Source organism: Desmodus rotundus, chromosome 4 (assembly GCF_022682495.2).
Source record: "Desmodus rotundus isolate HL8 chromosome 4, HLdesRot8A.1, whole genome shotgun sequence".
NCBI classification, from domain to species: domain Eukaryota; kingdom Metazoa; phylum Chordata; class Mammalia; order Chiroptera; family Phyllostomidae; genus Desmodus; species Desmodus rotundus.
The window spans coordinates 21,700,562-21,770,922 of NC_071390.1; the positions used below are offsets into that span (position 1 = coordinate 21,700,562).

The following is a 70,361-nucleotide window of genomic DNA, read 5'->3' on the forward strand; positions in this document are numbered from 1 at the left end:
CGAACTCACCATCTCACCAAAGGTCACCTGGTTGCCATCACCGCCAGCAGCAGCGATCAGCCCCCGAGCCCTCTATGCTGTTCTGTAACCTCAGAAGGACCACAGAGGTATATAGAGACATGTCTGGATGTGCCGCCTCTGAGCAGCAAGGCTCTGTCAATGCTATCATCCTTGGACTCACTCTACGACTTGTACTGGTCTGATTTTCCACACGACATTGTTTCTTAACAAGAATCCACTTTGCAGCTTTAACATCAGGCTAATGTCCATGAGATTCACTTATCTTGTGACATTGTGACGTTATGTATCCCATTATTCCAAAGCAGCTGACTTTATAGATCCATGGAATCACGTGGCTGGTCCACTCAAACCTGCTCTCCCTTTCTCCCAAGCACATGGTTGTCCGCCTAAGGGCAGCATTTCCTGGCTACCCTAGTGGCTAGTTCTCCTCAATGGAATGCAAGTGGAATTGATAGTTACAGTTTTCAACTCACCTTCTTAAAGAGCTTGCTGTACCATTTTCTTCCTGCTAGCAAACCCCGACAACTTTGTTGAGGAAGGCAGAGCTTTCCCGTTAGCTTGGGTTCCCAGATATGTTCATCTTCCCTGGATATAAAAGTAAAGTAAACTTTTCTTTTGGCAATTGTGTTTTTGGACTCTGTTAGAACAATTTAGTATGTTATGGTGGTGTGCTATAGTACTTCAAGGGTGAGGTATATGCTGGGAGTTAGCGATTGGTACAGGATGTCATTTCTCCCATAGCCAAACTATATTTGTCCAGAAAGAGGGGGTGGCACTTCCTACAAGTCCCCAGTGATCACCCTGTGACTCCTGTTTCTGCTGCATTTGGGGAAGAAAGTCTTCGAGGGGAGAAAGTCCCCACCAGAACAAACCACAGTTGCTCATGCCAATGGATGAACAGGTGAAAAGAGGGTTATGGGATTGGCCAGGGTGATTAATTCTGAACATCAAGGTCAAATAGGATGTTTTTCTTACACCATAGTCAAAAAGAAGTATTTACGGCACCAAGGGGATCCCCTGGGTTTCCTCCCCGTGCTGCTATGTCCAGTGGTCTGCTATGGACTGCTATGTCCATGTTCATGGAAGACCACTACAACCCTTCAAGACAGGACCATCCAGGGCTCAGATCCCTCCGGGAATAAGGGCTTGCTTCTCTGCTGGGTAAAGGATGCACACCAGCCAGTTCAGGTGCTGGCTGAAGGCAAAAAAATAATAATAAAATAAAATAAAATAAACCATACAATGAAAAAAGGGAGGGAGGATGTCATCCACAGAAAACAGAATCTCACACTGCAGAAAGACAGTGGCTTTTACCTCCTGACTTTCGTCATGTTAGGCATTTATATATTTTAAAAATATTTTTATTGAATTTATTGGGGTTACATTGGTTAATAAAATTATATAGGTTTCAGCTGTACAATTCTAGAGTACATCATCTGTATATTGCATTGTGTTTACCACCCAGTCAGGTCTTCTTCTTCCATCACCATTTATCTCCCCTTCCCCTCTTCTACCTGCCCCACCCCGCTTTCCCTCTGGTAATTACCGTACTGGTTCTGTGTCTATGAGGGTTTTTTTTAATTTTAAAGATTTTATTTGTTTATTTTTAAAGAGAGGGGAAGGGAGAAAGAGAGGGAGAGAAACACCAATGTGTGATTGCCTCTCGTGCGCCCCCCAATGGGGACCTGGCCCGCAACCCAGGCACGTACCCTGACTGGGAATCGAACCAGTGACCCTTTGGTTCGTAGGCTGGCACTCAATCCACTGAGCCACGCCAGCCAGGGCTGGTCATTCTTTCTTTCTTTTTTTTTTTTTTTTGCTTAATCCCTACACCTATTTTATTCAGCCCTCCAAACCCCCTCCCCTCCGACAGCTGTCAGTCTGTTCTCTGTATCTATGAGTCAGTTTCTGTTTGTTTGTTTTATTTATCAGATTCCCACATATAAATGAAATCATATGGTTTTAGACATTTATATATTTTAACTTACTTGCATTTTCTTCCAGTTGCTATTCCCTTGCTATTGTATTGTGTGATGATGATTATACAATTTAGTCTAGTCCACAGGTTGCAGAATACTGAGACAGGACTCCAATAGAACTAGAAAAAGAATAGACTTCCAGCCAAGATGGAGGCAGAGGTAGACACACTGTGCCTCCTCGCACAACCAAAAGAAAGACAACAACAAATTTAAAAACAAAGAACAACCAGAACTGCCAGAAAATTGAACTGTATGGAAATCTGAAACCAAGGAATTATAGAAGAAACATTCATCCAGACCAGTGGGAGGGGCAGACATGGGCAGCTGGGAGGAGAGAATGCACAGCAAGGTGGCAGCTGGTGGAGCAGGCAGTCCCACATTTGCGTACGGAAGAACCAGGAGGAACAACTGGGGAGCGAGACAGACCACACAACCTAGGGCTCCAGTGTGGGGAAATAAAGCCTCAAAACCTCTAACTGTAAAAACCTGTGGGGGTTGCAGCAGCTGGAGAAATGCCCAGCCTCAAAGGAGAGTTCATTAGAGAGACTCACAGGGTCCTAGAATGTATGCAAACTCACCCACCCAGGAATCAGCACCAGAAAGGCCCAATTTGCTTGTGGATAGCAGGGGAAGTGACTGAAAGCCAGCAGAGAGCTGAACAAGTGGCACTGTTCCCTCTCAGACCCCTCCCCCACATACAGTGCCACAGTGCAGTGATGTGAGTTGCCCTGCCCTGGCAAATACCTACGGCTCTGCCCCTTACTATGTAACAGGCACTGAGAAAAAAAAAAGGCCCAAATAAAAGAACAGATCAAAGTTCCAGAAAAAAGAGATAGCCAACCTATCAGATGCACAATTCAAAACACTGGTAATCAGGATGCTCACAGAAATGGTTGAGTACAGTTGAAAAATAGAGGAAAAAGTGAAGCCTATGCAAAGTGAAATAAAGGAAAATGTACAGGGAACCAACAGTGAAGGGAAGGAAACCGGGACTCAAATCAATGGTGTGGACCAGAAGGAAGAAATAAACATTCAACCAGAACACAGTGAAGAAACAAGAATTCAAAAAAATGAGGAGAAGCTTAGGAAACTCCAGGACTACTTTAAACGTTCCAACATCTGAATCATAGGGTGCCAGAAGGAGAAGAGGAAGAGCAAGAAATTGAAAACTTACTTGAACAAATAATGACGGAGAACTTCCCTAATCTGGCAAAGGAAAGAGACTTCTAGAAAGTTCAGAGAGTCCCAAACAAGTTGGACCCAAGGAAGCACACACCAAGGAGCATCTAATTCCATTCCCCAAGATTAAAGATGAGGAGAGAATCTTAAAAGCATCAAGAGAAAGGGGGACAGTTACCTACAAAGGAGTTCCCATAAGACTATGAGCTGATTTCTCAAAAGAAACCATACAGGCAAGAAGGGGCTGGAAAGAAGTATTCAAAGTCGTGAAAGGCAAGGACCTACATCCAAGATTACTATATCCAGCAAAGCTATCATTTAGAATGGAAGGGCAGATAAAGTGCTTCCCAGATAAGGTAAAGCTAAAGGAGTTCATCATCACCCATCCCTTATATTAAATGTTAAAGGGACTCACCTAAGAAAAAGAAGATCAAAACTATGAACAGTAAAATGACAACAAACTCACAACTATCAACAACTGAACCTAAAAACAAAAATGAACTAAGCAAACAACTAGAACGGGAACAGAACCACAGAAATGGAGATCACATGGAGGGTTATCAGCAGGGAAGGGGAGGGGGGAATGGGGGAAAGGTACAGGGAATAAGTAGCATAAATGGTAGGTAGAAAATAGATAGGGGGAGGTTAAGAATAGTATAGGAAATGCAGAAGCCAAAGAACTTATATGTATGACCCATGGACATGAACTAAGGTGGAGGAATGCGGTGGGAGGGGTTGTGCAGGGTGGAGGGGAATAAAGGGGAGAAAATGGGACAACTGTAATAGCATAATCAATAAAATATATTTTAACAGAAGAACTAAAAGAAGAATAGAATGAAGATGCTGAACTTAGGAGCTATGGGGATTTGGATTGTCTCTCTTGGGGTCAAGTTAAATACATTCTGTATGAGAAATGTTCAATGCAAACATTGATGTGCAAGAGAAACAACAACCAGTTGCCTCTGTCCCCAAACGGGGGCCTGGCCTGCAGCCCAGGCATGTGCCCTGACTGGGAATCAAACCGGCAACCTTTTGGTTCTCAGGCCGGTGCTCAACCCGCTGAGCCAGATCAGTCAGAGCTCCTTTTTAAACAACAACAACAACAAAACAAAAACCTACCATCTGAACACCCCTCCTGTTTGGGAAGACTTTCCCCAGACAAAGTAAATATTTGTGGAGGAGTTTTAGCTTTTCCTTTGGAAGCCTAAGGGACTCTGTTCCCTCCTCATGTCTGACAGCTGGAGCTGAATGAACATATGTCTTAGGTTTAGACAATCAAACGATCCCACATGAGCTTGGAATCATGGGAGAAGCCAAGTAAGTAAGGGTGGAAGGACACTTGAAAAACTACACACAGGGATGTTCATGCCAAGAGTCTAGTGACAGGGGTGCCAGCAGAGCGCCCTAACCAGCTTTTCCTGTGGTGTGACCTCACGGTGTTTTCCGAAGCCAGCTTTCCTTAACTCTACACCTTTCGGGTTGACCCTACAGGATTGGAGGAAGGAGAGACCTCTCTGCAGCCTAGGGTTGAGAAGTACTTTCTGAACCCTCTGTAGGTGAGAAACCTCCTGTCCTGTGCTGGTTGGAGAGGGGGGTTGTTTCCTACTGGTCACTAAGAGGACTCATTTCTCAAAACAACTGGGGTGGCTATTGACAATTGCCAGGCCTGTGGCCCCGATATTCAAAAGACTCAGCACCCCTCCCCCTTTCCCAGAGGTCAAAGGGCCAAAATGGCAGAGATGTGGGGAAGGTTCAGCTCTCCTGGGAGGAGCAGTCAGAACTGGGTTAGTTGTTCTTTTTCCCAGGATTCTTGGCCCTTCTAAGGGGAGAAGAAGGAGGCAGCAGCGCCCACTGTGATGAACATAGCACAGCCACAAGGGAGCTTTCTCCCCAACAAAAAGTAACAGCACCTGAACTCTTCTCTCAGCCTTGCCCTTGCTATGGTCCTCCGTGGATGCCGTCGTGTGCCGGGAGAACTTATTGTGGGGGAGAGGGGTGGGAGTAAAGCTGGCTGATTCCACAGATAACCCCTTGGGGACGTCGTCTCTACATTGGAGCCAAGCCCTCCCTGGCTCCTCCTGGAGCCTCACAGGGCCAGGACGCAGGCAGGACTGGAGAGGAGGCTTAGAGTGATGGTGCTCACGGACAACCAGGGCCCTGGGGAAGTGTGTGTTTCTCCTTCCAGGTTCTCGCCTTGGAATTCTGCGACTTTCTTCTCCTGGCTACGAGATGGGTCGACTCAAAGGACCCTGCCCTTCCCATGGGTTTCCAAGCGTTTACCTTTCTGCTGCTGGGTCCGGGTCCCAAGTGAGGTGCGGTGCCAGGTCAGGGCTGGCTGAGCTCTGCTCTCGCGAGTCGTTGCCTCGGAAACCCCCAGGAGCGAATCCGACGCCGGGGCGTTCCCTAAAGTAGGGCAGGACCCCGTGCCTGCGATCTGCATAGTAACCCATTTCCCACAATTTCTGGAGGCGGAAAGAGTCTCGGAGCCTGAAGCGGGGGTGGGGGGGCGGGAAAGCAAGCGGGGCCCCTGCTCATTTTCCTGCCTGGCCTGGTTCCCAGAAAAGGATGAAGCTCACAGAACTCGATGGTAAATCTTGCTGAGCCCAGGCTGCCTCGGACGTGCGTCCCTGGAGCGCAGGGATAAAAGGAAAGCCCTTCTCTGCCAAGGCCAAGGGCGCGGCCTCTCAGGCTGCCCTCCGCAGCCCAGGACAGAGCAAGGTGGCTAGATTTCCCTTGCAGCTCAGCGCACTCAGGCCCACTCAGCGGAGTGGAACGGCTCACCTCCAAGAACCGGCCTCGTTTGCTGAATTCTCCAGCCTTCATAAGTGCAGTCAGGACCGCACCGCACCACCCAGGGCCGGTGGAGTCAGGGTCCGAGCTGGGAGGAGGCTCCAATTTACGGACTGGTCAGATCCAAGGGGTGGACACAGGCTGCATTTTCTTCCAGGCCAACCCGCCCCTCGACACACCCAAAGGACCAGGTTTGGGGGGCGACGGTGCAAAATGCCCCTTCTCTCCAGGAACCTGTTTATATTGCAAATTCTGGATGCTGGCGGGGCGGGCTTCAAAATGAGAGCCTGTTTCTCAACCTTTTCGCATTTCTGGCGAATTCCGACCAGGTATACCCTGCCTCAGAGTGTGCCCTGCCGCCGGCTTGACACTCCCTGCGGCTGGTGGGGTGGGTGAATGGAAGGGTGAATATGGGGCGCTTCCGAGTCGTTCACTAACCGTCTCTGCAGAGCTTTTAGCGGAACTCTCGACCTGGACACAGGCTTGAGGATGCCCTGGGCTGTCTCCAGCGCACCACGGGGCAGCTCCACGAGTGTGCCCCTTTGTACGCGCGGGGGAGGGGGGCGGGGGGAGGTTAATGGAGTTCTGCGAACTCCTGTTAATTGGTGATGACACCCCATGACAAGGGAGGAAGCTGGACTGCAGTGTGGAGTGGATGGTGGAACCCACCCCAGAAGGCTCGGGGATTGCTAGGTGCCCTTCTTTAAACGGATGGTTCTGCTCAGTTGGTGCAACCAAAGGCCCCAGGCCTTCCAGTAATCTGCTGCTTCAGCCAACGCCCCCCCCCGCCCTTCCCCCACTCCCCCCCGCCCTTCCCCCACTCCCCCCCCCCCCCCCCCCCGTCCAGGAACATCCCTCACGCGTCATCGCCCCAAAACTTTCTCTGTGCCAGAGCCTCTCCCACCGGTCAGGGCTGGCTGGTATGGCACTGGCGCTGTAGATCTGCTGCGAGGTGCCTTTGGGTCCCAGCGACGCTGTGCACAGAGGAGGGAGGGCAGCTCACTCTCCAGTAGATGAGGTCCAATCTCACTTGAGGCTGCTGTGGGGTTAATAACTGTCCCCTCCCTTTCCTTCTGCCCAATCCCCTGCAGAATCTGCCCAGAGCCTTATCCAGCCACCTTGGCACGGACCAGAAAGCACCCAGTTTCTGGCCTGAGATGTTCCGGAAGGGGAGAGAAGCCTGTGGCTACGAAATGGGTTTAAGGGTACCACCGTGTGTCTGCGAGCTCAAAGCCGGGCTCCTAAACCAGCGCGCCAATGTGCAGAATGTGGTCCTCCCTGCAAAGCAAGTGAACTGGTTAGAGGATGCTAGCGAAGCCCCTGAGAGTTTTTGCATAAACTTGCAGGATTGGCCTCCCAGTCTGTGTGAGGTCTCACACCTTGGAATGAGTGAGTGAGTGCAAGTGATCCTACATTTCCCTGGACTGGAGGCAAACATGGGGGTGAGATCTGGGGACGGCAGCTGATGTGCAAGCTATAGATGTCCAGGGAATGTGGGGTAAATGAATAGAAATGCAGCAGGACTGACCCCTGTGCGGACGCAGATGCGTGGGCCAGCCTGAGAACCAGCTTGGGAGGCTGAGAGGGACAGAGCAACAGCGTGCTCCTGTGAGCATGCCAGGAGGTATGGGGTGTGTGTGCATTGGGGGGGGACAAGGGGGCCGGGAGCCTCACCACTCTGCATCAGCCCCACCCTACCCCGTGCCTGCAGCCCTCTAGGGCTGGGCGGATCCTCATGGAGGTTTCCTCCCTCAAGTCTCCACCCATCCCCACTGGGTCTCTACCAGCTCTCTGCCAGCCTGCCCCACAGACAGTGGGGCACCTGTGAAAGCAGGGACTTGCTAATCTGCCGGTTGCTCCAAGGAGGGGCGGGAAGTGCACCACCTAAATACACAATGAACCTCCCTTTGCAGTGCTGTGGAGGAAAAACTCCCAGGGAGGACAGCAGCCATTTGACTTCCCCTGGAAAATCAAGGATCTAGGAATGAGGTGGAAAGAGCAGGGCCCCTGCAGATTATAGGATGCGCCCAATACAGCTCCCCCACCCGCCCCGGGGTGGAAAAGCCAGGGCAAGCCAGGGCTTCCCGAGCTTTTCCCGGAGCACCTGAAGAGAGCCAGAAATTTTACCAGCGTTATCTCTTTAATCCCTTCAGTAATCTGAGCAAAGATTGGCCCTATAATTTGGGCAGTGCAAGTGCAGGCTCCTAAAATTTAATTAACTTTCCGGAGATAGGAAGCGCAGAAGCTGAGCTCGGAACTTAGGCTGATGTTCAAAGTCACCTCAGCAGCCACCTGGGAGTGAAAGAGGACTTTCGAAAAAGGGACAGGTGCCGAAGGAGAGGAAATGGGAGATTGGAGGGGCCACACAGGTAACAGGGAAGGAGTAGGACATAAGAGACCAGGGAGGGGTGAGTGGTGTGCTGGAGAGTGAATTGTCATAACTGTATCAGAAGAGGTATTGATTGTGTCTGTATTTTTCATTTCTGTAAATAAAATGGAAAATACTCTAGGGCAAATAAAATGCAAGCCATATTTGACACGTAAGTTTAGGAATCCAGGATTCAATAGCAGACACAGGGTGGTAATTTAAGACCTGGATCCTTGAACTAGCATCAGAACCATGGAAGGCTTCTTCTAAATCTGGAATCTCAGACCCCACCCCAGACGTAATGAATGAGAATCTGCATTTTAACAAGTGTTCCTTCCGCACGTTAAAGTTTAAGGCAATGTCAAGAGACATGTATACAATATATGAATGAGTACATCTTATATTGTACATAAAGGAGCCTTTCCTGGCCCACCTCGCTACCTCCTCCTCCTCCTCTACCACTCTGGAGGAGGCAGGAAAGACAGGAAGGCTGTGCTCTCTTTTCATATTCTGACTGATCCTTACTGCCTAAAAGACCAACATAATAAACATAATTCCCCTGCAGACTGCACGCTTGTACCCATCCCAACATAGTCACGGTTCTCCAGCCCAGAGCAGCCTCCCCAGCGACAGGCTTTGCACAGAGCAGATGGAAAAGGGAAGAAAGGATTTTCCTTCCTGGTTCGCCATCCCTTTGTCTAATAAAGTGTGATTCATTGCTACTATTTTTAACTTTCTGCTTGTTTGAGCCCTCTCAGCCTGCTAACCCAGAAGAGGGAGAAGCAGGGTGGAAGTGCACAGAGCCCCCATCCAGCCCAGGAGCAGGCAAGCCAAGGCTGGGAAGGCCCAGAGAGTGGGTGCTGGACTGATGTGGAGGAAGAGGAAGGGGAGGTGTCATAGGCCTGGCGGTGCTTCAAGGATAGCCTTGGAAAGCAGGGTGAGGGGCCAGGCAGTCAGAGCCAAAAGGGGCCCAGTAGCTTGGAAGCATTTTTTTCCCCAGAGTCCTAGGGGGCAAACTCTCAGGGAACTGCCCCCCCCCCCCCCGAACTAAGAGCTCCCTCCACAAACTGAGACATCCTTTAAGGAGGCTGGTAGGGTCTCAACTTGACGCCTCCCCAAATCCACCACATCTCTCCCAAGGGCCCTAGTTCTAGGGTTAGACCCTGAGTGGGAATGCTGATCCCCACCTCTCATCAGCTGTATGCTCTTAGGCAAGTTGCTCTGGACTTCTGTTTTCCTTGTCTGTGAAGTGGGATGGAAATACCACCTACCTCACAGGGCGGTTGTTAGGTGCATATAATACCTTTAAAACCTAGCGCAGTGCCTGGAACAAGGAAAACCCTCAATAATGTTGCTTATTAATATTACTATCGTTATTACTTTCCACTAAGGCTGGTACAGCCACCCTGCTGTCCCTAGGGTCCCTCAGATCCTAAACTCCCATGGCTTCGGCTCCAGTCTCATCTCACCTCATGGCCCCTAGAGGGCGCCCGGATCTCGCTTGTGCTGCCTTTCTGCATTGAGGCCCAAAGTCAGGCTCCCACTTGGGGAGATTGAGTCGCTGCCGCTGCCTCCAGCAATTGGGTTTTGAGATTCCTCCCGCAGGAACTGAAGATACATGGGCTCTAGGACCACAGCGCAGAAAACGTAAGGGGGCAGGAGCAGCCTCCCCCTTGGGGTGACACTTGGCATTGGGGGCCTTGAATCCCCAGGCCCTCCACCACCTTCTGGAACACGCAAGGAGACCAGGATTTCAGTAGGCTTGAGGAAGCAGAGGTGACCGCTGGATTTCTGGGCCTTGTTAGGGTCTTGGCCAGAATACAGGGCGGTCCGTGGCCCCCAAGCTCAGTCTCAAGCTCATTGGTGGAGGGGGGAGGGGCAGGGTGGCTTCCAGAGTTGCAGAGCTGGGAGTTAAAGCACGGCCTAGAAAATCCCCACCCCCAGGCTGACTGGCAGTCCAGTTAGTCCCTCCTCCCTCCCGGCTAGGAGAGGAAGGGAGAAAAGGGAGAGAAGGGGTGCCCCCTGGAGGGGTGGATGCAGGATTGGTGGGGCCCTGAGAGGGTAAGCTTGTGAGAGTGGCTGCGAATGCCAGCAGTGGAGATTGTGTATGCACATGTGTACCTAGCACCGCACACCTGTAGCTCTCCCTTGAGTATCACGGCACAACCCATGCATAGGAGAAGGGGCTATGTGAGGCTGTACACAATGTAGGCTGTGAACGAGGGGATGTGAGTTTGTACCCACCCAACACAACATGGATACCCATGGCTCCCTCCACTCCTATCCCTTTCCCATCCATGGAATGCACCATCTTCCGAGTCTGCTCTGAGCTCCTTGGAAATCTAAACTGGCACCGGCCCTCCCTGCTGCACTGTCAGGTCCCATGTCCCACTCTCTGCTGTGAGGGATCGAGGAGTGGGTGCAGATGAGTGGTGCCAGAGGCCTTTCCAGCCGCTATTGGGCAGTGAACTCCTGCCATTGGGGAAAAGCCCAGGCAGCCCCTGTTAGTTGCCCAGGCAGCAGCCTGGCTGCCAGGCTCCAAACTCTGAGCTGATTAGGGAGGGCCTAGGATGGGAATTTGCTGCTTCGGAGCAGGACCCTGGGGGCTGTGTGGGAGTGAGTGGTGTGTGAAGGTGGGTGTGAGGGGAGCCAGAGGAGCAGAGCATGAGGGAGGAGGTCTCCTCCCACCTCTGGCCCGAGGGGCCCTCAGGGCAGCCCTGGGGCCACAAGTACCCCTTCCTCAGCATGGCCATTGATTCCCAGCTGCTCTAGCTCTGCACCTGGAACCTACTTTGCCTGCTTGCAAGTCACACACCACAAACAGGATGGATGCCCATCCGAGTCCTAGGCCGGGGGCAAACTGCACACTCCGCAATGCGGGGGGAGCATTACCAGGCGGTGCTCAGGCCATGCATGCCCACACAGCCCCCAAGCACAGATCCCGCTGCACAAAGCCATTATTATAGTTAACAGGTTGAGCCAGATTCTCTGTGTCGCTCTGTGCCACCGGAGGCACAGCACGGACTTCTAGGACCCCCGCCCCGCAAGAGTTTCTGGGCCCCCACTGAACCACCCGGCTGGGTGCTCAGGGCTCACTCAAGGCAAGGAAGGAAGCGGGCCTTTTTGTCCAGGCAGGTTCGTTATTTTCTCTTCTTTTCCCGCACCTCTACATACAATTATTCGGATAATTCCTTTTCTATTTTTGAACAGAGAGACCGACCATTTCCGGCAGGCGCCTGGCACGCGGGGAGCTGTGAGATTTCTGCTGCGGATAGTTGGCCCTGCCTGTGGCCTTCGCAGCCCCCTCCCGTCTAGCCTCTGCCCCGCTAGGAACGAGGTTGCAGGCCCCGCCAGCCTGGCCTTTCCCGGCAGCTGCGGACCTCGGCTGACGCGGGATTCGCCAGGATTTGGTCCCAACGAATTCCTGGCCAAGAGTGGATAGTCTTGTGCGGTTCATCAGCACCAACAGCCTCAGTGCCCCCGGGGTCTGGTACCTCTGGGACGCATCGCTCCAGGGCATGTGCATGTGGGAGGGGTCCCAGGAGAGCGTGCGACCCGGGCCACCAGCGAGCTCTGGGAGCAGGCGCGGGAGGTCCGAGTAGCTGGTTAGGGCAGCCAGGTGGCCACCCACACCCGCATTAGGCGTGAGGTGGGGGGCAGCAGCGCTCGCAACTCTGGTATGCGGGGTGCCCACTTCCCCGCGAATCCCCGATGAGCTGGACAGGAGCCGAGAGCAGCCGGGCTGAGCGGGCGTTCGCCGGCTGGACTGAGTGTGAGCCTTAGCTGTTTGTAAAGCTGGGAGGTAGGAGGTATTTTGGAGAGGAGGTGCCTTATGCCTAATTTTGGTTGCGTTTGTCTTGTAAGAGGGGGAGACGGAGTAGGAGTGAAGAACCCGGTTTGTGGGTTTATGTTTGGGCTGTGCAGCTGCTCCCGATTCCTACCTCAGCTCCTCCGCTGGGCAGTGTGAGGCCAGAAAATATCCAGGAGCCTCCAGACGCAGCAGCTTCTGGGAGGCGGCTGTTCCAGGGACCGGGAGGCCCCAGTCTCCCTGCGGTCCCGCCACTCTGGACTCCTGCAGCCTGGAGGCACTGAAGGTATGAGTCTTAGAGACCGAAAATGGAAGACACCTCACCAAAGGAAGAGCGGGGGCTGGGAAACTCCAGGACCGGTGAGAGGGGAGGAGACAGCCAGACCTGCCCAGGCAGAAGGAGACGAATTCTACGGTTCCAGGAGGCAGTTTCCGGATTTCGCTCAGCCAGGTACTGGGCGCTGCAGCCACTGCAGGCGTGAGACCCACTGCAGACTCTGCGTTGTGGCCAGGAGCTGCTCCCCACGGCCAGCGACAGAGTCTGTCAGGGCCTGGCCTTGGTCACCCCGTGGGTCTGGGGGGTGGGGACAGGCGGCTGACCTATGATTTTTAGGCCCAGAATTCTCTCTTGAAGAGAGCCAGCGCCAAGGGGGCCACAGATGAGAGATGAATGAGCACTGCCCATTCCCCACACAGCCAAATTTCCCCTTGGGCCTCCTTGGGTGGGAGGTTGCTGTGTTTTGTCCCGATTTCTAGGGCAAGTCCAGGATGGCAGCTTGATCAGGGATGAAGGACAGTGGCCCTCCCCCCGCAGCCCCAATCCCACTGCACACAGCTCTGTACACAAAACCAGCCCCCCACACCACACACTTCTCATTTCTAGACACAAAGTTTTCCCACTCTCCCATCCCAAAGAGCCTCCTATCTCCCCTCTCTATACCCCCAGGATGGCATGTTCCCCAGGTCCTCACTACCTAGCTCCTTCCGCAAAAGCAGGCCCCAGTCATTTTTGTGGACCTGAGACTGGTGTAGTGTGTGTATGTGGAGGGGGTGGGGACCAGATATTATGGGAAGTGTTGTGCCCTGTGGCTGCTGTCCTGGCTGGAGTGGTCTGAAGCTTCTCTGAATGTTCTTGAGAAGTCCCCTATTCAGATCCCCCCTAGGGCAGGCTGGTGCTGGGAGCTATGAAGGCCCGCTCAGAGCACCACAGAGGATCCTGGCCCCCTTGCTCACTCAGTGTCCCAGGGTCTGCAGCTTGCTGGGTAAGGGCCTAGAACTCCAGAGTTGCTAGCAGACGTTAGTACCCCCACAATGTATCTGCACACCCTACCTGAGACCCCCACTATCTTGTACACCACCAGTGGACAATTATACACACACACACTCACTGGCAGGAACAGTCATCCACAGTGATCCCCACTCCCCACTAATTCATTTCCCCAAATATATATATACTGTCACACATGAGTATATACAGTAAAATACACATCTCACAAATGATTACATCTCACACTCAATCACATTCCCATAATTACAGATGACACCCAATCACACATTCACACATTAACATGAAGCAGATGCACAAGGAGAAACGAATATGTACTCTCACAAACACTAACATGATTCACACACAATCGCAGATATGGGTGGGTGATCATACACTTACCCCTCAAACCCAGCCCCACTTACACATGGTCACACACACACACAAGTTCGAGTGGATACTGATAGTTTCGATTTGCAACTTACGCAGAAACAAGCACACCGATAATTGCAAACACAATTACAAATATTCACTGTCAGTAACATTCTCATCGCCCACACCATTGCCAACACACGATGCACACACACAATTCTCACACTCAGAGACACTGTATCCGCTCCAACACTAGCTGTCCCAGGAGAGCCTTGCTGTCCCTCCTTTCCTCAGCTCTGCCTTCTCTGTTCCCCTTCTTCCTCTCCCCAGGGTCCGCTGGTCCTGGCCCCCAGATGTCCCTCAAGCTCAGGCATCAGTAGCTGCCCTGGCAGCACCAGCTCACACCAAACCCAAGTAGCTGCAAGGTGCTGGGCTCAGCAAGGAGCAGGCTGCCCTAACTCCGGATCCGGAGGGTTTTATTTTTTTCACATAAATTACACAAGCACTTTATAAAATGGTTACACAGAAAACACCTTATAAGTGCATAACTTAAACCCCCCCATGAACAGGATCTGGAGAAATAGGCTGACTTTGGGTGAAAACTCGACTGTGCGTACCTGGGTGCGGCTAGGGGGGTGCTGGAGGTCTGGCAGGCCAAGCAATGCTGTGATGGCTGTGGTGTGTGGGATGGCATGTCACAGTGTAGCCGTGGCCTTGTGTCTATGAGAAGTGCTCATCAGAATGCTGTTCAGAATGTGTCTAGGTCTCTCCTGGCTGAGGCCAGACGGTGAGGACCAGGGGTAAGAAGGCTATGGCCCTGTGTGTGCATGACAGTCTGCCATAGGTCCCCTCTGTGTGACTCTGGGGTGACACCACGAGCGAGGGACAGTGAAATCATTTCTGCGTGGGCCTATGGGTGTCGGTGTGTGATGAGGAGTGGGATAGAGAGAAGTTCAAATGACAGCCCATGCTGTCCTCAGGGGACCCCAGAAACTCCTCTTCCCTCCGGTTCCCGTGCCTCTCTTGATCGGTCCCACATTAAAAATCAGAATAAAATAAAACAGACGCAACTGAGACCGACTCTGAACAGTTCTAGCGGGCGCAGGACCGCATGGGAGTTTGGGAGGAGGTTGCTGGTCCTTGTCCTCTGTGATTTTTTCTCCTTTTCCACTGAAGAGAGAAGTTTCCGCGCGCGCGCAGACCCCTGCGGGGGGCGCAGCGTTCCCCTCCCGAGTGCGGTCTGAGGCGGGTGGAGTCCAGGACAGTCCCGGCTCTCAGGCCTTGGCGGCGACCCCTTGGCTGGGCCGGGGTCTCCGGAGTGGAATGGGCAGAATCACTCGCAGGCTGACGCCACCGACGTGACGCTGGTGATTTTGGTCGAGTCGTCGGACCACGGCTGCAGGTTCTGCAGAGCGAAGAGCGACGAGTTGTGCACGCAGAGCGGGTCCGCAGGCAGCGGCTGCGCCAGGCTCTTCTGGAAGGCCTCTTGCTGCAGCTGCAGGAGGATGCGGTTCGCCTGCTGCCTCTCGGCCTCGCGCTCCTCCGCAGTCTGCCGCCTGCACCGGGGACAAGCCGTTACCCACGCTTCGGCACGGTCCCGAGAGAGAGCCTGAGCGGCACTGCTCCCCTCGGCAGCGCCCAGCTCCAGCTTGGGCCCCTCTAAAGCATTCCCTTATCTTGAAGATCCCGACTCCGACAAAGACTGTAACCCCAAGAGTAGAGGGAATGGCGCTATATCGGGGAAGCTGTGGGAAAATCCGGTAGGCAAACAGCTGGGGCTCCTCATCTGCGCGCGGCGCCTACACACCACCCTCGAAGGGCGGCGCGGCCGAGGATAGGATGGCATCTCGCCTCTCCCAACCCTGGGCAACCCTTCCCCGCCAGGCCAGCGCAGAGGCAAAGGCCGGCGGACACGAGCTGCCCCTCCAGACCTCTCTTCTTCCCCTTTTCTCTGCAAACACTTCCCAGGGCTTCGACCTTCTGCGCTAAGAGCCCTGTGCCCTGCCGAGACTACTGCCACACCAGTCTGCTTTCTCCACCAAGGCGGTCGGTCCAGGGAGGCGACGGCTCACTTATTCCATTTAATGCCTTCCCTCCACCCCGTCAACTGAGATCAAACGTCTGTCTCTAAGGTGGACAGACCTAATGGGAGTCCCCGGGGCCTCCAGAAGCAATTTGTAGGCGATCGATGAAGCCGCGCAAAGCCAGGGAGGGCCTCTCCCAGCGACTGCCGCCGGCCTCCTTCCCGCCGCCCCTTCTTGCTTTTTGCCCTGTGTCTCTCTGGCTCTCGTCTTCTCCTCCGTTACTGCACTTTAAACTGCTGGACTGTTTCTCTTCCTTTGGTCTCTGTGTCTTTATCTCTTGTTTTCTTTCACCCCCACCCTCACCCCTTTGGCTCTTTTAGAATTAAGGGAATTTGTTTGAAACGAAAATGAAGGTTTTAATCCTCCATTGGTTTCTTTTTATATATACAACACTTCGTTAGGCTGCCCGGTTTCCTCTTCTCCTTGGGGTGGGGTATCTATCTTTGCCGCCCGTTTGCATGTCCGGTTCTCTCTTTGCCTGCCGCTCTTTCTCTGCCCCCCACCTGGGAGGGGGCTTGCCTGGCTCTTCCCCTCCCCTAGGTTACAGCCCTGGGTGGGCCTTGAGAACATCAGCGTCTCCCCTACCCAGCTAGCCCTTACTCCTCTTGAACTAGCTGTCCAGAGGTCTGAAGCTGGTCCTCCACCCCTTCCCAGGCGGCAGGAATGTGGGGAGGGGAGGGCAGCAGACTCACGGGGCAGTGGCTTCCTTTGTGGCCACCACGGCGGAATCCCGGGCAGATTCCTCGCCTTCATTCAGAAAAAGAGGAAACTCCAATTCCTTCCTCCCGTCCCAGGCCCGCCCGGCCCGGCGCCGCTGCCTTAGCCCAGACTCTTGCGCTACCCCCTGAGGCCTGAGCTAGCGAGAAACTCCGGGTAGGCATGGTAGGGGGTTTGCGGGCCAGATGCACAGGAGGGTGCAGGGATGCAGAGCGCCCAGCAGAGAAAGCGCCGGTGTGTGCGGAGAATAAGGCTGCCTAAGGGTCAGTGGGACACTTTATGTGCTTAAGAAAGAGAAGGGGGGTGTCAGGGAGGCAGAGAAGGAGAGAGAGAGAGAGAGGTGGGGGACAGAGAGAGGACAGAATTCGAGATATATGGGGGAAATTTAGTGTAGTTGTGGGTGTGTGATGTGAGAAGGGGAAATCTCTCTCTCTCTCTCTCCCTCACACACACACACACATACACACACACACCCATCTGCTCCTAATTGATCCCGGATTCAGTGGGACCCTCGAAAACCCCGACGCAGCCGGCGCGGATTGATTTTCCCCTTCTAGGGAGGGGGACCCACTGCCCTAAGGCGGGGGAGGAAGGAGGGAGTCAGCAGAACCCAGGCCGTGGTCTGGGGCCCCAGACGCTCTGCAGAGATCCCGGCTGGGGCGCAGAAACAGGGTGTGGGCCATCCTGTCTCCAGTCTCGGGGATAGGGGAGGCATCTTTGTAAGCGTGAGTTTGTGCAAACAAAAAGTCCCGCAGGACTCTGATCCAGGAAGCTCGGACTGCATAGACTGTTCTAACCGGCTGTTTCCCCAAGCAGCCGCGAAGATCAACAGCGTCTACACCCGCACTAAATTGTGCCCGTCAGAAAAACAGGAAGCCTCCAGTAAAACAGGCCCAGGGCTCTTCAGCCCCATCTCGGTCATCGGCCTCCCTTGCCTCCCACTCCCCAAGAGCCTGGCAGGAGGTGCTCGCTCCCCTGAACAGATCAGAAACCAGGAGCGGAGGGAATGTGAGCGCCCCGAGAGGTATGGAGCCTCGAGCGGCCGGCCGAGATTGTGTCGCCCGTGTCGACCACACCGCGCCCGCCCCGCGCCCTCTCACCTCCACTTTGTCCTCCGGTTCTGGAACCAGGTTTTGACCTGCGCGTCAGTCATTTTGAGAGCCTTGGCCAGGGCAGCGCGCTCGGCCGAGGCCAGGTACTTCTGGCGATGGAAGCGCTTCTCCAGCTCGCAGATCTGCAGGCGCGTGAAGGAGGTGCGCGGCTTCTTCTTCTTGGGGGGCGTCCGGTTCTGATAGGGGTGACCTATACGGCGTGTTACAGTGAAGGGTGAGAGGGCCACTGGAGCGGGAGACAGACAGATGGCAGAGGCAAGCGGCAGAGCGTCAGGAGGTGTCACAGGCCCGACACCCCGCGAATCAATGAGTGTAGCGGCTAAACCCCACGAGCAGGGCCTCGATCCTCTTCCCAAAAGCCCTCAGCTCCCAGCCCGGGCGAGAAACAACCCCCTCCCGCCGCCAAGCCGCAGCCGCTGCCACCACGGAGGCCTCCCTAGCCCCGGGCTCCCATGTACCGAACCAGACACCGCCACAGTCACCTCCCCAATCTCACTGAGGCTAGCTAAATATCGCAGCTCTCCGCAGCCCCAGGTCTCCAGCCTCAGAGAAACTGCCCAACAGTAAGAGGCCATGCTTGGTTAAGACCCTGGATCCTGGGTCCTGACCTGAGCGTCCATCACACAGCAACACACACAGACACACCGCGTGCAACAGTGACACATTATAGATCTGCACAGCCGCACGGGCACACGGGAAGGCGCGCACAGGACATGGGGCCACAGCAGGTGACACGAGGCAACAGCCATTCCCTCCTTCCGAAGCTTCTTTAGACCTGAGGAGGATTAGATGGGTGGTGGCACCCCTAGGTAGGCCCTGTGCGGAGCACCTTTCACCAGCCCCAGGACCAGGGAGTTCCAGGCTGGGAGTTCCAGCAGAGTCCTTCAGGACAGGCCTGGCCTGGGGCTGGGGGGGTTAGGCACCAGGCCCTGACTCCCCAGACTTCAGAAAACTTGGGCTGGGGCAGTGGGGCCCCCACGGTACAGGGCCCTTCCTGGAGGCCCAAAGTGGAACGGCTGTTGTGCCTCTGCGCACCCCTCCTAAACTTTTGCTGTGTAGTCAGAGTGTGAGCCAAGGTTCCAAGGTTGGAACAGGAGCAGGGGCCTGTGACGCCTTGGGGTCACCTGGCCTAGGGTCTAGTTCTAAGCCGCCTATCCCCCTTTCACAGTTGGACGCTGGAGGCCGAGCCCCACGGGAGTCGCGCCTGTTTCTCCCGCTTCCTCTCCCTAAGGCCTGGTCCAGAACCCAGACTCAACTCGTGGCTGCTTCCCAGCGGGCTTGGGGGGAGGATGGTGTTCTAGGATCTAGGGGACGCCAAAGGAAGCGGGAAGTGAAGCCGGAGGAAAAGGATCCACTCAGGAGCGGGGGGCTGAGTACTGAGAGAGGAAGCGAGAGCGGAGGCAGCCGGGGCAAGCGGAGGAAGGCGCGGAGCAGGCACTGGAGAGCGCGGCAGCCGGCGCCACCGAATACGTAATCGTCCCAGGAGTAGTCCTGAGGTGGCCAATTGATCGTCGGCCTGGCCAGTGTGTTATTTATGCTGGAGGGCCCAGGGTACAGGGTGCGGGGAGGACGCCAAGCCGGACAGAACGAAAACGAAGCGGGTGGCTTAGCCTCAGGCTGCCACCAACCCGGACGAAGCCTACAGTCGGGGAAGTGCCCATGAGCTCCGCTGCTTTACTCGGACTCTTGGCCCCTGTTGGACAGGCAGCGCAATGGACACTGGAGCTTGGAATGTGTGAGAGTGTGTGTGCGTGGGGCGGGGGGGCAGGAGGTGGGGAACCTGCTCTTTCCTCGCGTCTGATTCTGAGGATCGCTGCTTCGGCCAGAGAACATCGGGATGGAAGAAGTAGTTTGTTCATAATGCGCCCCTTCTCTGAGATCCCTTCTCTGCTTTCCCCAAATGCAGGCGGAATGTAGTCCCAAAGCTACAGACCCCTTTCCTCCGCCTAACCAGTCCCAGGAACTCCGAGAGGGGATCAGGGAGCTCTTAGCAGACTTGGGGTCCTGCGAAAGAGACGCAGAGGGGCCCAGGCTGGGAGAACTCTTCCAGCATGGCGATTCCTTGAGCATAGATAGGTGGCAGGCTGCTAAATTTGGAGAAAGCACCAAGAGGAGCTGGGCGACTAGGCGCGCAAAGGGGCCAGCGGGAAGCCACGTGGGGCGGGGGGAAGAAGGGGGAGTGCAGAGCCGTGGCTGCAGCCCGGCGGGGCGCGCGCAGGCCGGACTCACCTGTGAACCTGTCCTTTGTGTATCTGCGGTTACTCTCCATCCAGGGAAAGGTGAGGCCGGTGAGGTTGTTAACGCCCGGCACTGCAGGCACGGAGGGCACTGTTGGCAAGCCGGTAGCCAGAGGCTGTGGATGGGCCACTGTTCCAGCTAGTGGCCTGTGCGCTGGCACCCGAATCACCCCCGCAGCACTCAGCGCCGCTCCGCCGCCGCCGCCCGGACCGGGGCCGCCCGCCAAGGCCATGTTCACATTGTAGGAGCCGGCCAGCGGGCCCATGCTGCAGGCGCCGCCCCCGCTGCCAGCCGGGCCACCAGGACCGCTTGGGCCGCCTGCTCCATAGGCCCCCGCGCCCCCAGCCCCTGCCCCGGTCACCGGTCCCCCGCCGCCGTAAGGGTAGGCGCCTCCGACTAAACAGCCAAGGCCGTATTCTCCGTCCTGGAGGCGTGAGTTTGGCCCCATACAGCCACTCTGGTCCGGGCTGTTGAGGATCTGGTCGATGCCGAAGCTGATGGGCTCCGCGTGGCCCGGGTGGAGATGGTGCGGACCCAGGTGATCCATGCTGGCCCCCCGGCCCGGGCCCCGCGGTGGGGGGGGGGCCTGGGCGGCGGGGCTCGCTGTTTTTCGCTCTGGGGGCAGAGCGCAGGGGCGCAGGGGCGCAAAGGCGGGAGCTGCTCCTGGCTGCGCGGAGACTTGGAGGCGAAGTGCGCAGAAGGGCTAAAGTAGGGGGAGGGGATGGGGAGAGGGGGCGACGTATTCTACTCCTCTCCTGCTGCTCCTTCCCTTCTCCGGCTGCTTGCTCGCTGTTGACTCTGGGACATCAATCACCGGGCGAAAAAGCCCGGTGCGAGCGAGCTTTGCCGTTGCGACTCGGTCTCTCCATTGGCTGTGCGCAGAGAGGAGCGGGGTGAATGACAGCGCGGGGGAGGGGCGGAGACGAGGAGTGAGAGGCCGGGAGCCGAGACAGATGCAGGAGCCAGAGACAGAAGGACGGCGACTGAGGCTCAGAGAAGTACTTCGGTAAGAGGGGAAACAGAGACTTAAAAGGAGAAAGAAAAAGAACAGGATGCTGCCGTTCCCAGAGACCGACAGACAGACGGAGCGAGCCCAGGAGGTGGTGGTCAGAGCCCTCCTCTCAGACAGGCAGGAGCCGCCCCCTAACTTTGAATTGGACCAAAGGGGTCCAGCCCACCGGCCTCTGGGGAAGAGGTGTCCCAGCGCTACTGGAGAATCTCCCCAAGGGCTCAGCTGGGAAACGCCTGTCCATCAACCAGAGGATTTACACCAAACTTGAAGTCCAGCTTGTTAGAAAGTAGAAGACTGTCTACTCCCCAGGTATGGAGCCCAGGCCCCCGAGGCAGGGAAGGTGAGTTCAGGCTTGCCCTTCTTTAAAACACACGCCTATGAATAGGCTATTTGTTGGAAAAAATCAACAACTACCCCTACTCAGCCCATTTAGAGAAACTGAGGAAGGGAAGACTTTCTGAGAGGCAGGCACAAGATGAGGGAGTTAGCTTGGGGCCTGTTGCCAGGGTGCCCATGCATCAACATACCCCTTTCCTTCAAACTAAACATGTCTCAAGAAGCAGTTACCACAGTATCTGAATGAATTCAGTCGGATTGTTTTCACATAGCAACTGGGCGGGGGGTTGGGGGGTGGTGGCTATTTCAAGCAAAAAAACCTTTGGACTGTGGTAAGGGGAGGGAGTTATTTTCTTACTTTTGGAATCTTGGGAGGGAACCTAGGGGCTTAAGGCAGTGGGGGCTGGGGATGGTGGGACCAAGAAGAGGGAAGTGCATCCTGGACAAATTTAGGCCTCTTCAAAGTTTTGCCTGTGGCTAACTGGCTTAGAGCCCAGGAGAGAAGGAGGAAACTCCCTTTGCTGCTTCCCCTCTTTCCCCTCTCCAGTGGGGAACAGTTTGATCCCTCCCAGAAGCCAAGCTCTGGGAAGGGCGCAGGCTGGATCACTTGGGATCTATTTCTGGTCTGTTCTAGATTCAACAGGCCTTTGGAGCAGTGTCCTTTCCGTCAGGCGCTGTGCTAGAACGGGAAGGCACACATTCTACTCACCAGCTCTTATTGCAATGTAGTATTTGCTTTGGCCACGTCTGTTATTCCACTTGAAGAGATCTCCTTGGAGGCAAGAAATGACTTATTCATCTCTGTTCCTCCCTGCGGAGTATAGCCCCAAACCACTTTGAATGAATAATAAATTAGTCAACCTCCTTATTCAACAAGTTTATTTGAGCACCTACTATACATCAGGCATAGTTTTGAAAAGTTATTTATTTTAGAGAGAAAAAAACATTGATATTTGCTGTTCCACCTACTAATGCATTCATTGGTTGATTTTTGTATGTGCCCTGACCAAGGATCGCACCAGCAACCTTGGCGTATCAGGACAATGCTGTAACCAACTGAGCTACCCAGCCAGAGCTCAGGCATGGTTCTTGGCATTGAGAAAAGGTCAGTGAACAAAACAAAGCTCCTGCCCTTGTGGAGCTCATATTCCATAGGGGGGTTGTAAAGAAGCAAATACAATAAGGCAGATTATGAAAAGTGTTATGGAGAACACTAAACTCTACACTAACTCTTTGAGATGAGTATTATCTCTATTTTATAGACACAAAGAAATCAAGTCTCAGCGAGGCTAAGTGACTTGATCAAGATCGTGGGCCTGGATTCCACTTGCTTTTATGAGTTACCCTGGACACCTGACTGCTGGCTGGAAGGGCTTCTCTATAAGGAGAACCTTGTCGGGGCTCCGGGCAGGTGGACAGGGGCCCATTCAATATAAAGGCAGATGTGGTCGTTTTAACACTCAACAGAGACATGAGGAGAGAACCCCCACTGCCTTGCCAGTTCCCGCCTCTCCACCCACCCAATTCAGGAGGTTCCATAACCTTCTTTGGAAGTTATTTGAACCTGAAAACGCCTCTTTCCTGCCTCCTATGTTGAAGGAACTGAAGAAGAGAAGAAGAGATAGACGTAAGTGTTTTACTGAGAAACTGTGTGCCAGGCGCCACACCACACTGATCTCATTTAAGACCCAAAACCCTGTGAAGTTAATAGAAACATCCCCATTTTTAAATAATTAAAAAATGAATGCTCATAGCCATATTACTCATAAAGGCCAAAAAGTAAAAAAAAAAAAAGAAGAAGAAGAAGAAGAAGAAGAATTTAGATGAATGGATAAATAAAATGTGGTGTTTCCATACAACTGAATATTATTCAGCCATAAAAAGGAAGTCCCGGTTCATGCTACAACATGAAAGAACCTAGAAAACACGCCTCCCTCCATGCTAAGTGGAAGAAGCCAGGCACAAAAGGTGACATAGTATGTAATTTCATTTATACAAACCGTCCAGAATGGAGAAATCTATAGAGGGGGATTTGGGAAGTGACTACAAATAAACACAAAGTTTCTATTTGGAATGATGAAAATATTCTGGAGTTAGATGTTTGCACAACTTTGTGAAGATACTAAAAACCACTGATTGTGTTATTTGAAGGGCTGAAATTATGGTATATGAATTAGATCTCATTTTTTAAAAAAGAGGAAACAAAACCCAAGACTCAGTGAGATGAACAAAGTTGCCCAAAGTCCCACAGACAGCAGAGGATTAAGCTGGGATCCCAAAATCTGAACTAGATTTCCTGTAGAGGGTGAGAACCATAGGGAGAGGCCCTTCAGCATCCTTTGAGGCTGGGTCCCAGCTGCCTTGCTCTGCCTGTCTCCTTTCAGTCAAGAAGTCACATTTGTGTCTAACCACAGTTCTACCTGCGGCAATCAAAGCCTTATTTTTCTAGGTTATCCTCAGAACAACTTCTGTTTGTCAGTGTCTGGCCCACACCTGAAACCCCTTGAGTGTTCCTAACACTCCCCTTGTCCTCCCTCTCCACACTCCTAAGGCATCTTCTCAACCCTGCCTGATCCAACCCTTTGGGCATCCACCTCTCTCACTTCTTGAACGTCTCAATTCTGTTGCCAGTTGCCCAGGGTACCTGGGAGGAGACCTCACCCTGGCTGGTCTAGTCTAAGTTTGGCAGAGGTCATAGTCGCCTAGGGGCTCACTGAGACTGTCAGGCTGCTCTCCTCACCAATCCAGCAACCCAGGGACATCCTGCCTTCCCCTGCCCTCATTGCTGCCTGCCTGCCTTCCTGCCTGATTTCTTTTGGATTTCCCAACAACCTCTCCTGCTTATCAGAGCCAACTTTTATCTCAATCCCGTCCTGAGCTGCTGGCCTCCCTCCAGCTGGGGTTCTTCGAGCCCAGCTCAACCTCAGCTTTTGTCTTTCAGTGGGGTGGTGGCGGAGGGCAGGGTTACCCTCTCAGGCCCTTCTCTGCCCAGGAAGATGAAACAAGCGCACCAGGATTCCTTGGGTTCTGACCGGAGCACAATGCTGCAGTGTAGAATTTTCTGAAATGGGGGAGGAGACTCAGGGCTCAGACTCATTGCAGCTTGTGTTCCATCGCCTCACGGAGCAGCCCTGCTAGGAAAGTGGAGGGGAGGGGAGGGAGACAGGACTCACAAAGCACCAGTGGTGTCCTGGCCACCTTCTCGTCTGTCCAGTCCTCCAAACCCCCGTGATGTGGCTTTTGTTGTCTCCATTTTACAGATGAAAAAACCAAGGCACTGAAAGCTGGAAAGGGACAGACAGGGGGGACTCAAATGCTGCCTTTCTGACTCCGTTCATTACAAGCTGCTTCCTCTACACCAAACTAGGCAGATGTGGTCCTTGCCTTGCAGAAGTATCTTTGCGCACATCTAGGTGAGTCCAGCCCTGAGTCCACCTGGTAACAGCACCCGCTTCCAGCACTAGCCATCCTCACCGCACCCCCCCACCCCAACACACAGCAGGCATGCAGAATAAAGAAGCGCCTCCAATTAAAAGAGGAGCAGCTGGGGCTGAGGCTGTGGCAGAGAGAGGAGAAAAGGGAGGGCTCATCCACAGGGGGAGGCCCCTCCGGATCCCACATTGCTCCCTTCCCCCTCTGGGAGAGACCCCTGAGCCAGGGGTTGTCCTTTAGCTTAGGGGTGTGTATGATAACTTAATTACTTTGTGTTTGTGGGGCTGTGTGTCCATGAGGGGGAAGCTGCATGTGGAAGTGTGCCTGACGGTGAGGGTAGCTGTGCTTGTCTTTAAGGAATAATTTAAAAAATCTGTTTTTTATGTTTTTACCCAAATATGTACTGAGTGTCCATTATGTATCAGTGTCAGGCTGTTGGGCACAACCACAAACAAGAGGCATGTTGGTAGGAGTGCAGGGTGGCAGGGGAGAGGGAGTCTCCATCTGTTTTACAACTGGATCTGCCTGTGTAAGGACGTGTGTGCCAGGGAGAATGCAGGTGAATGCATGTTTTCTGTGACAGGGTGATTGTGTGTCTCTTCAACTGTTCCTCTGTAGTGGACACGTGCACACTGGTGTGAGGGTGTCCCTTGACTGGTGTGTGAAAGTGTGACTGCAATAATAATGTGTGCTGCTGATGGTGGGTGTGCAACTGTGCAAGGAGTGTCTTAGTTTCCAGTGTGGTGGTCAGGAAAACGGCCATATGTGGGCCTGTGGATGTGGAAGAGGGAGACAGGGTATGCCCAGTAGGTATTTAGTAGGAAAAGGGTGGAGCAGGCTGAGAATATGTAGGGGACATGTTACATGAAGCGGACCATGGTGGGACCACTGAGGTCTGGATTCCTGCCCACCTGCTTCAGTAAAGGGGCAGGAAGTTCCCCCTTCCACAAAGGAGGCAGGCACCGTGGGTGACTTAGGGACTTAGAAACCCAGTAAAGGGGACCCCACCTGTCCAGAGCCCTAGGGTGGGGGTGCTTGGCTCCAGGAGCCTAGGTCAGGGAAGGAGGGAGTGAGCAGGTCAGGCTGGTTCCAGTCACACAACTCAGTGACTCATAGGGCCTGGGAGAGGGCAGCAGGGGTTGTACAGGGCCAGCCCCAGGTGCCCCCACCCAATCCTTACAGTAAGAGGGACCAGGGACTGAGGACCTCTCCAACAGGAAGAGACAGGCACACATTTCCCATAAGTGGAGGGCAGAACATGGAGGGACAGGGGACAGAGATTCTCTGATGTACGATACACCTTAGTGTTACCTGGTGTAGGAGCCAGAGCCTTCTCCTACTCCCACCCCACCCCACCCCAAAGCCTGCTTGAGCAATAGGGTCCCTTTTACATCTGGCCCTCCCCTCCAGGGCTTCCCCTCTCAGCTTCTGACTCAGGGAAGCTGTTGGCCCCATCACCTCTGGGCACCGAACTTGGGTCTCCGACCTCTCTCTGACCAACTCCCTCCCAAAGGAGAACCAGAGACCCTCATGTCCCACCACCCAGCATGGGTGCTCTTGACCCACTATATCCTGAGAGGTCTCCTCTCAGGGCTCCAAAACAGGAAAAGGGTAGGACAGCAGTGCTGGAGATGGTCCAGGGCAAGCCAGACGCCATAGCTCTGTCCCCCACCGCCCCCCCACCCCCGCCCCCAGCTCCAGGAGAGCTCCTTGGGCACCCGCAGGTGGGCCTCCCACCAGGGGGCCCCAGTGGAGCTGCTCGTCTTAGGGCCCAAGGCGCCAGCAGGGCCCAGCCTCCCATCCTTAGCCTCTATTTTTGGCCTGACTCAGCCGCTGGGTAGGTCCTTGCCCAGCCTGAGGAATTTCGGGTGGCAGAGGGCACCTTGGGGTGTGGGAGAGGGAGCGGGAGCAGAGAGAACACTAGCCCGCCTCGGGCCAGGTCTCTGAGGGCCACCACCCACCGGCTTCTAAGGACCACCCTACTGCCTGCCACGCATGGGGCTGCCCAGACTCCCTCCTTGATGGAGGGCTGGGCCTCCGCAGCCGTAGGGGTCCCTCACTCTGCCCCCACAGTGAAGCCGAGAGGAGCGAGGTGTCCCGACCACTGAGAGCCTGCAGTGCTCACATCTACCCAGACTTCTCGCCTCAGTCCCTCGCCCCTAGGGAGCATAGATTTGGTTTCGGGGGGGGGGGGGGCGGATGGAGACCTTCGAGCCCCAATACCGGGACTCTCAGCGGGCTTCAATGGGGGTTGTGGTGGCGAAGGCTGAGTTGGAGGTCTCAGAGGTCGCCCCTGGGAGCTCGGGCCACCTTGGCAAGGATAGGTCTGGTAATTTCAGGGGCGCGAGGGTATGTGGGAAGCTACTGGCCCCCACCCAGCCGTGATGGGGCTGTTCTGGGGACCGATAACCCGGCTGGCCGGGCCCCCACCGGCCGCTGGATGAGAGGGCCTGGCAGTCCGGTGAGCCCGGTGGATTAGGGAAGTGTTCTCCCAGTAAATGGGCTGAGCTGGAGTTAGGGTTTGAAATGAATTCTCCAAGCTCCTCCTCCATCAGGAAAGCGCGGGGCGGGGTGAAGGGGGGAACGAATTCGGTCTGGGAAACCCAGCTGCTGCAGGGCCGGTGGCGGTGGCGGTGGCGGTGGCGGTCGGAAGTGGGGGTGACGTGTCCCACACCACGTCCTGACTGCGCACGGACCGCGCTTGTATGCAGATGACCACTCGCAGGCACATGAACACCCGAGGCTTTCCAGGTACATGGTCGGAGCAGCTACACACCCTCTCACTCCCACTCCCAGACCCACACTCGCCCTTGCACACAGAACTCAGACATTCCTGAGTGCAGTCCCCACGGATGCTCACAAAGCCTCCCTCACACTTCCGCCCCAAGGTGCCCACAGGCACACCCAGCCACACTTACACCTCCGCACAGATGCAAAACAAACCCTCTCCCTTCACACACATAACCTACGGGTCACACGTGCACAGGTACGCACACACTGGGGACGCGCTACACCCCTTTCCACACGCCTTTCCTGCTCCCTCCCTTCGCATTGATTGGGCTCAAGCAGCCACATAATTTCTCAACTTTTCCGATGAGGCCTAGGTCATCCTCTCTCCGAAGGGGGGGATGGGAGCCGCAGGTGCCAGGAGTGGGGGCGTGCCACAGGGGGAGGGACTGTATCCATATGCATAGGCTGCTTGCACAAAGAGCAGCTGCCCGAAGCTCAGCCCCCGCAGGCCCAGAGTTGCGCAGAAGCGGCGGCCGCTCAGCTAATTGAATTAGGCCGGTCAGGCCCTGCCACCCTTGCGCCACCGGCGTCCGCTTTGCCACCCGTCCCAGGGCGCCGCAGGCGCTTGTTGGGTGCCTAGGGACGGATTGAGGGAAGGAGGCACCACCGCCTGAGCCCCGGCCTGAGGCGGCCTCTCCCCCCAGAAATAATCCCATTGTCCCGCGGGCTGTGTGTGGCACTGGGCGTCGGGATCCCCAACTGGACCGCGACGCTGTGATTAATGGGACAGTAGAGAGGGGGCTGACACGGCCCTCCTCTACTCACCCTGTCCCTGGTTCTCAGCTGCCTCTGATTCGGGTGCCCCTTCCCCACCTGGGAAGTGAGGGGGGAGGAGGAAAGAGGCGAGCCCACCGCTGGAAATTAGAGGGGTCGGATGCCTTGGTGAGGGAGTGTGGCGCACATGGGCAGGTGCAGTGTGAGGGTGGAGAGAGTGAGTGGGTCCGGGCCCGGGCTAACTCCATGAGCCTGCAGAGCACTGTGAACCCTAAGCCCTGCACAGTGGGTGAGGTCTCCGGCAAGTGTGGTGTGAATGCGGTGTGGGTGTAGAGTGTGGGGCTGTGTGTGAGTGAGGTGTGCATGGGGTGTGTAAGGAGACCTCACTCCCCCTCTGGGGGCCACACCCACCCCAAAGCCAGGGGCTGAGAGTCTGGCGCTGTCTAGGGTCCCGCAGGAAGTGCCTTCCTGGGCACTTGCCTTCCTCTCAGCCTAGATTTCCAGTGGCCTCACCAGAGACCCCATCTCCAGCGACTGAGCCCAGGGCATGCAGGAGCGGTGAGCACACAGACATGCTTCTGAGTCCCTTGGGGCAATTTCACACTCTTACCTCCTCCACCCAGAGGCAAAAGACATGGGGCTGGCCCAAAGTGTGTGTGTGTGTGTGTGTGCGCGCGTTTGCGTGTGTGTGTGTGTGTGTGTGCTAGGAGTGTGTCCTACAGAGTGAGCCATGTGATCCCAGGAGGGTGGAAGAGGGGTTGCCACCCTGGGAACCTAGGGCTGCCATGGGCTTTGGAGATCGTTCAGTGGCCAGCACTGCTACTGAGACCCTGTTCCAGCCAGGACCCCTGGTCCCAGCCCGTCCACCTGCTGAGCTTCCTCCAGCCGCCTAAGTCACACTGTGAAGGTGAAATCCCCCAGCAGCCCGACTAGGGCTGGGAGGGACCCAAAGCTGGGGGCCTTGTGCCCTCCAGAAGGGTCGGTGCATTCAGCAGGGACCAGGAATTTTTGGAGGAGTATTGCCAAGGGGAGCAGGAGCACCCTCCATACCTCCGTGCCCCACTGCCCAAGGCTCCTGAGGGGGGGATGGGAGTTGGGGTGGGTGGCAGTGATCTGGGGGCCAGGCCTCTGCAGCCCGCATGGTATTTCCCGGGACTTTTACTGCATCACCAAGATGAGCGGTGACATCCCCCTCTCCCCTTTCATAAATATTGCATCTTCCCAATGCAATTACAGGAGACGGAGCGGCATGAGCATTTACTAAATAAGATTATGGGGTAATGCTAATGCAGTTTATGTCTGCGCTCTGACACCAGACAAACTCCCTATTAATAACCTCTCAATGAGGCAGAAGGCTCACAAGGTAGAGCCTGGGGCTGCCCACACCACATGTTTGGTAAGAATGGCCACAGCATGGCCACCAGGCGCTCCAAGGCTCTGCCTGGGCTACCAGGACCACCCTCCTCTCTGGGCCCCTTGGCTCGCAGCTGCCTTTTTCCAGAGGCAGCCTCACCATCTACCCCCACCATCTACCCTCACTTCTTCCACTTAACTTCCTTTTTGGGCAACAGTTTGGTCCCAGCTGGTGTGCCACCCCTCTCTTCAGAATCCGGAATCCACACTGCTGGAGGGGTCCAATTCTCCTTCCCTAAATGGAGTACAGGACACATTCTTCCCTGGTTTAGAAACTGCTCACCTGGCCAATGGGAAAAATCAAAGCCCTTTATCCCACCATTCAACGGCCTCAACTTACTTTATGCTTCATCCGTAATGCCCCCTCCCAGTCACTGGCTACCATTAGCCATTTTGTATCAGCTGTGATAAACTCTCTCCTACCTTCCCACTTGCACCGCACTTGAGGCTGCAAAGCCTTGACAATACCCACCCTCACTGCCCAAAACAACATTTTTTTTAAGAAAGAAAGGGAATTTCTACCCCTACTTCCAAAACTCAGCTCAAATTTCTGCCTTCCCATCAGTCTCTGTTCATGAGCCCTTCCAGTGGTCAGCAGCACACTGTTTAAAAATCGCATCTTTTCGTGTTGTGGACTTGGAGTCTTTGGAGTCCCAGCCACACTGCTTCACGTACGAATGTGAATCAGAACGGATCAGGTAACTTCTCTGCCTACCCCCCACCTTTTTAAAAAATAAAACAGGCACAGTGAGCTCTGTCTTCTAGTTCATCAAGCTATTATCAGAGTCAACACAACAACGAAACAATGTAAAAGTTTCCTAATGCGTCTGTGCTATTGCATTAACATTTATGTAAGGTGTTCGTTAGACCTGCTGCTCTGGGAGTCACTAACACTGAATGTTGTCCAGTCCTGCTCGGGTCCCCAGACCCAGCTGAGCTCCTTGGACATGCTAGACACCCTTGCCCTGGCCTCCCTAACTTCCCTCCTCTTGAGGGTCCCATTGAGGGGACGGGGCTAAGGCAGTGGAGACAAATCCTGGGAAAATAGGATGTCAGCACAGCAGAAAAAGTTCAGACAGGATTTCAAGGTCAAGAGAGTCATTCCCGGGCCTCAGGCTTCATCCTGGTGCTGGGTGGTCATTAACGCAGCCCTGGATTCTTCTTGGCCTCAAAAAAAAGACGTTTCATGCCCAAGGACCACAGTAATGAGGAACCAGGGAGGGGCTGGGTAGCCTGCAGGCTCAGCAAAACTTCTCCACCTCAGAGGCCTCTCCTCTTTCCTCCCTCTTCTCCATCCCTCTGAAGTCAGCGAAACCTTTGAACAGCATCTATTAGGAGGTTCCTTAGCCTCTGGAGCAGGTAGAGGGGTGAGGCGCACTGGCAAGTCCCATTTACAGGCCTCCTGGAGCCTCTCTCCTCTGCTCCCACCTCTCTACCAAGGCCAAACTGTCTTCGCCTCAGAGAGGCCATAGGGTCTGTAGGGACAGACTGGAGCCCAGGGCCTGGAAAGTGGCAGGGGCCAGGGGTGGGTAGCAATGCTTTACTGTATTCTCCAGTCCCTTGTCCCTTAAAACTGGGGCTACGCCTGGTCAGGCCAGCACATACGTACTAACTGTGACCTGCCATCCCTGCCCTGGGCTACAAGTGACACTGAAAGCTGCAAACCTGTCATATCAGACTCACCACAGCATTCCTTTGCTTATTTATGAAGCGTTAGACTCGACTCTCTTTTCTTTTTCTCCCCACTTAACCCCTCTTGTCCAGTCTTCCTCCTGAGTGCTGCTGGAAACCTTCCCAATCAGCCCCTTTGCCCAACTTGTACAGCGTGTGCACACAAACATACACCCACTCACAGGTAAGTGCAGACCCTTGCTCTCAAACACACACATGCAGAGAGAGAGAGAAAGAGAAACAACACACACGAACTCCTGAGCCCATCAGCCCATCCCTGAAGTCCCAGGCCCACCTATGCAGACATGCAGTTGTGTTCTCTCCCCCTGAAAAGTGTGTACGCAGAGAAGTACACTACCACAGTTTCGGAAGTTGATGCTGCCTTCGAATCTTCCAGAGCTTGTCAGGGACCAGAGAAGTGCCTTCTTTTGTGCTTAGTGGCAATTCTCCATAAAGAGCATAACGTTCATTCAGGGCGTTTGGGGCTTGTATACAGATTGTCTGTCATGACTGGGATAAAACACTCCCCGGAAGGCACCTGAGCTCTGAGTCATCCCAGAGGACCTGGAGAAAGAGGAGGACAAATCTGAGCTGGGGGTGTGGTGTGTTCATTGGAACCAGCACCTGCCCATCATCTGTACTCAGTAAATCACCTGAAGATCCTAGGGCGGGAAGGAGGAACCAGGGAGCAGGCTCCAGAGAGTGTAGGTTTTGAAACAGGAAAGGAAGGAGCTATTTGGGCCTCTCTCAGGGAGTGACTGTGTGTTTCAAAAAGCACAAGGTAATGATGGTGCTTTCCTGGGGGGTGGCTACTTGGGCCCTGGCGAAGGGGAGCTTCACCTAAAGGGTTTCTTTCCCCCTCAGTGTATTCAGGAAAACCCTGGGGAGAAAGAGAAATGAACTAGGGTAAGGTGTGGGGCTTCAGGGGGCCAGAGAAGAGCCAAGTATGAAAAGACCAAAGGAACTACTATTTGAACAGGCTCCAAATTCTCCCTCTGCCACTCTACTGGCTGTGTGATCTTGGGCAACACAATCTCTCTGCCCCTCGCTTCCTTTTCTATAAAATGAAGATATTCTACGTACTTTGTATGATTTTGCTAAAGATCAAAAGAGATGGAAAGATGTAAAAGTGCTTCGCCTCATGGCTGGCACGTGGCAGTGTCCTGCAGATGGTGGTTGTGTGTGAGAAGGGGGTAAGGAGAAAGCCTGAAACCCAGGGCAGGAAGATTTAGGGTCCTCTTTCCCCAGAGGGGACTGGAGCTGCTGGTGCCAAGGCGGGACCCAGAGGAAGAAGGGCAGCTACAAGCTGCAGTGACTGTTCCCAGTCAGGAGAGCGTGCACGGTGGCCAACACTCTAAAGCTAGGCCGCCCAAGCTGAAATCCTGTAGCTGTGCAGCTGACAGCGAATTTCTGTGACTTGGCTTCTCCACCTGAAAAATGGTTATGATAATAATGATACGATCTAGTCTATGGACTTATTATGAGAAGTGAATGAGTTAATATTTGTAAAGTGCTTAGAATAGTACCTGACTATTGCTATACAAACATATGCCAAGTAAATAAAAACAAACCAGGCTCACACGCTAACAGGGAATCGGTGCAGGGAAGAGCTGGGAGGAAGCAGGGCAGCCACAGGCCGGGGCAGCCTGCCTCTTAGGCTGTGGCATCTGCGCTCTTCAGAACCCCGCTCTCTCAAACGCCCTCTTTTTGCCTCTAGTGGCTGTGGTTTGTTTACCTTAGGAACAAGTTACCCTTTTAAGTTTTCAGGTTGCTCAAGGGTTTGTTAAGGGAAAAGGAGATATTTCTTTCTTTTTTTTTAATATTTAATTTATTTATTTTTAGACAGAGCAGAAGGGAGGGAGAAAGAGAGGGAGAGAAACATCAATGTTTGGTTGCTTCTCCCACACCCCATACTGGGGAACCTGGCCAGCAACCCAGGCATGTGTCCCGACTGGGAATTGAACTGGCGACCCCTTGGTTCGCAGGCCAGTACTCAATCCACTGAGCTACACCAGCCAGGGTGGAGATATTTCTTTATATGGTGTTGGTGGTACTGTGAATTGGTCCCATTCTCCCAGGGTTTGGTAAAACCACAATATTGTTCATACCCTTTGATCAGATAATCCCACTTTTGGGATCATACCCCCCCAAAATAAAAAAGCAATTTGTACAAAGATGTTTATACTAGCACTATTCATAATAGCTCAACCTTGGAAGCAACCCAAACACCCAACACTAGGGAAATGGTTAAGCCAGGCAGGGAACAGCAGCCCAGGGAGTAGTGCACAGCCATCCACATCGCTAGATGCGGCACGGAAGGAGTCGTGGGACCTACCGAGATGCCAAGCATTATAAAAATGGCGATGTTCCCCTGGAAAAGTTATAGACCTACTGCCCGATGAATCTGAGGCCCACCAGACATGTTCTTGGAACCAGAAAAAAAATATTCTCAGTTTCACATGAAAAGTAAACAAGTGAACCAACACATATCAAATAATTTTCTAAAGAAAAGCAGATTTGACCAGATGTTCAATCATTTTGTTATAGGGCAACAAAATGAAATCAGTATGGTGTAGGCACCAAAGCAGACGTTTCCATCAGTGGGACAGAAAAGGGCCCAGAGACAGACCCAACCAGCTGGAGATTTCAGATAGATGTTAGGAGACATCTGTTAATTTTATATGATATATTTATATCATATAAAATTAAAAGCAAGATAGAGTAAATAATTAAAACAACTAAGAGGGTGTGTAGGTGCAGGGGAATATAGGTACAATGCAATGTTAAATGTAACAAATTCCAAGAAGACTGTATGTTCTCACAACTACCAACTCCAAAAAGGTGCAGGCCCTCCTGGCGGTGGTAAGAACAAGGGGTGAAACACTGAGATTCGTGCACAGACTTGGTGCTTCTAACTGATGGCACTTTTTGTTGTTGAGAAGGTAGGAGTTGAATGAAACGGGGAAGGAGGGGGAGGTGAGTGCTCCCATGCTCCCACCTTTCCATCAACGCAGACTTCACAGACAAGAAGTCGGTGCTGCTTGTGGAAGGGCTGGGACTATATCTGCACCACGTCGGATGGGGGACCCAACAGTAGAGAGCCCGGACAGAGGGCTGTGAATACTTGCTACCTTCTCATTTGACTCTTGAACCTGGCCCTGAACCTGGGCTTCCTTGCCCCCAAACCAGACTCAGACATCTACCAGCTCCCTAGAAGCCAAACTGCCTATAGGTTTCCAGTTTCAGCCCTCCAGTTACAAACTGGGTAGCCTTGGACCAGTAACTTAACCTCCCTGGATCTGAGCCTTCTGATCTATCAAATGGAGATCAGGATGGCACCTAGCACAGAACTGCTGTGAGGACTAAGACAGGGGACTCCTGTAAGCCCACATCACAGTGTGTGGCCCAGGGTAAATTCTCAGTCGAAGGTTGGTTATGATTTGGGTCGGGGTTGAGGAAATTCGAATAAAGAAGGTGGAAAGCAGTGTTTGATTTCCTGGATACCTATGTCTTCTGGGTCTCCCGTTGGTTTTGCAGCTGAGCCCACCTGGCTTTCTCCCTCATCTCAGCTGACAAGAGAGACTTGGCCAAGAGGGGGTCTTCAGTGTAGACCAAGAACCCAGTGCTGACACGCAGGGCTCAGCTGCCTCAGCTTCCTCCTCCCACATGGGGTTCAGCCTTCCTCTCCCTGCAGGGTAAAAGACAGGCCAAGTCTCCACCAAGGATTCAGGAAAAACAGCCTGTTTGCCTGGGGCATAAAGAGAGGAGGGGCTGGGTTCTGGGCACTTGACTTTGGGCCATGTCTCCCTGGGCAGAGGACTGGCCTCAAGGCACGCTCTGTCCTGCTGGGAGCATGCTTGCACTCCCAGCAATGGCTCCCTCCAGTTCTAGACTGCAGCTCCCGCCATGAGGCTCCAGGCTAACAGGAAAGCGGGGATGCTTTTCTTCAACTGTCTTTCTCTAGCCTTCTTGCTAAGTCTGCCACAGACTGGGCAACAGGAGTGGGAGGTGCAGTGAGAGGTATGTTTCCTGTGGTCTGGTCTTCCCTGCATGTCCCTCACATATAAAGCTGGGGGTTTCATTATCTTTTGGTGAAAAGTTTTGTGCTTAGCCAAGGTAAGACTTCCAAGAACCTACTTATGGCCACCGAGTGGCCCCCCAGAGGGTCAAAGGCAGTGACCACGGGGTCTCTGCAAGATGGAGGGACATGCAGGGCATGGCTCTTTGAAAGCCAGGCTGCAAAGCGCTTCCTTCTCCTGGGGATGGGACCAGGTGAACCTTTAAGAGCCACAGTGACTGCAGAAGAAAGTGAACCTCAGCCATGGAGACAGGGGAGCCCAGAAGGGCTGCAGAGAGGAGAGAAGAAGGAAACCTGGCGAGAGCTGAGGAGCCTTCCTGATTCCACAGTGAGGGCAAGCTCACATATGTGCTCATAAATTTTGAACCCAGACAGAGTTGGGGAGGTTGATTACCGAGAAAGCTTTCATGCATTCACCCATTTATTCATTTATTTATCTCCGCAGCCAACTTTGTTGAGCTTTGCTCAGAGCCAAGGATGGTGGTGCCTGCAGGGTTGAGCTGGGAAAGGGGTTTAGGAGGGGCCCCCTGGGGGTGGGGCAGGCCCAGCTACACTCTCATTTCTGGCAGAGCCTGAACCAACCACTTCTCAATCTTTCTGGAATTCCTGGTGACTTTGTACTTTGCCTGTGTTTGTTATTTTTGCTAACCCCTGTTTGCCTGTAGTTCCTGGTGATTAGAAAAACAAGCAAACCAAGCCTCAAACACGAGAAGGGGGATGTATGCTTGTCTCAGAGACCAGGAGCAGAAGAGACCTGTAGAGCTGTCGAGAGAATGAGAGAGACAGAGAGGTACAGGGAGGGAGAGCCAGAAATCAGAGTTCTCCTCCCTGTCCCCACTCCTCCCCCATGACCCTCACCCTCTCCCTCATGTCCCCAACCTCCATCCTTATCCCTAACTCCTCTCCTCCCCCTCCTCCCTTTATAAGTCCCCTAGCATCATACAGGTTCTCAAGTCCCCTCTGCCTCCCCCTTGGGAGTCTGGCCTTGGGAGGGGGTGCTGGAGAACTCAGGCTGGGCCTGAGCATCCCCCTCCCCAGTGAGCTTTCATTCTGGGACGCACCCTGGCCTCTGAGGGTCAAAGGTGGCAGCTTTATTTACTCACAGCCATGCTCTCACTGCGCCAGGTCCTTTCATCATTTTTATAACTGAAACAGCCCAGTGGCCACAGGCCCTGGGAGACCACCCCTCCACCTCCCCTCTCCCCCAGCCTCAGACACACAGACACTTGCGTCCCTCCAATAAAGGCTCTGCTCTCTCAGCAAAGTACAGCTTTACTCTCGGGACGGTTTTCAGCTGTTGATTCGACCACATTCCTCTGTCTGTTTAGAGCCTGAGCCTGAGAGCCTGAGGGTTGACCCGTGTGTGAGAGTGGGCACGCGTGTGTCTGTGTGTGTGTGTGTGTGAGAGAGAGAGGCTGAGGGTGCATGGTGTGAGAGTGTGCATTTGAATTTGAACACCAAGGTGCATTTAACGTGTCTGTCTTTGTGTCTGAGAATGTGTTTGTGTGTGAGACCCTGTGTGAGTGTGTAAGCGTGAGTTTTGGGGGATTTACACACACATGTGTGCATGGTAGCCACATGTGTGAGAGCAATGAGAATGTGCATAGGGGCGTGAGAAGCTGTATGTGTTTTGTGATTGTGTGAGTGTTGAGGTGTGCAGACTTGTGTCAGAAACACGCACACATGAATCTGCCTGTGTGCAGCTCCCATGTTGTGTGTGCGCATGTCCAGGAATGAATATCGTTTAAACACGTGCCTGCGCAATAGCAGAGATGGATCTTGAACTCTCACGTTAACAGGCAGAGCCAGACCCAGAAGTTAACACACTCTGTAATGTCAGTTATGTAAACTACAAAAATAGGCAGAATGAATCCATGGTGTCGGAAGCCAGAACAGGGCACTGCGCTTGAAAAGGGGCGTCAGCGGAGGCTGGGTACTGATGATTTTCCACGTTTCGATCAGGACGTTGTTTACTTGGGTGGGTCCGCTTTGTGGAAATTCATTGAGCAATACACTCATATAATAATAAGCCATAAAGGACATACATACTTAGGTACAGTCTGGATTTACATTATAATTCAATAAACACTTACCCCCACAATTGAACATGCAGACTGTCCCTATACCTTCCCTCGTGTCCCTCGCGTAGGCCACATTGCTCAGCTTCTTCCACTGTCCCTGGGCTCTCTTCCTCTTTCCCCCTCCTGCCCCCTCCAGGTGAGGGTGTCTGTGTGTGTAAGGGGCGTATGAATCCACCTGGGTGCGTCTGGTGAAACTCCTGCCTGAACCACAGCTCACCTCCAAGGTTCTCCCAGCCCCACAGCTCGCCTCCCCACCTTTTGCTCACCTTTCGGGACCTCCTCTTGGAGCTCAGTGTCCCCTTCTATGGCAGTGGCCCCGAGGGCAGAGCCCAGATGGGGGGAGACCAGGTCCCACCCTCCAGGAGCCCCGCAGCTAAAGTTCTGGAGCGGGTCAGGCCTCAGGTGCGCACACCAGTGAGGCACCGCTGGAAGGCAGCCACTCTATAGAGGGACAAAGTGCACACGGGGGAGAGTAGGTGGCTGGAGGGCTTTAGCTGAGGATGGCTTTTTAGGAGAAAAGGGGTCTCTTTTTGAAGACCCCCCAGAGGTGGACCATGGCTGCACTAGTTACACTTCCAGAATCTGGTTTCCTAATCTGTGAAGTCAGAGAAAGCACTACCCTGTGACTGCCTGTGTGTGTCTGTGCACACACCTGCGTGCACACACCTGCGGGTGACGTGTGTGCACATGCCGTGTGGTCAGATGTGCACGTGAGCCCCTGGGTGTGACTTTATAGCTACCTGTGCTCCTGCTCCATGGAGGAGATAAAGTTTATCCTGTTCCTAATTATTCTACCCTGTGACTTCCACACACACTTGCCTACCACGTGGTCCAGTTTGGGATTCAGAACCTCTGATTTGTCCAGGCCTCCAGGACCTAGGGTCTACCCTGGGAAGGGGGCTATGCCTCCAAGGGGAGAGGGGCAGCCTGGCTCAGCTCCCGCATCTTCCCCGAGGCTGGGCCCATTCACTCCTCCAGCCTGGTACCCCTTGGCACCTTCAGTAACTAGGCTCTGTCAGCTCCATCTCAGGCCCAGGTCCCTTCCCCAAGTCAACGCCCCTCCCACCCCTTCCCAAAGCTGATCAATCCACCTGGTGACCCAGAATCTCCAAGAGGTGCCTTCAGTGCCCCTCTTCAGGGGAACAGCCATCCCACCAGAGCTGGGAGCTGAGTGGGGTGGGGGTAAGGGGGGCAGGCTGATCCCTTTAGAAGGGGTTGGGGAAATTAGGCTTGCTGCTGCCAGAAGCTGCCTTGCCATGCTTCTCTCTGACCTCAGCTCGCAATGACCCTCCCCCACTGCTCCCGGCCTCTCTTTCCGGCTGGAGAGTGGCCTCCTTCTCCCCACCTCCACCCTCAACAGGTCAGTCCTCCTTCCTGGTTCCTCTGACATTTCGTCTGAGGGATTCAGTGGGCAACTTGAGCATGCCCGCCCCCCCCCTCCCCAGCAGTGTCCTTGGAAGCATGAAAAGGATGAGAGCTGGAGGCAAGACAACCCTGTCCTCCCCAGGCGTCCCTTTGAGAATGGGGCCCTGGCTCTGAACTCTTGAAAAAGAGCAACCCCAGTCTCCTCAAGCGCCCTAGGTCTCCACAGACCAACAGGCCAAAAGGGTACACAGAACCCCTGACTGCCATCTCCCCCTCCTTGATGGAAGGTGGGCCAAGATGGTGTTCCTTCTTTTAAGGAGATGAGAAACACAGCCATGTGTATACAGATACACTAAATTGAAAAAAAAATTTGTTGAACACTTACTATGTGCCAGGGGCTGTTCTAAGAGTTTCACATAGCTTAGCTCATTTAACCTTCACAGCAATCCTGTGGAGAAGGTACATTCACTATCCCCATTTTAATGATAGGGAGACCAAGGCACAGAAAGGTTAACTACGGCAGTCATATCTCCAGGATCATATCTCCAGTAAATAGTGGGTTCAGGATTCAAACCCAGGCAACATGGCTACTGAGCCTGTGCTCTTAACCACCAGCTATAACGCACGCATAACCACCCTTAAGGGTACATATTTACACACCTACTCATACTTAAGACAAACCATCTCACAATTATTTCTGTAGTTGTGCATAGAAATACATCATTACCCAGATGTTAATCATACCTAACATTTATAAAGCAGTTTGTTTACAAATCACTCTGACACCCAGACGCCGTGCCGGAGAGAGACGGACAGCTACCCGGCAACAGGCAGCAATCAAGGCTGCCGTTCACTGACTCAGCTGAGGCTCAGCTATTTGACTGGAAACCATATGGGCTTTCCCCCCTTCTTTTCTTTAAATGAAAGTAATATATTCTTAGCAGTAACATTAAAACAAGTCGAGAAGTACCCCCCTTCCTCCTGTTACTCCCATGTCCAGGGGCAGCCACCGTTAGCAGTTTCTTCGTGTACCCTCCGGAAATTGTCAGTGCACATGTAAGCAAATAGCATTACAGATTATAGCCGGCTTCTAATCCTTGTGGCAAAATCCTGGGGAAGAGCCTCTGCTTCTCCTCCTATTGCAGATGAAAAACTCTTAAAAAATGGGGTAGCCCTGCGAAGTCACTCAGGTATTAAGTGGGGAAGTGCAGTTGCCAATCCAAGGCTTCCTGACCTGGAGTCTGCATCCTCTACTCCCTTCACTCCATCGCCTCCCCCGTCTGATGCTGGCGCCAGGACGGCCCAGCTGAAGCCAGAGGCTCCATCACCCCCAGGAGTGGTCCAGGACCGTGCTTTTAGGGCAGGCCAGGACCTTGGCTGGAAAAAGACATCCATTCTGGCAACCCAGTCTAGGGGAGGACTTGCTGGGCTGAGCCCTAATGGGGAGGAGGGGAGGGAGAAGGCCTGGGAACCTGCATGAGGCTACATAAGGGTCCACATCAGCCAAGGCATGGGTCCCAGTATGCCCCTCTTGAGTCCTTATCAGGTTTCACCTAGGCCTTGAGGTTATGGAGGGCTGCCTTCACAGCACCTCCCAGCCAGCACACAATTTCAGGAAGGGGGGCGGTCTGTGGCTCCCAGAGAGAAAAGGGACCTTTAGATAAGACCTCCCACTCTTTCTCCCCTGCCTCAGGGAGATGCTGAGCAGGAGCAAGGAAAGTATTATACTATTTTTAGCTCCTGGATATGAGGGGTCACTGTGGAAGCCCATGGCCCCTAGGTGAGCTTTCTGTGACCTCCCCCTACCATAAGCTCTCACAAGGACCCCCAGACCTGTCCTCAACCCCTCTGTCATACAGAGCCTGCAGGGCCGGGACCTGAGGAGACATGAATTGCCAAGGCTCACCCATGATCCCAGCTGCCGAGACTTTCCCAAGTGGCTCAGCACAGTGGTGCCAGGGTGCTGTGACCCAGGTGGCCTGGGCTGTCCCTCCTGGGTCCTATCTGCCTCAGGCCTGCGACCCAGTTCTCACTTCTCCTATCCTTATATGGAATCTGGAGAACGGGTCAGGGGCAGGTCCAGGCTGGGCCCACCATTCCTGAGTCCTCAGGGGACACCCTTCAGAACAGAATCCTCAGTGAGGTGTCCCTTTCCCACCTGAGCAAGACAGAGCTTGCATCGGGGATCCCTAAGGTCAGTGCTCCATGGAGGGAGAGAAAACCGAGGTGAGGCTTGCAAGAGCCAGAGGAGGGACTGAGCCTGGAGCCGTCTCTTCACAGTCTCCAGGCCGAGTTGACTCTGGGACGAGGCAGGCCCCCACTGAGAGCTCGCCCTCTCCCTCACTCACACACAGCAGAGCCTCCCCATGACCCTGTCACACCTCAGTGTGAGCTTAGTCCTTCTGAATCCCACAGCTCCGCTGGGTGCAGGGCAGGCCTTTGTCCGAGCCACGTTATTACCTGTTGATAGCGACAGTGTTGAACTGAGAGTCCAAGGACCAGAGACCATTCGCAGCCTGACTTCTAACTGAAGGACCTTGGACAAGTCCCTTCCCCACTCTGAGCCTCAGTTTGTCCATCTGTAAAATATAAGAGTTGGACTCAAGTTAGCATCATGGGAATCTGGGAATGAGCTGGGGTGAGTGGACTTGGCAGTGGATGTCCTGCTTGTTAAATTAAGCAGGCTCTCTGGGGGTCTGGGGAACACTGTAGGAGGTAAGGACCCTTAAAAGGATGTTATTGGTCAAGAAGAAGGGATGCATGTATATGTTCTGCATGTATACACGAGGTGTACATTTGTACCCAGGGGCATGAACACATGTGTAGGGGTGTGTGTGTGCAGCAGCTAATTGATCCCACCCTCCCAGTCGGGGTGGGGGAAGGGGCAGAGAAGGCAGTCACTCATTAGAAGGCAGCTAATGGGCCCAAATGGCCATGTCAGCAAAGGCTGAGCTCAGATGAGATTCCTCCCAGAGGGGGGTGGGGGGAGAAGTGAAATAGGAAGAGGAGGGGAGAAGAGAGCAAAAAAGTGAGGCAGGAGGGGGGAGAAGAAAGAAGCCTTCTTGGGAGAAACTATAAGATTTGCCATATTTGACTTTGTCCCCATGAATAATATCTCCCAGCTGTGAGGGGAAAAGGCTCCGTGACAGGAGGAGTAGAGAGTGGGGGAACTGGCGGGGGAGGGAAGGAAAGCACGTGTATGTTCACGCGCCCACAGACACAGGTATGCCAGCCTGCACTCACAGGCCTGCACAGTCTGAGACACGAGGACACACAGCTCATCGTGCATCAACATGCCCCCATGCACACGGCGGGGAGGGGCGTGTGTGTGCTCACCCAGGGACACGCCCCTTGCACAGGTCTCTTGCACACAGAAACACAGGCACATGGAAATGAGAATGTATATTCTCATTTCATTCTCATGTACATTCTCATTTCATGTTTTTTCACCCAAGGATGACAGCTCTGTGTTAGGTGTGGGGAACAGGGATCCCCAACCTCTGGACCATGGACCGGTACCAGCCCAGGCCTGTTAGAAACCGGGCCACACAGCAGGAGGTAAGCTTGAATGTACTGTGTTTGAATTATCCCAAAACCATCCCAAGCACCACACACCCCCACTCCCACCAGTCCGTGGAAAAATCGTCTTCCACGAAACCGATCCTGCTGCCAAAAAGGTTGGGGACTGCTGGTAGGGGAGATGAAGATGAAGAGGACAGGTTCCCTGCCCCACAGAGGCTGACATTTTAGTGAGGGGTGGTGCTAAGGAAACCGGTCATTCAAGTGGTATGACACGTGCTGTATACCAGGTGCACACAGAGATGCACCTTTCATCGGGATCCTCGTGAATCACTTGCTGTTCTCTTTGCCTGGAGCCATTTTCATCCTGAGGGGTGGGAAAGGGGGAGCCAAGGCCAGCATCCCTTACTTTTCTTCACCAGCTGAGCCCTCGCGTCACACCCCCCTCCTCCCCACCTCCCTTCACCGCACCAGATACCTGGCATCCCTTCCAAAGTCTCTTGCTTTCAAATTGTGAAAATGAGTGTCATGCCTTGATATTAGCAAATCAGATTCATAGTCTGGACAGCCGGTGATGGTGGGGGCGGTCTCCAAACTACTTTCCAAAAGGATTATTCCTATTGTGCACAAAGGAAATAAAGACCTGACTCTAAAAGTGTTAGAAGACAATACATGTGTATGTTAAATAATTTTGGTTTAGAGAAGGCTGTTTAAAGTCAGACCCAAACCATTAAGCAAGCCATCGAGGAAAACGCTGATAAGTACACTACACTAAATTTGAAACTGCGGGTACAAGATTGAAAATGACAGAAAGATAAGCAGCAAAACCGTAACAAATATTAACATCCAGAATAAAGAATTCTAACACAATAAGAAAAAATGTTAAAGCCCCATTAGCAAAATGGGCAAAGTATATGAACAGGCAATTCATACAATAGAAATACAAAATATTCAATAAATTTAGGAAAATTTGCTGAACTTTAGAAAAACACAATCATAATTAGTGAAATGCAAATTAAATAGAAGATTGATTTTTGCTTAATCCATTAGATTAGAAAAAAACTCAAAAGGAATGCTAATGTCCAATGTTGGAGAGGATGTATGGAAAGTGGGTTGCTCAAACTCACAGACAGAAAACAACTTGATCGTTGCCCGATTGGGGGAGGCAGTGGGAGAGTAGGTGAAAAATGTGAAGGGATTAAGAAGTACAAATTGGGCCCTGGCCAGTGTGCCTCAGTTGGTTGGAACATCGTCCCATACACCAAAAGTTTGCAGGTTCGATTCCTAGTCAGGGCATATAGCTAGGTTGTGGGTTTGATTCCAGGTCTGATCCTAGGTTGGGGTGTGTACATGGGGCAGCCAATTGATGTTTCTCTCCCATTCTCTCTCTCTAAAATCAATTCTTAAAAAAAGAAGTACAAATTGGCAGTTATAAAAATGTAAAGTACAGTATAGAGAATATAGTCAATAATACTGTGAAAACCATATAAAGTCAGAGGGGTACTAGACTTATCAGGGTGATAACCTTGCAGGTTATGTAAATGTCTAATTACCATGTTGTACACGGACGCTAATATAATATTGTATGTCAACTGTAATTGAAAGATTTTTTTAAAATTTTAATGAAAAGTGGGTTGTCTCATCAGCAATTGGAAGCACATCAATTGATCCAGTCTTCCTGGAGATACCTTGGCAGTTTCTATTAAAATCACTAACAGTCATCTTTGTCTTAGCAGCTCTGTTTACAGAAATCCATTATCCTAATACAAATATTCATGTCTGCCCACAGGGTCACATACCGGAGTGTCCACTGAGCATTATAAAACAATGAAAAGTTAGAAGCAACCTAACAGTCTACTGGTGAGCAGAGGATGGCTAAGTAAAAAGTAACTCTCTATGATATGGAATACTTGATATGTAGCAGTTAAAAATAGTGAGATAGAGCACTGGCTGGTGTAGCTCAGTGGATTGAGTGTGGGCCTGTGAACTAAAGGGTTGCCAGTTTGATTCCCAGTCAGGGCGCATGCCCGGGGTTGCTGGACAGGTCCCCAGTAGGGGGCATGCAAGAGGCAACCACACATTGATGTTTCCCACTCTCCTTCCTTCTCCATCTCTATAAAAAATAAATAAATAAGTTCTATAAAAAAATAATAATCATAGATCTGTATGTATTCATTCATCAGTATCTCCAAGCCATATGTTTTTTAAGTTATATTTTTAATTAGAAAAGTTTGCAGAAAAATAACATTTGTGTGCAAAGATAAAAGTGCACTCCCAAAACAGTATATTTGTTTATGTCTGACATATACAAGATCTGTCTAGAAGGTATCCAGCCATGTATAATATGAAAAATAGAGACATTTATTGAAGAAGATACAAGATACCAGAAACACTGTACATAGGACACTGACGCCTCAGTCCCCTTCAAAGTAGACACCTTGGGACCTCACACAGTTCTCTCAATTGCCATCAGCTGCCCTGTCGTATTTTCCTGAATCTCATCAACAGTCTGAAATCTCTTCCCTTTCAAAGGTGATTTTAGTTTTGGGAAAAATCAGAAGTCACAGGGCACCAAATCTGGGCTGTAGGGGAGCTAAGTCACCTGGGTGATTTGATGTTTTGCCAAAAACCTCTGCACAAACCATGATGTATGAGCAGGTGCATTGTTGTGATGAAGCTGCCAATCACCATTTGTCCATAACTGTGGCCTTCTGAATCATCCAAATAGCTTCCATGGAGGAATATTCAAGCTTAACGCAAAATGTGACGCAGATTCATTGCTCTACTTGCTCAGTCATTTTGAATGCTAGCTCACACAGTACACATGCTCACTCAGCATCTACCACCCCCACTGACTAGTACAGTGAAGTCGTCATTGTTCACATATGCGTGTTCCAGGCCACTCTCCTTGGCAGCCAGGTTACACTGATGTCATGCAAGCTGTTCTCATTATATTAATGATGGCCGAACTTTTTCCAGACAGATCTCGTACATGGATGTAAATGCAGAGGCAATGATCAGAAAGGATAGCCAGTAAACTGACCATGGCAGTGACCTCTGGGGAGAATTCTGGCAAGGGTGCTTCATCTATGTTCCTTACAGCAAAAGGGCACTTGTAGCTTACTTGGCTGGCTCTGCCAGCTCTACCCTTGGGACTCTGAAATTTAAAATAAAGGTACATTGACTGAGTTAATAAAGGCATCAGCAATGAAACTTGATATACGCACACGAGGAACCAAGAGTCTTATCCACATCTTTGGCAATAATTCTGCTTTGGCAAATGTCACAAGGATTTGCAGACTGGCTAGAATCTCTCATTTTACAGAGGTAAGGAACGATGGCCATGGCCCAAGCCATAGCTGCCATGGAAAGATCACAAAAGGTTAATGGAAAACAGAGAATGGCAAGGTGTTCTTGCCTGACTTGTAATTGTGGGCTTAGAGACAAGTCCAGGCCCAGGAGGTTCTGGCTGTACCTACAGACCCTGGATTCAGTCCCAGCGATTCATGGCAAATATTGAGTGATGGGTGATGCTAACAGTCACACTAGGCAGCCCTCTGCCATGGAGAGAATCCTGCCTTGCACATTTCCTCATCTGTTCCTCATTGTAACTCTGACAGGGAGCTTCTGTTGCTAGCCCCATGTCACATTTGACCTTCATGATGACCCTGTGGGGGCTTCTCTCTCCACTGCAGGCATGAAAACTTAGAGATGTAATGTGTCCAAAGCCACAGCTGGTTCATAGCAGAGCAGAGACGGAACTCTGGATTTTCTGGGATTTTTCTGCTAAGACATACAGGCAGTAACTGCTTTTCCCACCCACGTTTGTGCTCTCACACCCAAGCCCAATCATTCACACTTGGGAGCACCCATACCCCACATGGTTACACTAGCACACTTGCCTAGTTGCACTTGCTCTTTCAAAGACCAACACATTCACACTCATACTAGTGCATGCACTCAGCCTCACAGGCACACACCTACACACACCACAGACACACACACTCTCAGTCTCACTTACTTACTCACGCGCAACCCTCATAAGCCCCTGCTGGTTCTCCCTTCTTCCCAGAGGCCAGGTCTCTAATCTTGACCTTGACCTCACTGAAAGTATTTTGGAGGGTGAGTCTGGGCCTCTGTGGAGTGTTAGGGAAGCAGATTTCTGAACCCCACAACCCGCCTCCCATCCTTCCACCTGCCACATTGTGGCTCCAGCCCAGGGGCAGAGGCTGCCCATGTTTGGGCAGCAGCCAGGGTTGAATGAGTAAGAGAGGCCAGAGCAGAGATCAGAATAGAACACTGATATCCAGACCCTCCTCGGGCCATCCCGAGCCTGGTGCAAAAACCCTGGGCTCAGAAGCCAGGCCTATGGGGTTTGAATGCAGTTCTATACCTCCTAGCAGGATGATTTGGACAATTTGCTTCACTTCTTTAAGTCTCTCCTTCCTCACCTGTAAAGCTGGGCTGCTTATCTGCCTGCCTTGCAGGACTAATGTGAGGACAAAATTGCAGCAGCATCTGGCATAACACATAGAAAGTGTTCAGTAAATGGGAGCTGTTTTGTTACCGTCGTTATTATCACTGTTATTAAAAATGTCCCTAGGAGTGGCTCGTTGCAGAGATTGGCCAATGAACAGATGGGCTGAGGTGGTCTTTCCAGGGCAGAGCAGAAAGGCAGGGGTGGGAGCAAAGCAGGTACTGGGGTGAGAAGCCAGAGAGGGCAGCGATGAGTGAGGGGGCTCCTCCCTGAGGGGGGCAGGTACAACTGGAAGCAGGTGTTGACCATGGCCTCTACGGGGTCCCCTGGTTCAGAGGGCAATTCCTGTCCTGCCACAGACACAGGTGGGAGCTGGGGGCCTGGTCTTGGATGCCTGACATCTGAAGCCCTAGATAGAAATCAGGGCCCACCCATCAGCACTGCCTCCATTTTTCCTCATTATCCCCAATCACTGGTGCCTCAAACAGGCACCACATCCAACCTACCCCTGCTCCCTAAGAAGCCACTGTGTTCTCCAGGCACCCCAGAGGGTCTTGGAGGGCTGGAATTTTTCTACCTGGGAAAAATTCCCGGTCAGACTGGGAAGCATTTTCTGCTAATTGACCTTGAGATGGCAAACTGAGGCCCAGGACTCCAATCCAAGTCCCGGGTGAGTCCAGCAGAGCTAGGGTTGGAATCCGACTGTTACTTCCAATACTAGACCACCAGGCCTGAGACGGGCCTCCATGGCCTGGACTGAGGAGTCAAGATCTGCACCTCCTGGAGGCGGGGCCAGACTTAGCCAGCAGCTAAGGAAAGATGAGGCTTTTCCAAGGCAGCCCCAGGACTCTATTAGATGACCACAGGGAAGTGGGAGACGGGGGGACACTGAGGCCAGGGCTGTTCTGTCTGTGGCCTGGGCCTAACTGAGGAGGCCAGTTACCCAGAGGCCCCTGCTCCCCAGGGCCCCATCACTAGGAGCAGTTCTCATCACCTCCAGGCCCAGTCAGATCTCCCCCTACCAGCCCCCCTGGCACCAGCCTGTCTGAGCCTCCCCCACCTCTGACGCCCAGGACGTTTGTTTTGGTATCTGCAATGACTGTGGTCAGAGCATAATTGGATTGAAACACCCACTCGGACCCCCTGAAGGATAAACAAGCTGGGCTGGGGCAGCCCTGGAACTGATGTGAAGACAGATATGAAGACAGCGGGTCCGGGGAAGCCAGGCAAGCTGGGTGTGGAAGGGCTGGCAGGAAAGGGAGGGAGACCAGGTGGAAGGAGAGGGAGGAGGCCCATGGCATGCCTGCCTCTAGGGCAGCTGCCGCCAGGAGATCAACATTCTGATGCCAACTAGGAAAGCCTTCCCACCCAGTTGCGCTGGTCTGCGGCTGCCCTCAGGAAGCTTCAGGTCTAACAGGACATTCCCCCAGCTCTGAGGAAGTCTCTTGTGCGGACTTTAGGAGGCTTATTAACACGTCCATTCCCTAGACCCTGTCTCCACAGCCTGCAGTGCAGTAGGTCTTCAGGCCCAAGTGTCACACTTAGAGAAACACTGGTCTTCACTGATGGGGAGGTCTTGACCTTGCCCTCAAGGAGACTGAGAGAAGGAGATAGGGCTCTGCCTAGGGCTTGGAGTTCCCAGCAGGTCACATATGTCCTGGAGGCAGGAGGGACACTCCAGGATCCCAGCTAACTAATAGCTGCAGAAAGCTGGGGGAGGGGTTCGCTGTAAGGGCACCTAGGCAAGAACTGCCAAGGAGACGGATGTTGGATGTTCCCATTGTTTTCCTAGGACTCCAGTTGAGGTAGCTGGAGCTAAAGGAGGGTTGGCTGTTCTTCAGAGCCTGGCTCTGCCAGCTCTACCCTTGGGACTCTTAACATTTAAAGGGCCAGAGTCCTGCATCTAAGGTGGAAGCAGCTCCTTGACTAGGTGGCAACACAGTGCCATGCAGTGCTCTACCCAGCCTCCACAGACGACATAGGACCATGCCCTCAAAGTGCCTGTGGGGGCTGAGAGACTGAGAGAAGGGTCCAGCTGGGGATCTCTGGCAAGCCCGGTGTTGTAGCCAGTCTCCTGAATCTTAGGACACAGCTAGCTCTGCACGGAACAGGGAAGGAACGGGTCTCCTAGGTGGACAGAGGTCCTTGAGTAAAATGGGTCCAAGCAACTCACAGACCTATGGGTTTGAATAATCAGACTGCAGGATCGGTGAGTGTTCAGATGCTGCCAGCTGGGCTTTGCCGGACCCCCCACTGACCATATTATAGCAGAAGCTCCTGTACTGGCTGCTTCCGAGGGTCTCCCAGCCAAGAGACAGGGATTGGGAAAGTGATGGGCTTGAGCCTGGGAGGGAAAGCCTTGGCTGGCTGCATTGCAGGGGAGCTGGGCCAGGGCCAGGGAAGTTGGGACCAGCTGTGTTCTCCCCCACCGGAGCCCCACTGCTCACACACAATTCCTGGGCCCTCAGCCCTTCTCCCGAGACCATCCCCTTCGAGACTGCCTCCGTGTGAGGTTTCATGTGGGAGGTGGGTCCTGTCTTTTGGTCCCACTGAGGCTAAAGGCTCTAACCCTCAGCAAGACCCCACTTCCACCTAGCCCTCACCGCTCTCCTCCCTTCCAAAGACACTTCCTCACCCAAGTGCAGGCGGTCTCCGGCTTCCTGAAGCTGCTGCGGTGGGTTTCAGGTCTGCCATCTGGTGGATGTTGTCATAACTACTGCCATCTCCTCCTGAGGCCTTCAGAGACAGCAGCACCGACCCCAGGGTAGGACAGGGCACTGCCCACGACAGGTCTCCAAGCCCCAAGGACACGCCCACATCCTGCTTCCCGGGATGAGAAACTCCCTAAAGCTGGGCTTGATTGGCTGCGGAAACTCTCCTGTGTTGGGCAGAAACCTCCAGGTACAGGCTCCTTTGGCGCCACCCCCACCCCATAGGCTTAGGAAGCCCAGGGGCCATCCGACAGCTCCCATCCTGTTTCATTTCTCCTGTCCAGGCTAGAGAGGTCTCCAAGGCCAAAGTCCTGTTTTCTGGAGCTGAAGAGTTCCTGCATGTGCTCCCCCGTGACACAGAAACTCGTGAATGGGGTCCCTCTCCCTCCCCTCCCCTCAATCCCCTTGCATGGGGCTCCGTGCCTGGGCCAGACCAGTGAACACCCATAGTCCAGCAGGGACCCAGAGGTCTGACGATCCACCTCAGAGATGGGAGGATGGAAGCCCTCATTACAGGATTCTTCCACGTGCAGGCAATGGTGAATAATTTATGTACAAGGCGGAGAAGACAATAAATCAGCAGCAATGATTAACATGAGCTGTTTTACGTGTGAGAAAGATCTATGGCAGGAGGCTGCCAGGTTGCTGGTGATTAATGCTGCTGTTTGCACTGGCTTCTGGGCCTTTATATTCAATTATGGGCCTGGAGTATGTGGGGGGTCCTGGAGATGGCATGGGGAGCCAGGGAGCCCAGGAAGGGAACAGTTGATGCCTAGGACCAAGGTTGAGGTGACAACAGGTGGCAGTCTATTCCTGTGGGCACCTTTACGGATGAGAAGGTTAAGTTAGTGGGACGGAATAGTGGCTATTTCTGTAATGAGAGTCACTTTGCCTCTGGAGTTACCTCTAAATACTAGTCAAGGGGGGTGCACTGGGCAGGGGGTAGATGAAAGGAGGCCTCCAGAGTCAAATACTGGGTTTCTAACCCCCTGCCCCATCTGCTCCGCACCTCCATGATGCCACCGCCAGCACTCAAGGGGTGGAATAATATCGGCCAGCCAGCTAGGGTGTGGGGAGGTGGTTAAATGCTGTAAAAAGTTCCTTGTCAGCAACAGAGCCAGGGAGCTAGGTCTTATCACCACATTCTACTCAGGGATGGTAGCAGCAGGGCAGGCTGGGAAAGAACGCTCTGGGTGCCCTCCTCCCAGCTGACCTAGGAAGCCCTGGAAGGCGCCCTCCCTAGATTCCCACACTTGGGCCTCCCGTCCTGAGCCAGCTCCAGCTGGCCCCCATCAATGCTGGGGGTTCCAAAGACCAGTGGCGGCTTTGGGGTTAAGCGATTTCCCCCTGCCCAGCGCCTCCCAGTCCAGGCTCCTATGAGCTCCTTCCTCCTTCCTCCTCCTCCTCCTCCTTCTTCTTCTCTTCCTCCTCCTCCTCCTTCAGTGACCTCTGTCCAGTGTAGCCCTGCCTTCCCTCAGGACCCAAGGGTTATTCGGTGGCACAGGGTGGGTGTGGGGGTTCTTCTGGGAGCTGGGCCGACAGCTCCCCCAGCCTGCTGGGAGCCTGCCCTAAGTTATCCTACCCACGGGCCAAGGCTTCAGAATTCCAGTCCCAGGGTGGGAGGAGGTGCTGAGAGAAAGGGAGAAGGGAGCATCATCCCCTTGGTTGGGGTGGGGGGGATGGGGCACCAGGGGAGGCTGGCAGGGACAGGCCAGAGTTTCTGGCGAGAGAGAGTCTCTGATTCATCTCCTCCAAGGCCCCACCGCCTGCACGCCCCCCAGCTCTGTGGGGAGTTCTGTCACCATGCTGCGTGTGCCTGCGAGAGCCTGTGTGGTATGGACGTCCAAGTCTGCCTCCGTGAGTCTGGTGAGTGTCTGGGTCTGCAGCTGTGTGTGACTGTGTCTGAGCACCTGTTGTGTCTCTGTGTGAGCGCCTGTGTGATGGGAATGTGAGCACGCACGCTTGCAGCGGCCTCACTCTCAGCCCGCCCGGCCCATCATTCCGCGACAGCAGTCTTTCTTAGCCCCTAATCCCCTGTTTGCCTGGCTCATCCCCTGGACTCCTTGGGACTCCATTAATGAGCCCTGGCCGCCCCAGGACAAGCCCCAAATTAACCCCACTGCTGACCCTGACATGGACACCTATAATTAGGCCAGTAGTGGCTGAAGCAGAGAAGGCCCTCGGGCTCAGCAGAGCGAGGGCAAGGCTGGGCTGGGACAGGGCGCCTAATGCCCAGGAATGCTGTAAAAACTGTGCCTGGCTCCAGGGCCCCCTGCCTGGCTCACCTCTAATACCTCTCAAAGCCTCCCAGACGGGGCTCCAGGGAGATTACCTTGTGAAGGGGCCCTGGAGGTGAGCAGGGCTGCTCAGTGGGCCCACCCTACTGGCTCTGGGCTGGGAGGCTTTGTGGAAGGGGAAGCTGCCCCCATGGCGTCAGAACTCAGCAGCCAACCACAGGGTCCTTAGCGGTCCAGAATCCATGCCCATGACGGCAGCTGCCCAGAGAAGAGCCAAGTCCAGGCTGGCTGGTGCCCGCCCCCCAGGGCTAGCCCCTCTCCCCTCAACTTGTTTTGTTTGCTCTGTGCAGCATGTCCGGTAGCTCCATCCGCATTAACCCCTGACCCTGACTGTAACTCTTCCTCCCTGCTGACAACCGTGTTTACCCAGTGGCTTTCTCAGGCACAGAGCAGAGGGCTCACACCTTGCCCCTCCTGCCTGGGCTCTCCCAGAGAAATCTGCATTCTGCTTGAGACTCCCGGACCCCAGGAGTTTCTAGAAGAACCCATGAGTGTGCCAGTGCAACTGATGTGGCTGCGGCTAAGGGCTTGGGAGGCAGCAGCCACCCCACTTCAGGACTGGGGGTAGATTGGTACCATTATCTCAATGTGCAATCTGGCAAGAGCTATCAAAACTTTTCAGTGAAAATATATCACATGACCCAGTAATCCCACTTCTAGGGATTTGTCCATGTTTGCCCCGCAGTCGTGCTCAAGAGAATTTATCAAGAGAATTTACTGTAGCACGGTCTGAGCTAAAGAACAGAAACATTCCAGGTGCCCACCTGGAGGACCAGCTGAGTGATGAAGCCAGAGCCGTGCAATGGAACAGTATGCAGCCATTCAAAAGAGCAATCTGCATGTTCCCATTGACAATGACCTTCAAGGTATAAGGATAGCAAGGTGCAGATAAAAAGCAAAGTACAGAATGGTGAAGAATATGCCATCATTTGCGGGGGGCAGGGGAGGCGGTGGTAAGAAGGGAAATATGCAAACAAGGCTTCAAATATCTTTGAAAATACCTTAAAAAAAAATCTTCAAGGAGTAGCAATGACGGCGCCCAGGAAGAGGAACTCAGGGCAGGAGTGGGAGGGAGACAAAGTTTCACTGTTGTAGTCTTGATGAGTTTTTGAACTCTGTACATACTTTACCTTTCAAAAATAAACAAATTTTTTATACATACAAAAATAAGTAAAGTGCATATATCCTGGGGCCCAACTGCTCTAGTCCCAGAAATCTAGCCGACAGAAACACACAAGTGCACCAAGATCATACAAGGATGGGCTACTGTGTAAATGTCCTATGCTGGAAACAAACGTTCATCAATAGGTAATTGTTTAAGTAAATGATGGTGTGTTCAGGCTGTGGAATACTGAGTGGCTGTACGAAAATGAAATAGATCTACCTACACCCGCATGGAAACGCTACAAAGGCGAATGTAAGAGGAAGAAGCAAACTGCAAAACAATACAAAAATACCATTCCGCTCTGGCTGGTGTAGCTCAGGGGACTGAGCACGGACTGCAAACTGAGGGGCCGCCAGTTCAATTCCAGGTCAGGGCACATGCCTGGGTTGCAAGCCAGGTCCCCAGTAGGGGGCGTGTGAGAGGCAACCACACATTGATATTTCTCTCCCTCTCTTTCTCCTTCTCTTCCCCTCTCTCTAAAAACGAATAAATAAAATCTTTAAAAAATATATCATTCCATTTACATTTTAAAAAGAATAAAGGAAGAAAAGGAAACTATGTTTCCCTGTGTACATGTATATTACATAACGGTATCCCCAAAACTGGAAAAATAAACAGTAAATTGATGACAGAGGGAAAAACGGCATGGGGAGATTCACTCTATATGTGCTGGAATATATACACAACAAGACTTCAAGCGTTTTTTTATATATAATTACAAAATAAAATAAATAAAAGGTTGAAAAACAACGACAGCATCACAGTCGGCCATCTACTTTCCTCCCAGAGCATTAGCTTCTGGAACCAGCTGTTATTATCCTCATGTTGCACAAGGGGAAACTGAGGCTGAGAAAGGTCATGTAACTTACCCAAGGTCACACTGCAAACCCAACCCAGAGTCAGGCCCCCCAAACTCATAGCTTGCCCACGCCATCTCTCTCAGGAGTGCAATGTCTTCTGAAGGTATTCTGAGCTTCTTCCAGGGTGTGGACATCTGGGTGGGTGTTGATCATTTCCCCCTAGACACCAACGTACAGCACGTAGCAACCCCTTCCCTTTCTGTCCACCTCACCCCCACCAGCCCCCAGAGGACCTGCTGCTGAGCCCAGGCAGGAGTGGGCTCCAGCAGCCCATGCGGCTCCCAGCCTTGGCATGGCTGCCAGCTTTCTTGTCACCTGCTCCTGTTCTGGCTCCTTCTACCAGTAAGAACTCAGTACCCACTCCCCACCAACACCTACCCCCCGCCACAGAGCACCCCCTTAATTACACTTAATGGCAAAGACCATAAGAGCTTTATTAAACTTTATTATGGACCCAATTAGCAGCTAATGCCCCATGACTACTATCCCCCCCAATAATCCCATTAAACATAATGAAGCAGCCTTCCCCTCTCCCCTGCTGGATAGAGGCCGAGGGGACAGGGAAATCCATCTTCCTGGGCCTCATTCTGCCCCGTTGGGCCCATTGGACACCAGCTCAGGCAGGCCCGGAGATTTCTGGGGACCAGGGCTAGATAAGCAGAGACAGAGATTAACCAGCCAGTATGTTGATGCCAGCTACTGAGCTCCCCCCACACACGAGTGCACAGGCACACACCCTCACATGTATATCACAGCCTGGCTGATGTCTAAACACTCCTTTCTCAAAACAGGGATGCGGAAGCACACAGCCCTCAAGCACAACCTGGTCCAGCGTACAGACGCTCTCCCAGCCTTGTCCAAGAGTTCCTAGAGTGGGGATGTCCCCGTGGAGGGCCCCCACCCAGGCTTCTCGCAGTGTGAGGGGTGGGGAGTGGGAGGCAAGGGAGACTGATGACAAGGAGGGAGTGTCTCCTCTGAAGCCTGTACCTTCGCCACATGCCAGGCCCCTCCCCTGCTTTAGTGGATGGCTTCACATATCAATTAATTCAGCACCCACCACGTGCAGTGCAACGTATGGGCACAGCGCAAGGCACTCTCTGCCACCTCACCTGAGCATCATCACGACCTGAAGAAGCAGGTATTATTTCCCACTTTACAGATGAAGAAACTGAGGCACAGAGAGATGGCCAGTTTCTGAAATAGGTGTTCTACATGATTTGCCTTTGAAGACCTCCCCTCTCTCCTTCCCCAACAACACACCTTTTCCCCATCCTAAAGCAGGGTAAGCCGAGATCATGAGGATAATTTCCTGTTACCTACAGCTGGAGAACAATGGTTTGAAGGACCATCACGGTGGTCACGATAAGCAGTTCTTGGGGGTCTGATTCCATGTCGACCTTGATGGGGGTGAAAGGACTAGAAACCAGAGAATACCCCCGTCCCTCCAGCCACCAGAAGCCCCTGAGTTACTAGAAACCAGCCCCAGATCCAGGATCTGGAATGAATGAGAAGACTGGTGGGAGGAAATGAAAGCTGTGTGAGAGCAACCAAAACAGGCAAATCCCTCAGCCACCCCAGGGATCGAACCCCGAGATTCAGGTATCTGTGGGTCTGTGCTAGGGGTGTCCATCCATCCCCCTTCCAAGCACAGGAATTGCCTCAAGTTGGGGTGGAGTTGACACAAAATCTCCAGACTTAGGCCCCTCCACTGAGCCTTGGCCCAGATAAGGAGTAAACTTGGGACTGACAGGGTGGAATCAATGGCTGCCCTGAGCAAGGGGGTGGGGGCTCAGGAAGAGAGACCCTTGAACCTTTGCTTGGAAACAGGCTCCCTGTTCCTACTCCCCCTCTCCTGGGCTGACCCAGCCTGGAAGCAGCCACTTGAAATGGGTCCCAGGGAGCCTGGGAGAGGGGCTGGCCTGGCTCCAGCCTCCAACTCCTGACACCCCAGCCAGGCCCACTTCCCCAATCTGCCCTGGGACCAGCTCCAGCTGGGGTCAGGAGGTGAGAGGGAGAGCCTTCTCTCTAGAACCATCCAAGGCAGGATCCCTTCTTCCCCAAACACACACCCAGCACGCAGCTCTCCAACTGCCGCGTCCTGGGGAGGGTGGGGGTGTGCACGTCAGCACCTTCTTCTCTCCCAAGAGGCCTGAGGAGGGGGCCAGTTCTACTACCTGGGGTTGCTCCAGGGCAGGGCACTGGGGAACCTCCCCGGGTGGGGCCCCTATTCTTCCCTTTGCCCTGGATGAGTGTGCTCTGACACCAAGCCCCCCACCCCACCCTCTGAACAAACAGCACCACCCTCCTCACCCTCTTCACACCCAGAGGCATCTTGTGCCAGAGTAACCTCAGCTAGAGATATCCAGGATCAGCCAACAGGAAACAAGGGGGGAACTTGGTAGGGATGGGGTCAGGGTGGAGAGCAGGTAAAATTCGGGGACCTTGGGAGAAAGTTAGCTTGTGCTGAGGCTCTGGGTAGGGGGCTGGTATTGGCTTTGCTGTTTCCTGGCTTGCAAGCTTAAGCAAGTCTCCCAACCTCTCTGCACCTCAATATTTCACCTGTAAAATGGGGCTGAAAATAGAACCTACTACCCAGGACTTTTTGTGAGCATGAAGGTTGGAACATATATAAAATGCTTAGGGGTGTATCTGACGATACTTAGAACACAATAAGTGAGAGTTTTGTGTTGCCGGTAGGGATGAGGTTGTCCCTAGATTGGTAATAATAACAACAGTAATAATAGATAGCATTGTCAGGGCATTATAGGGACCATGGCCCCTCAACTAACCTTATGCTTGGTTCTTACTGAGGAAGGAGGAGCGGACTTGAGTCTCCTCACCCCAGGCCTCCAAGGCCTCCCCTAGCTACAGCTCACCCTGGCATGACGATCTCAGAGGGCTGATTCAGCCCGCCTCACTCCCAGTAAGCCTAAAGGGTCCCCATCACATCACACCCCACCCCCTCACACACGGACGTGCATGCGGGAGCACACACACAATGTTCCCTCTGCCCCCTCCTTTCCCTGGAGCAAGGAGGAAGAAAGAGATACCAGAGTTTGAAGGATGTAAAAATTAGCTGGAGCTGAGAAAGGAGTCAATTTCAAGACACTGTCCCCACCCCCACCCCTTCTCTGCCCAAGGGATGGTGTTTCCACAAGTCTCTGCAGAGAGACCCCCACCCCACTCCCAGGTGTGGACTGACACTGTCAGGCGGGGAAGACAGTGAGCGGGAGAGGAGATGGCTTGCCAGGGAGAGGAGCTGCCCCAGCCCAGGGGCCTAGCCCAACCCACCCAGGCTCCAGATTCAAGGCCAGGGTGGGAAGAGGCCAGACTGGTGGGTAGCCTCACTTGGACCCAGCTTTCTTGTCCAGAACTGGGCTGAGCCAACTTGCTGGGGAGCAACTCTCCCCAAGAAGCAAAAGGAGTCTAGGGACATTGTCCTTTATCTCAAAGTACCTTCCCAGCCCTCTAGCCTGTCTGCGTGCGTGTCTTGTTGGACTCTCGGCTTCAATCTTCCCACCTCTCAAAGAGGGCCAAGCAAGTGCTCTTACTTGTTCTGCTTCCTGGGAGTGGTCAAACAGAGCAATGGGTGGGAACTCTGGGAGTGAAGGCCCTGGCAGAGAGCCAGTCCTCTCACCCTGTCTGTGGCATCGTTAACAGACACAATTATTATTATTGGGAGAGATGGGCCAGAGGTGGTCAGGGACATGGTTGGGGTGAATGGAATGAAAAAGTCCTTGGTATGTGCCGTCTCGCCAGGTTAATACTCCTGCCTGTCGGACTGACAGCTGCAAGATTGATTACCCAGGCCTCCCCGCTCTTTATAACTCGATCAGTCGAATTAATCTCTGGCTGTCGGCCCATCTGATGCCTGAATCACAAATTTAATTTGGAGGTGTACAGCTCCTCCCCCATCCCGTCTCCTCCTTCCTCGAGAACCCCCTTCCTCCTCAGTCCATCCTGTCTCCTCCTTCATTTTCTTTCCCTTTCTCCCCACTTGTCTTGGTCCCAGTTTCCTGTTCCTCCTGCTCCTGCTTCCCATTCCACCTCTCAGGCCCCCTCAAGGGGGCAGAGTGTGGAGGACGAGGGAGAGGGGAGTCAGCAAGCCCCTCTGCCCAGGCCGGGGAGGGGTCATGCGCACCCCCCACCGGGCAGGGTGCCCACCTCACCATGCTCCACCCCAAATGGAGAAAGAGACTTAGCTGACACTAAGTAAGACATATTAATGTACTAAAGACTTAATGAAGTTGGGGGGGGGGCTGAGGGTGGAAAGTGCTTGCTTTATTAGTTTATGGCCGATTAATGGGGACGCCATTACCGTGATGGAGATGGATTGCTGCTGTCAGCAGCCTGGGCTGAGGGCCGGCGGCTGCTCCTTTCCTCGGGTGGTGGGTGCCCCGAACAGCGTCAGAGAGAACTTTATTAGAAGCGCCTATAGGATCCCACTTGGGGAGGCCCTGAGGCCAGGCTGTAGGGATGGGGGCTGGGGCTCAACTGTGGGCTTTGTGAGGGAATTCCAAGGGGTCAGGGTCTGGGTACACATATCCGTTGAGAACTCCCCCAAAGGCACTGGGACCTGGAGGCGGCCTGGCTCCAGACTTGCACACAGCAGGGGCTCACTAACACCCCAGGAGGAAAGGGACGGAGGAAGCTAATGAGACCAATATCCAGGCCCCAGTGGATCTGCCTGAGACTCTTCCCAGGAAAGGGAGTGAAGAGCAAGGGGAGTGGGCCCTATTCCTTCCATCCCTCCTCAGAGGGGGACAGTGCACAGAGACCCCAGGTCCGCTAGCCCAGAGGACAGGGGCACCAATCACAGGCAGAAGTCTGCCCCAACAAGCCAGACACCTCGCCCCATACCCTTCTGCTGGAAGGGAGGAAAAAGCCGCGCGCCTCAACCACCTACCAGGCAGCCAGTGGGCAGCAATGGATTGGAGAACGAGGAAGGTGACTCAGGGGTGGGCAATGTGAGGTGGGGGAAGACAGTACACACCCTCTAGGCCTTCTTAGGCCTGCGGTTGGGGGGTCCTAGCCATTTGACACACTGACCCAGACACACCCTCAGTGGCTGCCCCCTCCTCTCAGGTCCTTCTCACCCTCACGACCCCAGACCTCTCTTGCTTTTATGAAGAGGGAGAACTAAGGTCAGGATCTACTAGCTCTGCTCCAGGAGCCACTTTCCATTTGGAAGATTCCAGGCCCCAGGGTCTTCTGTGAGCTCACATCTCTTAGGAGTGTATGACATTTGACATGGCCATTTTGGTGCAGCAACATTAAACTTTCAGAACTTTTCAATTGTTACCCAGTGATGTCGAAAACAAGTACTCCCTGGCCCTTCCCCATCCTCACTCTGTCCTGTACCCCATACCCCGTCCCCCACAACCCCAACCAGTCCCTGAGAGGAATCAGGGATGAAAAGAAATTCCAGGATAGGCTAAGAATCAGTCTGTTGACCAAAGTACATGGTATTAAAAATACCTTTTTATATTTTGACACAAGTTAGGCCAAATAACTGGCAAAATGACAGAGCCGAAATGCCCTATTTGGTCCATTTGTCCTTTTTCCCACCGTATGTGTGATTACGTGTTGGTGCATGGCCTAGCTCCACAGGCTACACCGCACGTCCGAGCACCAGCCCAGGGTCTGAGCGTGCTGCGAGTCCGAGTGCCCCGCCAGGGCCTGCGTCACAGTGCAGACACGCCTTCTTGGGGCACCGAGGCCACCAGTCCGTGACTGCTCGGGCCTGCGAGGGCCAACCACTAGTTCAGGGGTCACCACCCAGGCTCACCTCCCCAGGTAGGAGCTACCTGCTCAGCCTAACTGGGAAATAAATACCCTGTTTCTGAGAGTAATTTAATTATTGGCTCCTGTGGACTAGTGGGTAATTAAATTCCGTAACTCCCAAAGTAATTAATTGCTATGCAAATAGTAATGCCCTCTGCTTTGGAGAGGAGGATCTCGGCCTGGGTTTGCCCTGCAATTAGAAGCTAATAATTACCCTGTCAGTTCCCAGCTTCTGCCGGGTAATTACCTGCCGCAGCACCACTGGTCACTGAGGGCCATTCCCATCACCTGCCCCTGTGGTTCTGGCTCTGGTGGCCCCAACAGCCAGAGCAGGGCATCCCTGGGGGCACCAATCAACCTTGACCTCCTTCCCATCCTGCACCATATCCAAAGCCTCAGCAGCCCCAGAGAGACACCCTCACTTCTGACCAAGAACAACTACGGACGGACCCTCCTTAGCCTCCCTTTGCTAAGGGAACCAGAGCCTCAGCTCCTAGGTATGTAAATTCCTGTTAACTAGGCTCAACCAATCTACACTGAGAATTCCTTGCTGGCGGGAACTTTCCTAAAGAGTATCTAACAGTTAATTTTCATCAAAATTATTTTGTGACGTGTCAACTAATGGAGCAATAAGAATGGGAGAGAGGACAGCAGCCACTTTGTAACAAACATACACCTTCTCCCAGTTGTTCAAGCAAACACGAGGTCCTGTGGAAAAGGGATTTTAAAGATGTAATTAAAGTCCCTAATCAGTTGACTTTAAACTAGGGAGATCATCTTCTGTGGGCCTGACCTAATCAGGCGAACCCTTACCAGGGCCTGAGGTGTCCCGGTGATGGTGAGTGCGAACAGCAGCTGGGTCCACAATTGCTCTCCCCTCACCTGGCCTTCCTTTCCTGACCGCCAATGGACTACAGCTTTGCCTTGGGTGCGCAGGGTTCCAGCTTGGCCCTGATCTTTCCTTCCAGATGACCTCACCTACAGATTTTGGACTTGCTTAGCCAACCTCCCCAACTGCATAAGCCAATTCCTTATGATAAACCTCTGTCCCGAGTTCTCTGCCTGCCTGATACACGCCCTTTTTAGAGATAAGGAAATTGGAATCAGATGCGAAACAGTGGCTGACCAAAACATCCATAGTTAGTACATGGGAAAACAAGGTTTGAAGCCAGGCCCCCAATCATGTTACCACCTCCCACTCAACAGCAGGGCATGGCTCCAGGTCCCAAGTTCTGGGTAGGTCATACCTGTGTCTAAGTGGGAAAGTATGGATTCCCACACCTCGTAACTCCTAAGTATCACTGTGGCTCACCTGCTTTTTCATTTCTTATCTGGACCTCACCCCCTCCATCAGCTCCCAGACCTCTGTCCCAGGGTCTAGAAGCTCTCTCTGGTCCTTCCTGAGGATGTGGAGCTGGGCACTGGTCTTTCCCTACCACCACTACCAAGGAGGAGGAGAGAAAGATGGCATCAGGAAAGCCAGGGGTGATAAACACGTTTCCCAAACTTCACATGGGGATGTGGGCAGGAAAATATTCAAAATTCTTAGTAGCAGGAGATAAAGGTCCCTTGATATTAGTGAGGGCCTCACCTATTTGGGAGAAGCCAACCTGAAGAGATCCTTTACTTCCTCTCCTTGGCTTCATCTAGCTCAGTACCCCATGGTAGAAGGAAAATAATGGTGTCCCTTGGTGAACCTTGCCTTCTTTTCCCAACTTCTACTTCTCATTTGCAGTAGGAACTGATAGGAGTCATGCCCCTTGGAGCCTGGGCCTTCATGAGGGGGCAATCCATTGTCTCTTGCTAGAGATAGGACAAAGATATTTGATCACTTACAAGTTAGCACTCTTTTTAAAAACTATTTTATTTATTTTTAGAGAGTGGGAAGGGAGGGAGAAAGAGAGGGAGAGAAACATCAATCTGTGGTTGGCTCTCACACTCCCCCAACCAGGGACCTGGCCTGCAACCGAGGCATGTGCCCTGACCGGGAATCAAACAGGTAACCTTTTGGATTGCAGGCCGGTGTTGAGCCCACTGACCCATACCAGCCAGGGTGCATGTTAGGGCTCTGCAGAGAGCAGTCTAGGGGGTGGGAGCAATGTCTTCCCCATCAGTCTGAGGGTTTCCTAAAAGCAGGGGTCCATGTATCTCCCTTCTAAATAGGGACTCCCAAGGGTAGTTTAATTTCTTTTCTATATTCCCCCCTTAGTGCCTGGCCCCAAGGTCTGTAAACATGATTCTCAAAAAATAAAAATAAAAAAAAGTACCTATGAGGAGCCTAGTAGGACCAGAGGTCTCGGAGCACGGCCAGGGGCTGCCAGGCACCCTCCACACAATCCGGCCTCCTGTCTCGGCCGGTGCAGTTACTGCTCCACTGACAGCTCTTTAGAATCCATTCAGAGTTCTGGCCCCGCTGTAATCTCTGGGTGATGAATATTTCCTCTAATGAACTGATGGGAATTGGATTAGGTTGGAATGCCATGTGCTTAGATTCTAGCTGATTAAACCCCCATCTGTGCAAGGCTTGCCTGTGAACAGCTCGTTACATATAATATTTCGAAGGAGGGAAAAAGTGAAGTTGGTATTCGAGTTTTGCAAAGGAGCAGGAGGGAAAGCAGAAACAAAACGTCAGTTCAGCCCTGGCTGGTGTGGCTCAACGGGTTGAGTGTTGTCCTGCAAACTGCAAGGCTGCCTGTTTGATTCCCAGTCAGGGCACATGCCTGGGTTGCAGACCAGGTGCCTGGTTGGGAGCATGCGAAGGGCAACCAAACGATGTTTCTCTTGCACCTCAGTGTTTCCTTCCCTCTCTTTCCCCTTCCCTTCCTCTCTCTCTAACAATAAATAAATAAAAAATTTAAAGAAATATCTGTCCAGACTTTTGGCAGAGTCTCTTTGCTCTAAATTTGACCAGGCCAGCACTCCCCACCCTAGGGCACCCCGGCTTTCCCCTACTTAGGCCAAGTATACCCCAGGGTTCAGGTGCCTGCACCCTTACTCAGGAGGCCTTCCCAGGGTTCTCAGAGCCCACACCTATCTGTCCCCTGCAAGGAGCATTGATTGGACAGGAAGTTGCTTTGGGGAAAGGCAGGAGGGAGATGAGCTAATAGTGGGAGAAGTCAGACCTGTGGATTCAGTTCTCACCATATGAGACTCCAGCTCTTTGTTTTATGCTAAAATCATCCAGTCTCCTTCAGAGGAAATGACAGGGAGTTTGGAGCCCCATCCAGGACAGGGACTCTGGGTTATTCCTGGGCCCTTTGTTGGTCAGGACCAAGGATAGCACCTTTGCCAATGCAAGGATATCCAAATTCCAGACCCCTCCACCCATTCCTTTTTCTTTCCTGCCAATCATGTTTCTCCATTCTTTAACACTTTTTTTCATTTTCTTTCTTCTCCCCTTTCTGTTATTCCTCCCTCTCTTCTTCCTCTTCCTCCTCTTCTCACTCCTTCTCTATCCCAGGCATAGAGCCTAGCATTGGGTCTTCACCACAAAGTACTTCACCCCAGGGATCCCTCAAGAAGAGTTATTTAAACACCTCAAGAAGCCTACCATACCTAGCCTCTGTTAAAAACCTATTGCCATGATTGACCATCCAAGAACACACACATGCTGAAATCCGGTGTCCAGCAGGAAGGTCAGAGTAATTGTGTTTGAAAGACTGGTCAACTGTCCACCTCTCCAGAGGGGTCAGGGGTTGGCCCACCTGATTTAAGTATTCCCAGCATGATTATGGTGCTAACTCCACAGCCCTCCCCTTATCTCTCTTCTCTTCCTCTCCTTCCCTCCCCTTCCCTACCCCTTTGCTCCTCTCCTCTGAGTCTCTATGAAAAGTGGCAGCAGCTGCTGGAGAAGGCATACCCTTCAATGAACATCAGCAATTGTAGTGACTGAGTGTCCCAGCCTTCTTTCCCAGTTAATCTAACTTGGGAAGAGTTGAGGTGTGCTCTGGCTCTGCTGCCCATGAAAGACAGAGAATAAATAACAAGCCAGAGGCATAAGCAGATGTGCAGATATATGCAGCTGGTGCTTTCCTGCCAAATTACCATGGACAGAACACTGGCAAGGGGCCAGGATGCCTCCCCCTCTATTTGGAGTATGGCCACCAGGACCCATCCAAGCTCACCATTCATTTGGCAACATCTAAGTAAGGGGAGGGGATGCCAGGGAAGGGAGTGGAGAGGCTGCAGGTGCCCTTAGGTTTGGTGAAGAGCTCCAGAGGTTTATTCTAAAGATTCAGGTGTGTGGGGCAGGGTGGGGTAACATGGTGGGGGAAGTACAGGGAGTTCTGACTAGGCTCCCTCTGAAGTTTCCCTGAAATAGTCCCCCCCCAGGTATGACTTGAAATGGCTTGAGGGTCGACTCTAACAACACCCTCTGTTGCCACCCTCCCTCTCACTCAAAGACTGGGTGTTCCTGTGATCTTTGATCATACATGACACTACATGGAGTTGGAATGAATGCAGTGGGCAGGCAGCAGCTGAATGAGAGCCAATCAGAAACCACAAAATATGAAAAGATGTCCTTGAAGACTCCAGCCCTGGAGCAAGAAATGCAGGGAAACTAATTGGAGTTTTTGTGGCACTAGGGGACACAGCAGGTGAGCAGAGAGAGAAAGCATGGGTGGGAGGAGTCTTGCCCAAGGGGCCTTTCTCTATGGACACCCCCAGATCTGAATTTAAAGAGACGCCAAACCCACTTCCAGGCTTTGTTCAGATCAGTCTTTTCTCCCCATCAGTTATTAGTTTGTTTTTCTCACATGCAGATGTGGGGGACATAGAATGGTCTTCCCAGTACCTGGCTCCTGCCTCTTCTCCAGAGAAGGCGATGCAGATTCCTGACCTATGGGGATGGGACATGGGTGTTCTGCTGGACTACGGCATCACGATGGATCTTGAGCGGACCCGTTCTTACAGGCAATGGGGAACAAGAGGGTTATATAATAAAAGTAGTGGCCTAAAAAGATAAGACTGGCTGTGGAGTGGAAGAGTGGGTTGAAGGGAGGAGAGATGCAGAGCAGGGAGACTAGTTAGGAGCTCCTGTTGACATTCAAGCCTGATGATGGGTTTCAGAGCCATGCCACGGGAAAGGAACAGAGGGAAGAATGAAGGGAGAGTTGGTGAGACTTGGTGATGGACTGAACAGGACTCAGAGAGGAAGCGGGCTAGCATGGCCATCTAATTTATTGTCCAGTCCAGAACAGTTTTGAGCATGAAAGAAGTACTAGCTATCATTTTACCAGGACAGTAGACATATACTGAGTAATCCTGGACAAATATGGACACACAGACACCTTAGCAAAGATGGCCAGAGGTGTGGTACCTGGGTGACACCATGTGTAGGGTGATGCTGACCAAATCAAAGAGGCTGGGGGGCAGAGTGGCTGGAGGGAAGAGGAGGGGATAATGAGCTTCGTATTGGACTTGCTTAGTTTAAAGTGTTTGGACACATTCACCTGGACAAAAATAGCAGGCCAAACAGCCTCTTCCAGCCTCTTCCAAACACCCATGGGCACTTGCTTGGAATGCAGGTTTCAAACTTGAAAGAGAAGTCAGACTTAGATATATAGTGCGTATCTTTGGACCCAGTGATGCTACTTTTGGAAATCTGAAACTAAGAAATACTTACTCTTGTGCAAAATGACACGTTTAAGGAAGCTCACTGTGGCATTGTTTGTACAAGCAAACCCCTGAAAACACCATAAAGGCCCGCAGGTAAGGAACGGGCTGAATCTGTTCTGGAGGACCATGTGAGACACGTCTGTGTGTATTGAGGTATATCCTGATGTACTGACCGGGAAAATATCTCTGATTTTTTTAAGTGAAAAGAGCAAATAATAACATAGTAATATGACATGAAAAATCTACACAAGAGTTGTTTTAAAGCCTAACTTGTGTGTGTCTGCATGTGTGGTGTATCTGCCTGCATGTGTAGACATGTAAAAGACCTAGAAGAATACATACCATATTAAAGGGAAGGAGGAAAGAGGGGCTTTTACTCCCCACTCTACACATTTCTGAGCTGTTTGAAATGTTTATAAGCATATAGTCGTGTACTATGTTTTTAAAGTAAAGAACAATGAAAAGGAGGTTTAAGCGGACTAAGAAGTTATCTTATGAAGGCGGTGGGTGCTGCTCTAAGGAGTGAGTGAAAGGCAGAATTGGGGCCGGTGCTTGAGACCTGTCCCCACAGAAAGGGGAACAAGAAGAAAGGAGGCAGGGCCACAGAAGAAACCCCAGAGTGTGCCTGCCAAGAGTGGAACTCATCCCTGGACCCCCGAGGCTAAGAGAGAAACTCTGTACCCTGCAAATGAGGCTGCCCGAGCCGTCGCCTCCAAACTCCAAGCCTCCCCTTCAGCGGGGCTGAGCCTACACACGGCTCAGCTTTGTTCCAGGGACCATGATATGTCTGTCCTGGATGGCCCACTGCTGTCCCAGGCGCCGTGCTGTTAAAGAAAGCCCCCTTCTTTCTCAAGTGCCACACTTGCCTAGAAGACAAACTCAGTCCTAGGCACTCTATCACTGTGGGTGACTCAGCGCTACCCCAGGGGGCCCCAGCCCAGGCCGTCCTGACTTCTCCCTTCTTCCTCTCCTCTCCTCTGATGCTGTCAAAATGTCCCGCATCGTCCCAGGTGAAGAAAACCATAGCAAGAAATTAATTCCCTTTTCTGCAGCAGGGCTGCGTGTTGGGGTGAGGCAGGGGTGGAATCAAGGGGACAGACAGCAGCCGTGACTCACAGGGGCTCCTCCCCTGGGGAGATGGAACCTGACAGACCAGGGTGTGGGAGCTTCAAGGCGATTTCCTGACAAGGCTGTCAGCGCACTTCACTCCTCACTCACAGCGTGAGTCCCCTGCAGCTGAGTGAGGCTCCGCTTTCTGTCTCTCTCTTCACCTCTGTAGGGCTCTCTTCCCTTCCCCAACGCCCCCTGTCCATTTGGCAAGCCCTTTCCAGTGCTAACTTTCTGCTTTGATGATCCACTCTCCGGCTTTGCTAATGCTTTTTTCTTTTCAGAGAAATACATAGAGTCAGCTTTTCTGATGGGGTGCCCTGGCCCCAGGCTCCTTCCAACCACAGCACATTTTAGAGATGATTGGGAGTCCAGGGATGCACAGTACACGGGGCAAGGAGGCTGTGTGCATGCGTGCACATGTGCGTGTGTGTGTGTGTGTGTGTGAGAAAGAGAGAGAGAGAGTCATCTGCGCTGTGTATATGTTGCTCAGGGGGTGGGAGGGGTACAGAGAATGTGTAAGGGGAGGTGGGGACACAGCTGAACCAGTTAAGGTTCCTCAGGTCTTAAAAGATTGTAGGACATCAGTATCAGCAGTGTCTACAGTTTGTCTCATGCGTCCCACCCCGCCAACCACCGTTTTATAAATGAGGAAGCTGAGGTCCAGAGAAGTTAAATGACTTATCTCCTATCACACAGCTGCTGGTGGCGGAACCAGGGTGAGAGAGAGCCAGGGATCCTGACTCGTGGATGGTGCCGGTCCACAACGCTGTCAGAGACCTCGGAGAAAAGGTCCTGTTTCTGAGACACTGTACATGACAGTTTTGACTAACAGCTTCTCCAAGAGATGGAAAAAGCTAGACCGTGCTGGCCTTCAGGGTGCCCCGGGGGCAGGCAGGGCCCCGTCTCAGCGCCCCCAGCAGCCTCCCGCAGTGACAGCAACACCTCTCCTTACCATCGTGACTGCTGCCCTCCTCCTTCCTGGGCACACCCCAGCATGTCGCAGTCTGGCTGGGAATCCTCTCTAACCGAGTTCACCTCCACGGACACAGATCATTCTTGCTTGGCCCTGAGTCCCACCTGCCTCCTCCAAGGACCTAGCTCAAGAAAAACTGGTCTTCTCATCCAAGCTCTGATTCCAGCCCCATCCCCCAAGGAAATCCTTTACTTTTTAGACCTGTCCTCTGTCTCCCACCCCAATTCCGGAGTCCTTTTGATCCCACAGCCTCTTGGCACTGAAGTCACTTGCCTTCTCCAGGAATAACACAAGACACCACACTCCCCTCTGAATCCTTAGCACAAGCTCTAGTCATTTGCCATAGTTGTGAAACACCAGCACGGTGTCCCCCACACCCTCTGCACCAGCCCGCACCCTCTCCTAGTCCAACACATCCCTGTGCAAAGCTGCCATTGCCCCAAATCTACCCCCAGGCCCTCCAAAGGGGCCTGAACTCCTGGGATGTGAAAGGGGAAAAATGAGCTTGTGACTGCACCAGGCTTTCTCTAACACCTCTCCCATCTCCCCGCCCTTCCCCAGGAAGAGAGAGTGGAAAGAAAGGTGCAAAAAAGAGGTTGGCAGGGCAATAAAACTGTCAGGGCCTTGCCTCTACGCTTCCTCTCACTGGATCCTCTCCCGCTTTTCCCCATCGCCCCTCCCCCCTCCACTCCTCCTTGGCCCTCCCTCTCTCTTCTCTCCTGAAGACCCCACTGCAATTGCAGCAAGGCAGCGGCATTTGGGGGATGAGGCAGGAGAGGTTAATTATTGTTCCCCCGCCCCCCACGCCCCCCCACAAGATGTATCTGACTGTCAGAAGGGGTGACAGATGAAGACAAAGTACAGGTATGGCTCCTGCGAACCGGCCCTCAATGTACCAGCCAGGGGTGGGAGTGGAGAGGGGCGGGCTACCCAAGTTTTAACCCCTCCAAAGCCAGAGTTAGAACCCTGATCTTGGCGAGGGTGGTCCTGGCAGGAGCAGGCTGAGCCCTGGAGATCTGCTGGCCTCCTCCCTTCCTGTTGCAGCGATCTGGAGGTTTTGGTGGGACAGAGGGAGGCAGGGAGCCACTCCGTCCCAGAGGCTACAGGCTCACAGTCCCAAGCAATCATTCCAAGAATATTATAGGTGCAAAGAAAGGGCCTCGTGGAATAGCCTATGGGGTAGGTACATTTAGGGGCCCAGGAATCCCAGTGAGACGGAAGAGCTCCCCCACTCTTCCACCTTCTCCGTGGCCGTGCCCCCCCTCACCCAAGTCTGTCCCTAGGCACCGCTGTCGGGGTGCACTTGTGTGTTTGAGAATGAGACTTGTGTGTCTGAACCTGTGTGTGTTTGTGATGACGTAACTCAGTAGGCTCCAGAGGAGCTGAATATGGTGTTCGTGCGTGTGCATGCACACCCACAGTGCTTGGGAGGGGTGTCAGTGGGCACCTGTGAGGTGCCTGTACTGGGAGCACAGGGTGCTGTGTTCGTGGGGAGGCAGGGCTCCTGCCTGTGGGTGTGGCTGTGGTGAAGGGTTGTGTCTTCAGGAGAATGGGCACGTGTGCTTGCTGGTACTGAGGTGTCTGCACTTGGGAGGGTGTGGACACGGTGTATCTTTCTGTGGGCACATACCATCCGTGTGCCAATGTGAGTAGGTAGTGTGGACACTGATGCTGGTGTGAGTGTGAACGTGATCGTGTGTGTGTGTGCACACGAGTGTGCCAGCCGAAGCTGCCAGCCTCTGCCTCTCACTGTCCTCCCTCCCTCTCTTTCCTGACTCTCCTCTCTCCATAAGCAAACAAGGTGAAATAATTACTTTTCCATTTAAATGCCCCGTGTTCAAGCCAGAATGAAAACAAAGTGATTTAATAAAATTGTCTTTAAAAGGGAAAAGCGGAAAATAAACGTGTGCTCTGCTCCTCTCCCTGGCGTTCAGGGAGGCCCCAAGCCCTTCAAAGTTAATTAAAACAGGAACTAAAACCGAAGAATCGCTTACCAACCTTTTTCCCATTTCTGCCTTAAAGGTAAGGTAGTCCCCAGAAGCTCTGCCTCCGGCCTGGACCTTGAGGCTCAATCTCTCCCTGGGACCAGTGCTCATCCCTGACAGGCACCCTGGCCTTCCTGCAGCCACATCTGGGGGATGGAGCTCTGCCCCTTCCTGCCTCCCAAAGAGTCATTAAAGGCCCTGTCTGGTCATTTGATGGACACTGGTCCCCATCAGAAGCTTCCGGCCCTTACCTCTTCCCAGGACATAGCCAGCCCTCAGCCCTTGTTGCCCCTCCTCCCCAGTCCCCTGAGTCCCCAGCTACTCTGAGCTTTATCTGTCTTCACTGACCCCCTGGCCCAGTCCTCAGCTCCAGTTCAGCACAGTTCCGGCTCCTTCCGCCTGGTCTGTATCTGTTCCCCATCAGAGGCCCCATCGGAGCTCCAGCCCTTCAGCAGCCCAGATAAAAGAGATGGATGGAGGTGAATTTAGGGGGCGCCCCTCCCAGCAAGCGCAGAGCTAGAGCCCTGGATTCTGACAGGGGCTCCCTGAGGAGGGCTGACCGTGAAGGTGAAGTCTGCTAAGTTCTCTGGAAGCCCAGTCTCTTCCCATCCCCACTTTGCCTTCTTCCCTTCCTCTAAAGGCCCTATTCCTAAGGCCTCCTCCAGGCAGGCACCAAGACTGCAATCACCCCACATTCCAACACACACACTTCAGCAGGAAGCTCTGCACTATGTACCCTGCTTTCATCTCCGTGCAGCCCACCTGCCCAGAAATAATAATAGTAAAAACAATCATTTGTTGAACACCTACTGTGTTCCAGAGACATTATTTATAAGATCTCTAATCTCATGACAACCCCTAAGGAGTAAGTTTCATCACTATTTGCAGAGGAGGACACAGCAGGAGGGAAGCTGAGCAAGTTGCCCAAGGCGTGCACTTAAAAGCAAAACTGAGATTCAGACCCACACTGCTCACGTGCATTGCTTTGACCTGAGCTCAGTTCTGCTCCCAAAGACCCATCCCTTCAGAGACCAGTG

At 52.9% G+C, this 70,361-nt stretch overlaps 1 protein-coding gene and 1 long non-coding RNA gene across 3 annotated transcripts; one reads left to right on the plus strand and one right to left on the minus strand.

Annotated features, from left to right (window-relative positions):
* Positions 1-14,240: 14,240 nt before the first annotated feature.
* On the minus strand, positions 14,241-20,479 carry TLX1 (T cell leukemia homeobox 1). Of its 2 annotated transcripts, none has more exons than XM_053922524.2 (3): positions 19,924-20,479; positions 17,683-17,884; positions 14,241-15,337 (listed from the first exon to the last, which is right to left on the minus strand). In XM_053922524.2, the coding sequence occupies exons 1-3, from the start codon at positions 20,477-20,479 to the stop codon at positions 15,115-15,117; spliced, it is 981 nt and encodes a 326-aa protein (XP_053778499.1). In that variant the 3' UTR covers positions 14,241-15,114. The 2 variants fall into 2 exon arrangements, with proteins under 2 accessions (XP_053778499.1, XP_024411490.2); XM_024555722.3 differs by having other exon boundaries at positions 17,683-17,920.
* Positions 20,480-24,561: 4,082 nt separating this feature from the next.
* LOC123479271 (uncharacterized) lies at positions 24,562-44,482 on the plus strand. Its single transcript, XR_006654838.2, has 3 exons — positions 24,562-24,693; positions 42,280-42,382; positions 44,133-44,482. It is a non-coding gene; the product is annotated as an uncharacterized lncRNA (long non-coding RNA).
* Positions 44,483-70,361: the final 25,879 nt, after the last annotated feature.

Excerpts from the sequence above, each read along its gene's own strand:
- TLX1 (XM_024555722.3), bottom strand. The coding sequence starts at position 20,479 with ATGGATCACCTGGGTCCGCACCATCTCCACCCGGGCCACGCGGAGCCC. Across the intron at positions 17,921-19,923 it reads CACAAAGGACAGGTTCACAG|TGGCCCTCTCACCCTTCACT; the intron begins GTGAGTCCGGCC and ends CTCCCGCTCCAG. Across the intron at positions 15,338-17,682 it reads AACCGGAGGACAAAGTGGAG|GCGGCAGACTGCGGAGGAGC; the intron begins GTGAGAGGGCGC and ends TCCCCGGTGCAG.